A 72,089-nucleotide genomic window follows, 5' to 3' on the forward strand; every position below is an offset into this window, starting at 1 on the left:
GGGAAATACGATATATAGAATGTTCAGTTATTTGGGAGACACTTGGTTTGTATTGTGAAAATCAGAGCTTGAAGTAAATCCTTTAGAATTAAATAGCACTCGAGACCAAAAATTATTATATGCCTATTTAGCAAGGTTAATACAACAGAGGGTAGGTGATGCCTGAGAACAACTATGTATCATAAAATGCATAGGGTGATGGATTCTTTTACATGATTGCTTGAGATGAGTTGAAATGATAAAGAACTTGGGCAACAGAAAATTGAGCTCATAGTAGATTCTGTTGGTGTTCAAACTGTATCTCCCTGGCACACACTGTTCCAGAGCATTTTGAGGGCATTGGATGGAAAATAAATGCCCCTGTATCTTGTCCTACATTGTCTCCCATAGCTCTTGAGTGCACTGAGTCCCAGGTGCTCACAGTGACAGCATATCTGATAAAGCACTCTGCATGGGCTTACTTCCCTTCCCTGTTTCAATTCCATTTTCTTACGAGGGTGTCCCGAGATCACCTTCCAAACAAACAATTTGCATTTGAGCCTTTGATGCAAGGTCTACTTCAGGAAGGATACCAAACTAAAATAATCTCTCTGGATTAAGTCAATGAAGAAATGAACCTAGTAATTAACTTAAATTGATCATTCTATGAATCCACAAATCCTTGAGTTTGATGCATCTTTCCTAGGACTGTTAGAGGCTGTAAGCTCTGCTGTCTTCTACAAAATAAAACTAAGAAATATCTCATTTGATAGACCTCCTTCCTCTCTTCCCAAAGTATCTAGTGCTTGAAAACAAACTCTCATGGCCAGGAGTGTACAATATTGATGTCAAAAATTAGGCATATAATTTTAAAAATGGATAATTTTGCACTAACATTCTCAAAGACTCTACATAATGACAATTTTTATGGCTCGGTGTTGACAAATGAAAGGATACCCTGCAGGCCAACTGTGTACATCCACAAAATAAACTATTGAATAGCTTGGTGGGGGGGTTTAATAAATGAAACAGGCCCACTTGAGCAGAGCTTGTTCAAAAGTCATTAGCAACCTTTGGCATTTCATTTGGACTTCTATATGCTTGCCACTGGGGCTACATTAATATTTGAACATCACACTAGCAAAACGCAGATGAATCAAGGCAGTGAAAAGACAAGATATTAGAACTGTCTTCAACTCTGTCTAAATAAATCAACAGGATAATGCTGAGGAGACTAGATATATCTGTGTCCTTTTAAAATATACAACAGAGAGACAAATGAAATGTGTTGTCATAAAGAGCAATGATCTTTGTATGTCCCAAATTCCACCCTTCATTCCCATGTTTGAATCTAAATGTCCTGCCCTTTTATCATTATTTTGTATCATTTACCACTGGAAAATATGGTGTATTATTCAGATGTCAGTCTAGTATATTTTAATTTACACCTGAAAATCCCAGTCATTCTGTATGTGAATGTTTTTAGCTGTATTCATGATAGCCAAAAAAACTGTACTCAATCCAAATGCCCATCAACAGGCAAGTGGATAAACAAACCATGGCATATACATGCAATGAAATACTACACTACAATAGAAAGGAACGGCATGAATGAATCTCAAAAATACACAATAAGTGAAAGGAGCCAGACACAAAAGGCTGTACCTTGTATTTTCCATTTATATGAAATTCTAGAAAAGTGGAATCTATAATAGAAAGTAGATCAGTGGTTGCCTGGAGTCAGGGGAGGAATGACTGCAAAGGGGCATGAAGGAACTTCCTAAGGTGATGAAAATGTTCTATAGCTTTAGTAAGTATGGCACTCAGAAAAAAGACTGAGCACAGTTGTACTTTGTCTGGGGTTCAGACAGAATTGAGTATCATCTTGAATTGTTGGACCCTAAAGGAGCCTGAGACCAAAAAGAAAACAAAAAATAAACTCCTGATGTCTGGAGAAATTCATCTAGAAGAGTTAGAGGGGTAGAAGGAGGACAAGTAAAGGGAGGGGAAAATGAAGTACAGGAAAATGAAGGCATGTTGACCCACATTAGAATTTTGCCTGCAGACAAACAATGCTATTTCTGTATCATCACCCTACTTGTCCATGGCTAAGGGTACCATTCTGGTGGGAGTGCAGGAGGGAAGGGCAGTGAAGAGGGACAAAGGTGTTAACACAGGGAGTTTCTTGAGATCCAAAATTTAGGGATATATTTGATTTGAAGGTGACCTAGATTAACATTTCTCAAATGTTAGTGAACATCAGAATAATGTGCAGAGCTAGTAAACATGTAGATGCCTGGGACCCACCACAGAGATCGGAATGCAGTAGGTCTGAAGTGGTGCTGAGATGCTGCATTTTTGCAACTTCTGGGTGATGCTGGTACTGCTGGTTAAGGGATCACACTTTGAGAGGGCCTGATCTAAAGCTCTAGAGGGATTCCAGAGTAAGGATAGACTTTCAAACTTAATCATTGCTAAAAATTGTTCTGTTTTAATGTCCAAGACATGTAGGTTCAGAAGTTTTATAGTATAGAGCACTTATTCAAGAGAACTCTGAATTTGTCCCTTGCTCTAAATTTGGTCAGTTTTAAATGAACGTTCCTTGAGATCTGTTGATAAGAGGAAGTGAATGAGCTTTTGAAAATTCTTCCTGGTTGCTTACCATTTCTTTTTTCTTTTTTTAAAACAAAATTGCAGGTGTCATCTGTAGGTATGTGTAGGATCCTCTTATCCTGTAGTCAGAATGTGAGAGTCGATTGCCTGAATCCTTTCAGATAGAAGTTAATGGTTTTGTGGTCCCCAGAATATACAATTAATGAGTTTCACTCTACTGACATTTTTAATGTCAACATTACCAACAACAGATGGGAGTTGTCTGCATTGGGTGTCTATTTCCAATTAGGATGTTTAATTTATGATAAATTAATACATTTCAATCAAGTCTGCCTTGGTTGTATGCTTGGTTGATCAACAATAAAAACTGCTGTGGATGCTTTGGCAAACAATGAGAGACTGATTCAGCCCACAGGAAGGAGGCTCACTATTTTAATGGTTCCTCAAATACTTAAATTAAACCAGGAAAACCCAGAAAAATGTAACAAATGCACTTTGCGTTTCTTCTTTCTATATATGTAAGTGAAAACTTGGATAATAGAAATGGGAAAAACACACTTGTAGATATCACCACCCTAACACAAACCCTGTTAACATTTAGGTATTTTCTTCCAGTCTCTGGATCATACATAGAACCATTCAGATACACATAATTATAGTGATTCATGACCCCTAAGCTCTGTTTTCCTTGTTTTTATATAGTCTGCTCTGATTATCTATTGCTGCATAAAAAAATCATCTTAAAATGTAGTGGCTTAAAATAAGACTAATTTGGATCAAGAATCTGCAATTTGATCAGGACAGCTCCACTTTGGTCTCAGCATTAACTGGGGTATTTGAAAGACTGGCTGCTGAAATCATATGACTAGTCCTCCTTCATGTTTCTCAGCTGATGCTGACTGTTGCCAGGGACCTTTAATTTGGGCTGTCAATAGAAATACCACTGTGACTTCTCCATATTGCTTGAACTTCCTCAAAATGTGGTAGCTGGATTCCAAGGGTGAATTCCTGTGAAACTGAGTTAGGTAGAAGTGGTATTGTCTTTCATGATATAGCTTCAGAAGTCACAAAGCATGACTTCCATCATTTTCTGTTCATTAGAAATGAGTCACTAAGACCAGACCATATTCAAGAGGTGGGAAATTAGACTTCACCTTTTAATGGCAGGAGCATCAAAGAATTTGCTGATGTATTTTATAAAATGATGGCGTAATATTCTATATAGTAAATACAGCAAGTGTAACCATTTCACCTATAGTTACACATTTAGGTTGCTTCCATTCTTAGACTGTGATTAATATATTTATTTATCAGGTCTTCTAGAAATAATTATATATTGCATTATACCACCTAGATTCCAAAAGAGAATTTATATTAAACATGTGAGCACTTAGTAAAGGTACTTTGATTTTGAAATAATGTCATTTTAAGAGCTAGGACTGCTTTAATTGGTGATAACCTTAGAAAGAGACGGGGAAGCAGGCAGATGTTCCTACCATAGAAGTCCAAGAAAGCTGAATGCATCCAAAACTATAAATTCATACTGTGAGTAATAACATTTTCCAATCTAAGACAGACTATCAGAGTGAATGTTCCAAGCTTACTTGGCATTGGCAGCTGCAGGAACTGGAAAGCCAATATGCCTCATGGGATGGGGGTGGTGCTATGGCTGATGAGAAACACCATTATGGTCTCCCGTAGATTGTGTGAGATCCTCAAGAAAATATATTTTGCAGGTATAAACCTCCAATTAAAATAAATAAATTTATATTTAAAAAATAAATAAAAATATAAAATAAAAAGTATGACAAAATTTATAGGCTCATTTGAATTAATTTTTAATATTTAGAGTTATGGGTAGAGAAGAGGCACTTAGATATCTCTTTATTGTTCAATCAAAGAACATGAGGACTCTTAGTGGTATCTAGGTACCATCTTTTCTTGTTCAGATCCTGGACCCATATCTTCATGTTCTTATTTTCAAATATGCAATTCCTAGATAATTTTATATCTCCTGACAGGAGAAAAAGGTACTAACACTGTTATCATTCACAACACCATGACTCTTCAGAACCTCTTTGTATTGAAATAATGTAGATCTTGCCACTGTAACATCCTAATACCTTGCATCATTACTTATGATTCTTCATCTCATGATCTCTATGATGCTGCCTATGAATGTAGACTTCCAGTGACTCTCTTAAAGATAGTTACTATGCTTCTTTGGTGATGAACACACATGCTAATCTTACCCAGAATATGCAGGAAAATGTGAACAATAATTCATTTTCTGAAATATTAAATCATTGTGTTATACACCTGAAACTAATAAACTATAAGCAACTATATGTCAGTAAGAATAAACATCTTTTAAAAATAATAATTAATTTTCTGGTACTAATAAACTTACATTTCAGAACTGTATAGAATAAATATTTCAGTTGCACCTTTTCTTGAATACATTATTCCACAATCACTGCATTTCTGGAATATGATCTTCTCAATCCAGACTATACCTCTTCTTACCACACACCACCACCAATAAGAAGGTTAGGCAAGGGACGCTTGAGAAGAGTGAGAAGAGCAGAAAGAATATTTGTCCTTGGTCTGGTCCAGGAGAGGTCTTCCCAGAAGAGACTGCTGGCCCCAGAGGGCCTCTTGGAAATATTCAAGGAACGTATTCTAAAGCACTAGGCCCATTGTGTAGCCTGGGCCTGGGGCGCCTGGGGGAGACCCTCAGCTTACCTTAAGGGTCATACGGAACACAGACACAGATGACAGACAGAAGTTAATTGTTGCAGATAAATGCCTTAGGGAAGAGTATAGTAACAGGTGATATATTGTAGGATAGAAGAGCAGCCAAGAGAGTAACAAAGATGAAAGGCAATGCAGAGGAAGTGAAAAAAATCCTCCTGATGAGTCACATGGAGGTGGATTCCCTGAAGAGACTCAGAAAAGAGTCATTGAATTTCAGTTCTGTAGTTTTAAAACAGTGTTCCAAGCTCCAGGCTTCATGGAGTTTTGCTGATCAATTCTCAATCCTCATCTTTTCTGACCTAGAAGTAGCATTTGACACTTCATCATTTCTACCTGAAACATTTTGGTTACTTTGCTTCCAGGACATCAAACTCATGTAGTTTTTCTCCTAACTCTGGCTGTTCTTTCTCTGTCTGCCCTTATTTCTCTTCACGTCAGGTATCTCTAATCAGATTTCCCAGAGCTCAGTCCTTAGACTATATCTCTTCTATATTTAGTCACTCTTTTGGTGCTTCATTCAGTTATGTGGCTTTAAATACCATTTACACACTCTTGATTTTCATAGTCATAATAATCATATATTCATCCCAAATGTCTTTTCAGAACTTCAGAATCGTATAGCCTGCTACCTACTTGATGTCTGCATTTGGATGTTTAAGAAACATGCCTAACTAGCATGTGGAAAGCTGAACTCCTGATATGCAATGCCCGCAACTTTACCCACTCATAATATACCGCATCTTATTTGATGACCACACCATCCCCTCTGTTGCTCATAACAAAAACTTGAATTCATTCTTCATTCTTCTTTTTTCTCTTATACCCAGTGGTTCCCTGGAGCCTGTTTTAACTGACATATAGGAGCCAATTGTGGCCTTCCTTTCCATCCCTGAAGCCGCCGAGGCTGCATGTGCTAGGCTGCTCTGCCGCTGCTGAGATGCGTTACCTCAGCTCCTATTTGTTGACCGCCCTCGGGGGCAATTCCTCTCTCAGGGCCAAGGAAATCAAAAAGATCCTGGACGGCATCGGCATCAAGGCAGATGATGACCAGCTCAATAAGGTCATCAGTGAGCTGAACAGAAAGAACATTGAGGACGTCATTGCCCAGGGTATCGGCAAGCTGGCCAGTGTGCCTGCTGGTGGGGCTGTGGCTGTCTCTGCTGCCCCAGGATCTACAGCACTTTTTGCGGGTTCTGCTCTAGCTGCAGCAGAGAAGAAGGAGGAGAAGAAGGAAGAGTCAAAGGAGTCAGATGACGACATGGGGTTTGGCTTGTTTGACAAGAGTCCCACTCCCCTGCAAATAAAATCCTTTTTATGTAAAAAAAAAAAAGAGAGCCAATTGTGCACTTCTTTTCCCAACTCTGTGTTCATATCTTAGGTACTTACAAGAGCTCCTGACACATAGTACGTATACCATTGTTGTTTGGTCACTAAGTTGCGTCTGACTCTTTGTGACCCCATGAACTGTAGCCCACCAGGCTCCTCTGTCCATGGAATTTCCCAGACAAGAATACTGTATTGCTACCTTGAGAAAGAAAAAAAAAAAAAAAAGCTGGAGGAATCAGGCTCCCTGACTTCAGGTTATACTACAAACCTACAGTCATCAAAACAGTATGGTACTGGCACAAAAACAGACTAATAGATCAATGGAACAGGATAGAAAACCAGGAGATAAATCCACACACCTATGATCACTTGATCTATGATAAAGGAGGCCAGAATATACAATGGATCAAAGATAGCCTCTTCAATAAGTGCTGGTGGAAAAACTGAACAGCTGTATGGAAGAGTGAAATTAGAATAGTCTCCAACATCATAGACAAAAATAAACTCAAAATGGATTAAAGACCTAAATGTAAGGCCAGATACTATAAAACTCTTAGAGGAAAATAGGCAGAACACTCGCTGACATAAATTGCAGCAAGATCTTTTGTGACCCACCACCTAGAGTAATAAAAATAAAAAACAAAAATAAACAAACGGGAACTAATTAAACTTAAAAGCTTTTGCACAGTAAGTTCAGTTCAGTTCAGTCACTCAGTTGTGTCTGACTCTTTGTGACCCCATGAATAACAGCACGCCAGGCCTCCCTGTCCATCACCAACTCCCGGAGTTCACTCAAACACATGTCCATCGAGTCGGTGATGCCATCCAGCCATCTCATTCTCTGTCGTCCCCTTTTCCTCCTGCCCCCAATCCCTCCCAGCATCAGGGTCTTTTCCAATGAGTCAACTCTTCACATGAGGTAGCCAAAGTATTGGAGTTTCAGTTTTAGCATGATTCCTTCCAAAGAATACCCAGGACTGATCTCCTTTAGAATGGACTGGTTGGATCTCCTTGCAGTCCAAGGGACTCTCAAGAGTCTTCGCCAACACCACAGTTCAAAAGCATCACTTCTTAGGCACTCAGCTTTCTTCACAGTCCAACTCTCACATCCATTGGACCTTTGTTGGCAAAGTAATGTCTCTGCTTTTGAATATGGCTGGTCATAACTTTCCTTCCAAGGAGTAAGTGTCTTTCAATTTTATGGCTGCAGTCACCATCTGCAGTGATTTTAGACCCCCAAAAATAAAGTCTGACACTGTTTCCACTGTTTCCCCAAAGGAAACCATAAACTAAATGAAAAGACAACCCACAGAATGGGAGAAAATATCTGCAAACAAAGTGACTGACAAGGGATTCATCTCCAAAACATACAAACAGCTCATACAGCTCAGTAATAACAACAACAACAACAAAATAAAAAATAAAAAACTTGATGGAAGATCTAAAGAGACATTTCTCCAAAGAAGATATACAAATGGACAAAAAAAGATGAAAATATACTCAGCATCACTAATTATTAGAGAAATACAAATCAAAACCACAGTGAGTTTTTTGATGATGGCCATGTGACCAGTGTGAGGTAGTCAGAATGGCCATCATCCGAAAACCTAGAAACGGGACTTCCTTGGTGGTCCACTGGTTAAGAATTCACCTGCCAATGCAGGGGACATGGGTTTGATCCTTGGTTTAGGAAGAACCAACATGCAGTGCAGCAACTAAGCCCACATACCACAATTACAGAGCCCATACTCTAGAGCCTGTAAGCCACAACTACTGAGTCTGTATGCCTACAGCTATATTCTTCAACAAGAGAAGCCACCTCAATGAGAAGCCCATGTACTGCAACAAAGAGTAGCCCTCACTTGCTCCAACTAGAGAAAGCCTACATGCAACAAGGAAGACCTGGCATAGCCAAAAAAAAAAAAATTCTACAAACAATAAATGCTTTAGAGGGAGTGGAGAAAAGAGAACCTTTCTAGACTGTTGGTGGGAAAGAAAATTGGTGCAGCCACTATGTAGATCGGTATGAAGTTTCCTTAAAAAACTGAAAATAGAGTTACCATATGATCCAGCAATCTCACTCCTAGGCATATATCTAGAGAAAACCATAATTTGAAAAGATACATGCACCCCAATGTTCACTGCAACACTATTTATAATAGCCAGGACATGGAAGCAACCTAAATGTCCAACAGAGGACTGAATGGATAAAGACAATGTGATATATATATATATATATGATGTAATATTACTCAGCCATAAAAGGAATAAAATAATTGTCACTTACAGTAATACAGATGGACCCAGAGATTATCATACTGAGTGAAGCAAGTCAGGGAGACAAAGACAAATATCGAATGATATTGCTCATACGTGGAATCTAAAAAAATGGTACAAATGAACGTACTTACAAAAGAGAAATAGAGTTCAGTTCAGTTCCTCAGTCGCGTCTGACTCTTTGCAACCCCATGGACTGCAGCACACCAGGCCTCCCTGTCCATCACCAACTCCCGGAATTTACTCAAACTCATGTCCATTAAGTCGGTGATGCCATCCAACCATCTCATCCTCTGTCGTTCCCTTCTCCTCCTGCCCCCAATCTTTCCCAGCATCAGGGTCTTTTCAAATGAGTCAGTTCTTCTCATCAGGTGGCCAAAGTATTGGAGTTAGGCTTCAACATCAGTTCTTCCAATGAATACTCAGGACTGATCTCCTTTAGGATGGACTGGTTGGATCTCCTTGCAACCCAAAGGACTTGCAAGAGTTTTCTCCAACAGCACAATTCAAAAGCATCAATTCTTCTGTGCTCAGCTTTCTTTATAGTCCACCTCTCACATCCATACATGACTAATGGAAAAACCATAGCCTTAACTAGACGGATCTTTGTTGACAAAGTAATGTCTCTGCTTTTTAATACACTGTCTAGGTTGGTCATAACTTTCCTTCCAAGGAGTAAGCGTCTTTTAATTTCATGGCTGTAATCACCATCTGCAGTGATTTTGGAGCCCCCCAAAATAAACTCTGACACTGTTTCTACTGTTTCCCCATCTATTTGCTATGAAGTGATGGGACCAGATGCCATGATCTTCGTTTTCTGAATGTTGAGCTTTAAGCCAACTTTTTCAGTCTCTTCTTTCATTTTCATCAAGAGGCTCTTTAGTTCTTCACTTTCTGCCATAAGGGTTTTGTCATCTGCATATCCAAAGTTATTGATATTTCTCCCAGCAATATAGATTCCATCTTGTGCTTCATCTAGCCCAGCATTTCTCATGATGTACTCTGCATATAAGTTAAATAAGCAGGCTGACAATATACAGTCTTGACGTACTCCTTTTCCTATTTGGAACCAGTCTGTTTTTCCATGTCCACTTCTAACTGTTGCTTCCTGACTTGCATACAGATTTCTCAAGAGGCAGGTCAGGTGGTCTGGCATTCCCATCTCTTTCAGAATTTTCCACAGTTTGTTGTGAAATAGAGTTACATGTACAGAAAACAATCTTATGGTTACCAGGGGCAGAAAGTAGAGAGGGAAAAATTGGGAGATTGGGATTGATATATACACACTGCTGCTGCTGCTACTGCTACTAAGTCGCTTCAGTCATGTCCGACTCTGTGCGACCCCAGAGATGGCAGCCCACCAGGCTCCACCATCCCTGGGATTCTCCAGGCAAGAACACTGGAGTGAGTTGCCATTTCCTTCTCCAGTGCAGGAAAGTGAAAAGTGAAAGAAGTCGCTCAGTCGTCTCCGACTCTTTGCAACCCCATGGACTGCAGCCTACCAGGCTTCTCTGTCCATGGGATTTTCCAGGCAAGAGTACTGGAGTGGGGTGCCATTGCCTTCTCCAATATATACACTACTATATGTAAAATAGGTAACTAATAAGGACCTATTTTAGAGCATAGGGAACTCTACTCAATACTCTATAATGACCTATATGAGAAAAGAGTTTAAAAAGAGTGGTTTTTACACACACACACATGAAAACACACACACACGTATATAACTGATTCACTGTGCTATATCACAGAAAGTAACACAACATTGTAGATTAACTCTACTCCAGTTAAAAAAAAAAAGATATTGCCTGCTTAATTCTTCCAGTTGCACTGTAGTTGATTTTCTTCTGGTTATATTCAATTAAAATTAAAGTTCACAGTTTCTATTTTAAATATCAGCAGTTGATAGCGTTAAATGGTAGACTTGGAGTTCCTTTAAAACACTTTTATCCTGTCCCCAAATTTCTTTCTAATAACACTTATTAACTTTTAATTAAACATTTATGATTTTTATAATTTTAAGTAATATAATTTTAAACAAAAAGCCAATTTGATTAAATAAAATATATACATACATATCAATAAGAAATCAAAATTTCATTTTTTTGTCCCTTCAGATTTTATCTAATAAAGAGGTTCTTCTTTCACCCATGAGCTTTACTTTGTTTAAGGGTAGATAGAAATGGTGGTTTTTGGTAGAAAAGCCTAGAAGTTTCCTTCTTGTTACTGGAGCTATTAAGAGCCACAAACTGCTAAAATGAGCTCATTTACTTTAACATCATCCTCCAGATGTAGGGAGTTGGGGCAGTATGCAACAACAGCAACAGCTGCTGCTGTTTCCAGTAACAACGGAAGGAAGAAGAGCCTTTCTTTTGGCCTCTCCCATCTCTCTTTCCAGTTTTTTAAGGCCTCAGACTCAACCCTACTTGAGGCAAAATGCTCAGGGCCTTGAACTTAGCAAATCAAGGCTAAAGGGCTACACTATTATGAGTCCCAGAGGTATTTGTTTCTTAACATTCCCTTCTTTCTTTGTTTATAGTTTATAGCCTGCTGACTCCAAAAAGAGGACTTAAGATGCAGTATTTCATAGATCAGGAAATCCAGAGGCTCAAAGGAATGCACTTCCAATGTGGAAATTTCTGGCCTTTGCATGAGGGAGGTATTTGGGAGTAAGTCATACCACATAGGTAGCTGTTGGCCTTCCAGGTCATCAAACCTCACCCTGGGAAGATTTTTTAAAAATATAAAAAGTACTTGGAAAGTTACTGCAGGAAAACAGCAAAATCCACAGAGTAATCATGTACAATGCTTGCTCTCCAACATGCCCACCCACAGCTCTACCCAACTCTTGATTTTCTACTTTTTGCTTCCACATTTAGTTCTGACACAAAATGCTTTAGGAATGAATCTTCTCTTTCGCTCTGCTTCTAATCTGGACACTTGTACTTATCTTTAAGGGTCATACAGGTCCATGTTTGATCCCTATGATTATAAAAATTCACTCTGAGGGGTTGGAGACCAACAGGCAGAGGCAACACACAGATGTATAAGCCTGCAGGCCAATAGGAAGCAAAACCTACTCAAGTAGTGCCTTGGAAGACACTTGCCCTGCAAATAGGTTTTATTTACCATTTGAAACATGTAAAACCTAAAAATTAGTTTTATTGTTATTTTGCTGTTTTCTGTCCCACAAATAGCTTAGTGTTGAGAAAAAAAAAAATCTGTTTCTTTCTAAAATTTAACCTGAAATTAGCTTGGCTCTCTTAACTAGGACTGACAAAATGTTGGGTTGTGGAAGCAGAGAAGTCAGTATAAATTAGCAGAGTCAATGGGCCAGGAGAGAGTCTAGGCCTGACCATGGGTGAAGATCCTAGGTAAAGATTTATTAGCTGGTCTAGATGTGAAGAAAGCCTGAATCTGCTCTATACCAACTTTTATAAACACAGAATAGTTGAGATATTAGGTTATAAAAAGTATTCCTCTGGGTTTAACCAAAGAAGTATTTTGAAAAACGAATATATCAAATGGCAATTTGAATACTTCAAGTTTTTAGAAATCTCTCAACATTAATCTTATATTTAATGTTCATAAATGATTTAATGTTCTAATTAGTATAATTTTTCATGAATTGCTAAAAAAGCTTTTCTCTGATCCAGATTTCTGCATACAAGAAATTTATATAAATTGGCAGTTGTTCATTTCACAATAAGAAATACTTTTTTGAAGATGGTCCTGAGAAGCTACAAGATTCTGAATCTAAAATAAACTGTGCTTGTGATGGGTCTGTTAAGATTTTCTATTTCTTCCTGGTTCAGTTTTGGAAAATTGTACTTTTCTAAGAATTTGTCCATTTCTTCCACGTTGTCCATTTTATTGGCATACAACTGCTGATAGTAGTCTCTTATGATCCTTTGTATTTCTGTGTTGTCTGTTGTGATCTCTCCATTTTCATTTCTAATTTTATTGATTTGATTTTTCTCTCTTTGCTTCTTGATGAGTCTGGCTAATGGTTTGTCAATTTTATTTATCCTTTCAAAGAACCAGCTTTTGGCTTTGTTGATTTTTGCTATGGTCTCTTTTGTTTCTTTTGCATTTATTTCTGCCCTAATTTTTAAGATTTCTTTCCTTCTACTAACTCTGGGGTTCTCCAACTCTTCCTTTTCTAGTTGCTTTAGTTGTAGAGTTAGGTTATTTATTTGACTTTTTTCTTGTTTCTTGAGGTATGCCTGTATTGCTATGAACTTTCCTCTTAGCACTGCTTTTATAGACCCATCACAAGCACGGAAATTGATACTGTAATCAGAAATCTTCCAGCAAACAAAAGCCCAGGTCCAGATGGCTTCACAGCTGAATTCTACCAAAAATTTCGAGAAGAGCTAACACCTATCCTCCTCAAACTGTTCCAGAAAATTGCAGAGGAAGGTAAACTTCCAAACTCATTCTATGAGGCCACCATCACCCTAATACCAAAACCTGACAAAGATGTCACAAAAAAAGAAAACTACAGGCCAATATCTCTGATGAACATAGATGCAAAAATCCTCAACAAAATACTAGCAATCAGAATCCAACAACACATTAAAAAGATCATACACCATGACCAAGTGGGCTTTATCCCAGGGATGCAAGGATTCTTCAATATCCGCAAATCAATCAATGTAATTCACCACATTAACAAATTGAAAATAAAAACCATATGATTATCTCAATAGATGCAGAGAAGGCCTTTGACAAAATTCAACATCCATTTATGATAAAAACTCTCCAGAAAGCAGGAATAGAAGGAACATACCTCAACATAATAAAAGCTATCTATGACAAACCCACAGCAAACATTATCCTCAATGGTGAAAAATTGAAAGCATTTCCCTAAAGTCAGGAACAAGACAAGGGTGTCCACTTTCACTGCTACTATTCAACATAGTTCTGGAAGTTTTGGCCACAGCAATCAGAGCAGAAAAAGAAATAAAAGGAATCCACATTGGAAAAGAAGAAGTAAAACTCTCACTGTTTGCAGATGACATGATCCTCTACATGGAAAACCCTAAAGACTCCACCAGAAAATTACTAGAGCTAATCAATGAATATAGTAAAGTTGCAGGATATAAAATCAACACACAGAAATCCCTTGCATTCCTATACACGAATAATGAGAAAGTAGAAAAAGAAATTAAGGAAACAATTCCATTCACCATTGCAACGAAAAGAATAAAATACTTAGGAATATATCTACCTAAAGAAACTAAAGACCTATATATAGAAAACTATAAAACACTGATGAAAGAAATCAAAGAGGACACTAATAGATGGAGAAATATACCATGTTCATGGATTGGAAGAATCAATATAGTGAAAATGAGTATACTACCCAAAGCAATTTACAAATTCAATGCAATCCCTATCAAGCTACCAGCCACATTTTTCACAGAACTAGAACAAATAATTTCAAGATTTGTATGGAAATACAAAAAACCTCGAATAGCCAAAGCAATCTTGAGAAAGAAGAATGGAACTGGAGGAATCAACTTGCCTGACTTCAGGCTCTACTACAAAGCCACAGTCATCAAGACAGTATGGTACTGGCACAAAGACAGACATATAGATCAATGGAACAAAATAGAAAGCCCAGAGATAAATCCACACACATATGGACACCTTATCTTTGACAAAGGAGGCAAGAATATACAATGGAGTAAAGACAATCTCTTTAACAAGTGGTGCTGGGATAACTGGTCAACCACTTGTAAAAGAATGAAACTAGATCATTTCCTAACACCGCACACAAAAATAAACTCAAAATGGATTAAAGATCTAAATGTAAGATCAGAAACTATAAAACTCCTAGAGGAGAACATAGGCAAAACACTCTCAGACATAAATCACAGTAGGATCCTCTATGATCCACCTCCCAGAATTCTGGAAATAAAAGCAAAAATAAACAAATGGGATCTAATTAAAATTAAAAGCTTCTGCACAACAAAGGAAACTATAAGCAAGGTGAAAAGACAGCCTTCTGAATGGGAGAAAATAATAGCAAATGAAGCAACTGACAAACAACTAATCTCAAAAATATACAAGCAACTTATGCAGCTCAATTCCAGAAAAATAAACGACCCAATCAAAAAATGGGCCAAAGAACTAAATAGACATTTCTCCAAAGAAGACATACGGATGGCTAACAAACACATGAAAAGATGCTCAACATCACTCATTATTAGAGAAATGCAAATCAAAACCACAATGAGGTACCACTTCACACCAGTCAGAATGGCTGAGATCCAAAAATCTGCAAGCAATAAATGCTGGAGAGGGTGTGGAGAAAAGGGAACCCTCCTACACTGTTGGTGGGAATGCAAACTAGTACAGCCACTATGGAGAACAGTGTGGAGATTCCTTAAAAAATTGCAAATAGAACTACCTTATGACCCAGCAATCCCACTGCTGGGCATACACACCGAGGAAACCAGAATTGAAAGAGACACATGTATCCCAATGTTCATCGCAGCACTGTTTATAATAGCCAGGACATGGAAACAACCTAGATGTCCATCAGCAGATGAATGGATAAGAAAGCTGTGGTACATATACACAATGGAGTATTACTCAGCCGTTAAAAAGAATTCATTTGAATCAGTTCTGATGAGATGGATGAAGCTGGAGCCGATTATACAGAGTGAAGTAAGCCAGAAAGAAAAACACCAATACAGTATACTAACACATATATATGGAATTTAGGAAGATGGCAATGACGACCCTGTATGCAAGACAGGGAAAGAGACACAGATGTGTATAACGGACTTTTGGACTCAGAGGGAGAGGGAGAGGGTGGGATGATTTGGGAGAATGACATTCTAACATGTATACTATCATGTGAATTGAATCGCCAGTCTATGTCTGACGCAGGATGCAGCATGCTTGGGGCTGGTGCATGGGGATGACCCAGAAAGTTGTTATGGGGAGGGAGGTGGGAGGGGGGTTCATGTTTGGGAATACATGTAAGAATTAAAGATTTTAAAATTTAAAAAATAAAAAACTAAAATAAAAAAAAAAAATAAAATAAAATAAAATAAACTGTGTTCAGTACAATGTTACTGTTATTGTTGTTGGATACTCCTAATTGTTGGAGGGTTCTTCCATAATTTAATTCTAATACATTCACTGCTTGTATATGAGATACACAGTAACCTAAAGAGAACCAAACATCCCCAAATACTGTAATTTTGTCATTTAAAGAATGCTATATAAATGGCATCATATAGTGTTAACATTTTGGGATTGGCTTTTTCTACTTAGCCTAATTTCCAGGAAATTCATCTGGGTAGGTACATATAGCTATAGTTTGTTCTCTTTTTCTATGACTCTATTTCTGTTTTGCTATGTTTGTTCATTTGTTTTTTAGATTCCACATATAAGTAAAATGATTCAATATTTGTCTTTCTTGGTCTGACTTATTTTACTTAGCATAATACCCTCTAAGTCTATTCATGTTGTTACAAATCATAAGATTTCATTCATTCTTATTTATTTTTTTGATTCTTTGGCCCATTTTTTGATTAATATTCCTCTGTGTGTGTGTGTGTGTGTGTGTGTGTGTGTGTGTGTGTGATTTTATCATCCTGTGGTCATGTATGGATGTGAGAGTTGGACTATGAAGAAGGCTGAGCACCGAAGAATTGATGCTTTTGAACTGTGGTGTTGGAGAAAACCCTTGAGAGCCCCTTGGACTGCAGAGAGATCCAACCAGTCCATTCTGAAGGGGATCAGCCCTGGGATTTCTTTGGAAAGAATTATGGTAAAGCTGAAACTCCAGTACTTTGGCCACCCTTGCGAACAGTTGACTCATTGGAAAAGACTCTGATGCTGGGAGGGATTAAGGGCAGGAGGAGAAGGGGACGACAGAGGATGAGATGGCTGGATGGCATCACTGACTCAATGGACATGAGTCTGAATGAACTCCGGGAGTTGGTGATGGACAGGGAGGCCTGGCAGGCTGTGATTCATGGTGTCGCAAAGAGTTGGACACGACTGAGTGACTGAACTGAACTGAACTGAGGTAGGAAGGAAGATTACTGATTTGAGACTTGTCGTCTTTTCTAATATTAATAGAACCATTCAGTGGTATAAATTTCTCTCTCAGCACCACTTTAGCTGTGGTGAACATATTTTTGATTTTTTATGTTTTCATTTGTAACGAGTTCTATGTATTTTTAAAAATTTCTTTGAGACTTCTTTTTAATTCATGGATTACTTAGAAGTATGGACTTACTCTGCCTCATCGTAAATGGTTGAAGTGGAAGTTCATCTGACCCCTTGACCCTGCTGACACTTTCCTGGCAAAAATGGAACACCAACTCTTACTGCCTTGTTGTCTTTGAGTGGAAGTGTAATTGCAGCTTCCCCTAAACCTTACTAACACCAGGGAGAGGGGAAGCCAAGGGATGATTTACAATGATTTGTTGTTGTAGGATGAGAACAATAGCTCACCTCCCAGCTGGACTCCAGTGAAAGTCAGTTGGAGTGGTATGATTTCTCCGTTGGTGTTTAACTGGAGTAGGGAGGTTACTGCTAAAAAGGTTTTCTGTTGCTAGGTTGCCCCTTTTCCCAATCCTTTGGGAAACCGTAATAGGCTTTTCTTGGAGCTTTTTTGTTTGTGCCTGTTGGTGGTTCAGATTAGAGGCTTCTATATCATCTGAGACATATGGGAGACAATAGAAAAGCCAGGGAACTTAACCACTGTCTTTATTTCAGCCCTAAGTCCTTAGGCAATGTGCCTTCTTTTTTCCACTTTTCAGTCTTCCTATGCTTGTTTGTTATGTTACATCCAGGGATTTTTAGGTATAAAAGAGAGGACCTGGAAGGAATGGGACTGTTCCATCTTGACTGGAACCAGAAATCTATGACAAGTTTTTGATGATGTGAAGTGTCAGTCAGTCAGTCATGTTTGATTCTTTGTGACCCCATGGACTGTAGCCTGCCAGGCTCCTCTGTCCTTGGAATTCTCCAGGCAAGAATACTGGAGTGGGCAGCCATTCCCTTCTCCAGGGGATCTTCCCAAGCCAGGGATCGAACCAAGGTTTCCTGCATTGCAGGTGAATTCTTTACTGTTGGAGCAACCATGGAAGCCCTCAAGGGTTCTTGTGCATGAAAAGTTGGGAGACATTACTGTAGTATATTGTCAGATGTTTTCCCTGTGTATAGATTTTTGTGTATTTTTCTTTAAAAATTATTTGATTAGACTACATATATGACTTTTATATGTCCTTTTAATATTATAACAAGTAATTTTCAATTCTTTCATAATCTCCTCATAAGCATAATGTTAATGGCTAATTGAATCATCCTTCTAGTATAGCTACATAGGTTGTTTCTACTTTTTCACCATTACAAATAACATTATAATAAATGTATATGAACAAAGAGCTTTTCTTTAGTTCAGGTTATTTTCTTGGTTTATATGCCTATAAATTAAATTATTATGGTAAGGCATAAACATTAAAGTCAATTGGCATAATATATTTTAATTTTTATTGTATTATGACAAGGGAGCACCCCCTTTTCACCTAAAGCCCAGCTTTACCTAAAGACCAATTGAAATGTCTTTCTGAACTGAGGTAAAATTGTTTTATGTAAACTACATTGGAAAAGTTGATATGAAATGTAGAAAATTGCCCTAATCCAAGGGAATCATTATTCAGTTCAAAAACAACAACAACAACAAAACAGTGTGTGGCTACTTCAAAATCCTCAGGAAATATGCCTGACACATTCTTTGAAGTGATTCAGAGTTTGAAACAGGTAAAATGGTAGCTGTCTATGTTATTCACCATGGGTGATACCAAGGAAACAGAGGCAATATCTTGTGCATCTGTGTTTGTTAGGACAAAGGGGTTGCCTGGTGCCATTTCACAGTCTCTCTCTCTCTCTCTCTCTCTCTCTCAGGTAACATGACTTTCTAGAAAACTTTAAGTTTTAAAACCACACAAACCTAAGTTCAAATCCAATCAATTCCAAATCCTCTCAGGGTATCAATTTTCTCACCTGTATACTCATTTTATAAAGTTACTTTAATGATTTACTTAACTGAAACAGGTATGTGAATGTTGCATCATAGTATCCAGCATGTTTTACAAAGAATATTCTAGAGCAAGCCTCCTACACTGAATGCTAGTGAGAGCAGGTGTAAAACTGCTAAAATCCAAGGATTTGCTCCATCATTTGACCTACTTATTGTTCTAGTATCTTCCATTTGCCTCTCCAAATCCCTTTTACCCCTTTCATACCCAGCTCTATACCCCAAGGGAACACAAACTGAAGCAATGCCCTGGAGAACAGCTGAAGATCTTTTGGGTTTGGGGCCATTCTGCCTTCTCTTGCTGGTGTCTTCTCTCTTCTCATGTAGTAAAACCCACAACTCTATGGAAGACATCAACACCGAGGAAAAATTCTAGATTGAGATTCAAGGGACAGTTCCCCAAAGCCCTATAGGACTGAGCTAACAAGGGAGCTGCTGCAGAACCAGGGAATCACAGCTGTCAGTTCCAGAATCCTATAGCCTATGTCACAACTCATTTCCCAATTCAGGTTTCACATGAGAGTGTTTAATTGGTGGACCACAAATCACACTCAGAATCCTAGCTGCAAGGGGGTTTTACAGTCTTTGCAGTACAAAAAGACATACTAGGAAAAGGTCGGAATGGAACAGTGAGCCACTCCTGAGCATCTGCTACAGTATGCCATCAAGCTCATGCTACAGTATGCCATCAAGCTCAAGCAGTTGGTGATGGCCTTTCCTTGGCATCTGAAAAGTCTGGGAGAAAGTACAACTATAGGTTGAAGCTTATAATTAATGAAAGAGTCCATAAATGGAACGAAAGGAGTTGACTGCAAACCTCAAAAGAAGGCATATGAAAATCATCTTAAAGATATCAAATGTAAAGATCTTCACGAATGCAATCTTTCTAAATAATGTAGTCTCTGCCCCCTTTCCTGATGCTAGAAAGGAGGCTACAGCAAAATACCTTAATACACACACTAACAGGGAGACAATTTCAGGACCTGGATCTGGGCTATGCACTCTGGTAGGTCTGTGCAGCATAGGAGATGGAGCTGGTAATTACTCTGCATGAAGATGTCTCCCCCAGTGATGCTGTAGGTAACCAGCATAGTTCCTCCTCTGCTGCTAATACTTTGGAAAAGAAAATAAGTACAAAATTTTTTTTTAATTTCAGTTTAATAATTTTGTTCCAAGCTTACAAAAATAAGCAAGGAATTGTTGGAGTTATCCCAGAAAAACATTTGACAATTAGTAAAGTAAGATAACTAAAGAACAACTGCAATTCCGGTGAACATGACTTAGGACCACAACATGATTATTAAATAAAATTAAACAATCACATGTATGTACTCTATTTGGAGCAAAAGCTTTTAGGGGGGAACCATTGCTCAGCCTAGAATGACATTTCCTAAAGTGGGTTTCCAAGGATTCTAATAGTGCTTTTTGGTGTTGTCAGTTTTTTATTAATGATAACAAAATCCTCCCATTGCAGTATGCCTGCACCTTTGTGATATGACTCTGTCCTTTCTCCCACCCGGAGATTCTATTTATCCATCCCTTTAGATATGGGCTGGACCTGACTTGCTTTGACCAATAGAATGTGGCAGAAGTGATTTTTTTCATGAGTTCCAAAGCCTCGGCTTTAAGAAGCCATGTAACTTGCACCTTCTCCATCTTGAACACTGCCCTGAGGCTACCTAAGGAAACCAGTTTAACCTAGTAAAGGATGAGAGCCCACATGGAGGGTAACAGGCCAGCACCAACTACCAGGCATATGACCGAGGCCATCTCAGACATTCCTATCCAGCCAACCTTACAACAGAATGCCACTTGAGAAATAAGTCCAACAGAACAGCTCAATTGACCCACAGAATCATGAGAAATAATACATTGATGTTTTAATCCAAAAATTAAAAAAGACTTCCCTTAGTTGTCCTCTTAGAGTTACTTTTATGATAAGATCCAGGTTCATTAATTTCATTTCTAAGGTCCATCATAACATGTTCCTTATAATACAGACCCTGAAAATCTCCACTAAGAGCTTAGATTCTGTTTATGATTCTATGTAATGGGAAATGTTCGCCTGTTTTCCTTAAGAAAGAACTGGAAAACATGGGAAGCTGTTTAGGCTGCTATCATCATTTGTATAATTACAAAACTCAACAAAGCAGCTGCCAGTGTGCAAAACAGCTGCCAATGTGCAGTCTGACAAAGGGAGCCTATCACACACAGAGTGTTTTCTGGAGAATTCACAGAGAGCTGTGCTGGGGTGTGTAGGGCAGTCTGCAGAGTTGTATGCCACAAGCTATTGCCAACAGCTGCCTCTGCTGGAATCTATGCCTGCTCTCTCTCTCTCTCCCTCTTCCTCTCCTTCCCTCTCTCTCTCTCTCTCTCTCTCTCTCTCTCTCTCTCTCTCTCTCTCTCTCTCTCTCTCTCTCTCTCTCACACACACACACACACACACACATACACACACACACAGAAAGAGAGAAACAGAAGCTTGCTTTATGTTTTCACACAGAGAGGCTTTCTTTTGAATTGATTTTTGTTTAAAGATTGTCCTAGAAAATGTCCTCAAACTAATGTCTTGAAAAATAAATAACAAGGTATAAATTCTGCAATTGCCACTCTCCACACCCATAAAACTCTGTTAGCACCCATTTGGATGATATGTTTCCTTGCTGAACCTTGCTTTTCTTACTATATGAAAGTATGCCCCATCTGAAAAGGAAGTGGGGAGGTGTCCCAGAGAACACCCCAAAACATCATGGGTTACTGGGTGATAATGCCTTCTCCTACCATTGGTTTCCTCTTCTCACATAATTAAGCCCATAGCCACTTCTTTCTCTTGGAACTATGGGTGGGGATAATTTACTGAGGGCTTCCCTAGTGGCTCAGAGGTAAAGAATCTGACTGTCAGTGCAGGAGACATGGGTTTGATCCTGGTTTGGAACAATCCCCTGCAGAAGGGAATGGCTACCCACTCTGGTATTCTTGCCTGGGAAATCCCAAGGATAGAGGAGCCTGGCAGGCCACAGTTGCAAAGAGTTGGACGCAACTTAGCAACTAAACAACAACAACAAATTTATTGAATGATGAAGCAGTTGGAAATAACAGCAATCAAGATCCATCACAAAACTTGGGGTTATCAAAGGAAACTCCCATGTGAAAAAGTCTGAGGAATGAATGAAATGTTTTACCTTCCTTGGAGGTATCCTGCCTTATCTCCCTAGCTTTATCTCTAGCCACTCTTTCCCAAATCTCTGAGCTTACCTATTGCACTGTACTCTTGCTTCTTATGTGGCCTCAGAAGAAATAACATGAATTTGATCAGGATAGCTTGTAGTCATAGACAAAACCCTAACCTTGGTTTAAATCCATCTTGCCACCTACAGTGTGCCTAAACATGATTGGAAAAAGGTATGCAGGTGAGCTCATTTTAGATTTAGGACTATAAGCCACGCGCAGATATTCAGTGCTGCCTGGCAGTCCTATTATACTTGCTGCTGCTGCTGCTTAGTCGCTTCAGTCATGTCCAACCCTTTGCGACCCTATGAACTGCAGCCTGCCAAGCTCCTCTGTCCATGGGTTTCTCTAGGCAAGAGTACTAGAGTGGGTTGCCATGCCCTCTTCCAGGGGATCTTCCCAACTGAGGGATTGAACCTGGGTCACCTGCAGATTCTTTACCACTGAGCCACCAGGGAAGCCCCCTATTATACTTATCAAAGGTCAAATCATTCTCCCATTATTTAAGATGCTATGTCATGCTATTGCCTCCTGCCTCACAACTTCAACACCTTTTCCTTACTCTTAACTTTTAGCTCATGACTTTATTTCCTGTTTCACTGAAAAATCAGTCACAAAGAGTTCTCACTTGCACATGCTTCACCATCATGTCTTTCAATTTCATTGTGTAAGCAGGGAGGGTAAGAGGTCCTGAGAGAAAGAGAATCAGGTTTGGCTTTCTTGACAGGAAAGACACCATTTTTAGCCTAAGCCATTTTGGGATCTAAGCCTGGCCACAATGCTTGCACTTAAAATGGTCTCAGTAATTAATCAAAATCACTGCAGACGGTGATTGCAGCCATGAAATTAAAAGACCTTTACTCCTTGGAAGAAAAGTTATGACCAACCTGGACAGCATATTAAAAAGCAGAGACATTACTTTGCCAACAAAGGTCCGTCTAGTCAAGGCTATGGTTGAGTCCCTTGGACTGCAAGGAGATCCAACAAATCCATCCTAGGGGAGATCAGTCCTGGGTGTTCATTGGAAGGACTGATGTTGAGGCTAAAACTCCAATACTTGGGCCACTTGATGTGAAGAGCTGACTCATTGGAAAAGACCCTGATGCTGGGAAAGACTGAGGACAGGAGGAGAAGGGGATGACAGAGGATGAGACGGTTGGATGGCATCACCAACTCAATGGACATGAGTTTGGGTAAAATCCAGGAGTTGGTGATGGACAGGGATGCCTGGCGTGCTGCAATTCATGGGGCTGCAAAGAGTCGAACGTGACTGAGCAACTGAACTGAACTGAATTAATTATCTCAAGGGGACAAAATAATGCAGAAACAAACGACTGTTATTAAGTAAGAGAAGTAACAATAGCAAAGATAATGTATCAGTTGTAAAGACTCCCTCTTGTATTTCAATGGTAAAGACTGAACTACCAGATCAACGGGAACCTAAGGGATGATGGTATTGACCTTTTCTGACCCTCGTGACTTCAGTCAACAAAAGCTTGGACTGTGGACTGCTCAAGCCCCTTCAAGAATATGCATGTACCCTTAGTTTAAAACTTCCCCAGTTTTAACAGCTTTGCTGTTCAGGAGATTTTACTTTGGGGGAAGATCTCCAGTGTTCCCCTTACTTGCTGCAAGCAATAAATCCTTTCTCTTCCCACTCTTTGGCTTGGTTCTTTCATTTGTCTCGACACTCACCAAGAGGTGAACTCAGGTTTTGGATCACGATTGCATCTACAGCCATATACTCTGCCTTCTCTTCAGTTATAAAAGATAAACTGTCTAGCTGCTATGTTGATGTATTGTTACCAATAACCTTCTCACTATTTCAGGGATAATAGCTCTATAACTGTCCCTCTTTTCTCCTGCAGCATCTACTCTTCTATCATTTTCACCAGCTTTAATAAGTCCAATCATAAAAATCTACATTGTTTCATAATTAGGCACCACCTCACCCCAGTCAGAATGGCCATCATTGAAAAGTCTACAAATAAATGCTAGAGAGGATATGGAGAAAAAGGGAACCTTCCTACACTGTTAGTGAGAGTGTAATTGGTACAGCCATTATAGAGAACAGTAGGGAGGGTCTTCAGGAAACTAAAAATAGAGTTGCCATATGATCCAGCAATTAAAACTCTTGGGCATATCCCTAGATGAAACTATAAATCAAAAAGATATATGCAGCACTATGTTCATAGCAGCACTCTTTACAATAGCCAAGACATGGAAACAACCTAAATGTCTGTCAACAGATGAATGGATAAAGAAGATACAGTATACATATACAATAGACTATTGCTCCACCATTAAAAAGAATGAAATAATGCCATTTGCAGCAACATGGATGGACCTAGAGATTATCATACCAAGCAAAATAAGTCTGGAAGAGAAAGATAATTACCATATGATACCACTTACATGTGGAATCTAAAATATGACACAAATGAACATATCTACAAAGCAGACACAGACTCCTAGACAGAGAGAACAGACTGTGGATGCTGAGGGGTAGGGGAGGAAAGGACTGGGAATTTGGGATTAGCAGACAGAAACTATCATATATAGGATGCATAAACAACAAATTCCTACTGTATAGCACAAGGAGCTATATTCAGTACCCTGTGACAAACCGTAATGAGAAAAAATATGAAAAAGAATATCAGCTCAGTTCAGTTCAGTCGCTCAGTCATGTCTGACTCTTTGTGACCCCATGAATCGCAGCACGCCAGCCCTCCCTGTCCATCACCATCTCCCGGAGTTCACTCAGACTCACGTCCATCAAGTCCGTGATGCCATGCAGCCATTTCATCCTCGGTCGTCCCCTTCTCCTCCTGCCCCCAATCCCTCCCAGCATCAGAGTCTTTTCCAATGAGTCAACTCTTCCCATGAGGTGGCCAAAGTACTGGAGCTTCAGCTTTAGCATCATTCCTTCCAAAGAAATCCCAGGGTTGATCTCCTTCAGAATGGACTGGTTGGATCTCCTTGCAGTCAAAGGGACTCTCAAGAGTCTTCTCCAACATCACAGTTCAAAAGCATCAATTCTTTGGCACTCAGCCTTCTTCACAGTCCAACTCTTACATCCATACATGACCACTGGAAAAACCATAGCTTTGACTAGATGGACCTTAGTCGGCAAAGTAATGTCTCTGCCTTTGAACATGCTATCTAGGTTGGTCATAACTTTTCTTCCAAGGAGGAAGCTTCTTTTAATTTCATGGCTGCAATCACCATCTGCAGTGATGTTGGAGCTCAAAAAAATAAAGTCTGACACTGTTTCCACTGTTTCCCTATCTATTTCCCATGAAGTGATGGGACTGGATGCCATGATCTTCATTTTCTGAATGTTGAGCTTTAAGCCAACTTTTTCACTCTCCTCTTTCACTTTCATCAAAAGGCTTTTTAGCTCCTCTTCACTTTCTGCCATAAGGGTGGTGTCATCTGCATATCTGAGGTTATTGATATTTCTCCCGGCAATCTTGATTCCTGCTTTTTTTTTTTTTTTCCAGTCCAGCATTTCTCATGACATACTCTGCATAGAAGTTATATAAGCAGGGTGACAATATACAGCCTTGATGCACTCCTTTTCCTATTTGGAACCAGTCTGTTGTTCCATGTCCAGTTCTAACTGTTGCTTCCTGACCTGCATACAGATTTTTCAAGAGGCAGGTTAGGTGGTCTGGTATTCCCATCTCTTTCAGAATTTTCCACAGTTGATTGTGATCCACACAGTCAAAGGCTTTGGCATAGTCAATAAAGCAGAAGTAGATGTTTTTCTGGAACTCTCTTGCTTTTTCCATGATCCAGCGGATGTTGGCAATTTGATCTCTGGTTCCTCTGCCTTTTTGAAAACCAACTTGAACATCAGGGAGTTCACGGTTCATGGTGAAGCCTGGCTTGGAGAATTTTGAGCATTACTTTACTAGCATGTGAGATGAGTGCAATTGTGCAGTAGTTTGAGCTTTCTTTGGCATTGCCTTTCTTTGGGATTGGAATGAAAGCTGACCTTTTCCAGTCCTGTGGCCACTGCAGAGTTTTCCCAATTTGCTGGCATATTGAGTGCAGCACTTTCACAGCATCATCTTTCAGGATTTGAAACAGCTCAACCGGAATTCCATCACCTCCACTAGCTTTGTTTGTAGTGATGCATTCTAAGGCCCACTTGACTTCACATTTCAAGATGTCTGGCTCTAGATTAGTGATCACATCATCGTGACTATCTGGGTTGTGAAGATCTTTTTGGTACAGTTTTGTGTATTCTTGCCACCTCTTCTTAATATCTTCTGCTTCTGTTAGGTCCATACCATTTCTGTCCTTTATCGAGCCCATCTTTGCATGAAATGTTCCCTTGGTATCTCTAATTTTCTTGAAGAGATCTCCAGTCTTTCCCATTCTGTTGTTTTCCTCTATTTCTTTGCATTGATCGCTGAAGAAGGCTTTCTTATCTCTTCTTGCTCTTCTTTGGAACTCTGCATTCAGATGCTTATATCTTTCCTTTTCTCCTTTGCTTTTCGCCTCTCTTCTTTTCACAGCTATTTGTAAGGCCTCCGCAGACAGCCATTTTGCCTTTTTGCATTTCTTTTCCATGGGGATGGTCTTGATCCCTGTCTCCTGTACAATGTCACGAACCTCATTCCATAGTTCATCAGACACTCTATCTATCAGATCTAGGCCCTTAAATCTATTTCTCACTTCCACTGTATAACCATAAGGGATTTGATTTAGGTCATACCTGAATGGTCTAGTGGTTTTCCCTACTTTCTTCAATTTAATTCTGAATTTGGTAATAAGGGGAATAGAAAAAGAATATATATATATATATATATATATATATATATATATATGTATATGTATATATGTATAACTGAATCTCTGTGAAGAGATTAAGAAGAGGTAGTGAGAAAACTCAGATGACAGATTTTATTTTGTTGGGCTCCACAATCATTGTGAACAGTGACTGCAGCCATGAAATTAAAAGATGCTTGCTCCTTGGAAGGAAAGCTATGACAAACTTAGACAGCATGTTAAAAAGTGGAGACATCTCTTTGCCAGCAAAGGTCTGTATAGTCAAAAGTATGTTTTTTCCAGTAGTCATGTACAGATGTAAGAGTTGGTCCATAAAGAAGGCTGAGCACCAAAGAATTGATGCTTTTGAACTGTGGTGCTGGAGAAGACTCTTTAGACCCCTTGGACTGCAAGGAGATCAAACCAGTCAATCCTAAAGGAAATCAACCTTGAATATTTATTGGAAGGACTGCTGCTGAAGCTGAAGCTCTAATTGTTTGGACACGTGATGTGAAGAGCTGACTCACTGGAAAAGACCCTGATGCTGTGAAAGACTGAAGGCAAAAGGAGGAATGGGCAGAGGATGAGATGGTTAGATACCATCACCAACTCAATGGACATGGATTTGAGCAAACTCAGTCTTCCCTAGTAGCTCAGTTGGTAAAGAATCTGCCTGCAATGCAGGAGACTGGTTCAACCTCTGGGTCAGGAATATCCACTGGAGAAGGGACAGGCTACCCACTCCAGTATTCTTGGGCTTCCCTAGTCGCTCAGCTGGTAAAGGATATGCCTGCAATATGGGAGACCTGGGTTCGATCCCTGGGTTGGGAAGATCCCCTGGAGAAGGGAAAGGCTACCCACTCCAGTATTCTGGCCTGGAGAATTCCATGGCCTGTATAGTCCATGGGATTGCAAAGGGATTGCAAAGAGCTGGACACAACTGAGCGACTTTCACTTCACTTCAGGGAGGTAGTAGAGGACAGAGGAGCCTGGCGTGCTGCAGTCCATGGGATCACAAAGAATCAGACACAACTTAGTGACTGAACAACAATAACAACATACCTGAGTCATTTGGTGTATGGCAGAAACTAAACACAACATTGTAAATCGACTATACATCAATAAAATTGTTTTTTAAATCTCCACTGTTTCAACATTCCCTCACCATTTCATTATTCCACTTGACAGCTAAAGTCTTCGAAAATGTTGCCCATACAGTCTTCAGTTCTTTCCTTCCAAATGCTCCTTGAGCCTAATACAACATGGTTTTTGTTATCAACATTTCAATGAAATTTGCCTCTTCCCAAGTCCCTTCCAAATTGCCAGATCCAATGTCAATCCTCAGTTGTTATGTTCCTTGAGCTCTTCATATCATTTGTCAAAGTTGATCATTCTCTCCTTCATGAAACTTTGTTTACTTGGCTTCCAGGACTGATATTGTTTCCATGATGTCTGCCTCTTCCAAGTCTCCTTTGTTATTTTCTTGTTCCATATTTCTATATATCATAATGCCCCTGAGTCAATCCTCATACATCTTCTATCTACATGCTCTCTCTAAATGATTTCATTACTTTAAATACAAATTATAAACTGATACCTCCCAAATGTTTCCAGATCCAATTATCTCCTGAGTTCCAGTTTCATATCTATTGCCTGCTCTTAGATTTCTAATGGACACCTCAAAATTAGCATGTTGAAAAATTAACCCTAGCTTCCCCTCCCCCAAACCTGCTCCTTCTTCAGTGTTCCCCATCTCAGCAAATGTTTTCCATGACAGTAAATGGCAGTGCTCTAGGCTGAATATTTGTGTCTCCCCCAAAATTCACATATTGAAATTCTAAGCCTTAATACTATGGTATTAGGAGCTGGGGTCTTTGGGAAGTGATTAGGTCACGAGAGTGGACCTTTCATGAATGGGATTAGTATGCTTATCAAAGAGACCTCAGAGAGGTCACTCACCCCTTCTGTCATGTGGGGACACAGCAAGAAGACAGCTGTTTATGAACCAAGAAGTGGGCCCTCACCAGACACTGAATCTGCCAACACTTGCATCTCACACTTTCCAGCCTCCAGAAATGTGAGAAATAAAATTTTGTTGTTTATAAACCATCATTCTATGGTATTCTGTTACAGCAGCCCAAACATTCTACGACAGGCACCATTATTCATCATTTGCTCAAGTCACAAAAGTTGTAGTCATCTTTTACTGTCTTACACACTACATCTAATCCCGTTAGCAAATCCTGTAGCTTCTACCACCACTCATCTCACCACTCCCACCAGTATACTCCAGGTCTCAGCAACCATGACCACTCATCTGGATTACTACAATAGTCCTCTGCCTTGTACTCTTATCTCACTACATTTCATTGTTCTGTAGTTTCCAGGATGACCCTTTAAAAAATATATGTCAGTGTATATCTTTCCCATGTTCAAAACCTTCTAGTGGTTTTCTAAAACACTTAGAAAAAAATCCAAAGTCTTTGTTGTAGCCTACAAAATCTGTCACTTCGTGGCCTCTTAATATTTCTCTGTCCTCATTTTCTGCCACTAGCTCTCTTTTCACTAAGCTCAAACCTGACATGGGCCTCCTGTTCTTCAATCACAACAAACATGTTCCCACCTGAGGGCCTTGACTTTCTCCCCTCTCAGAGACTGTCTTCCTCAGTATCTTCACATGACTCACTCTCTCACTTCGTTCAGGTCTCTGCTCAAATGTTACTGTCTTAAGTGGCATCACCCATAATTCATTCTCATGTACTGATTAATTTCCTTTTCATAAAACTTACCACTAACTAACGTTAAACTACGCAATTTTATTTTGTTCACTAGAATGACTATTTTACCTAATAGGTTTTCACTAAATACTGTTGTATTAATTAATCAATAACTTCCTGAAAAACCTTGTGAAAGAAGACTATGTTTGTCTTACTAGGGTCCGGTCAGTCCCTGGAGGAAGGATGTATGGGAACATCTATTTCCTTTGAGTAGAAGCTTCATCCCAAGTCCTAATGGGAAAGTCTAGGCACCACCAAGGCTTCCCTTACAATGATATTTGTAAATTAATTAAAATACATACACAACATAATCTAGAATACCTGGGCAGTCCCACTTTAAGGAGCAGTTCTGATTCCTACTTGACACAAATCACTATTTGAATGTACTCGGTGAATACATCATTTCAAACTCAGGTCAGAGGATTTAAGTATTTCAAACAGTTTCTGATTTGAATTTTAAAACAGTACTTCTATCTTTAAATGAAGAAATGTCTGACGTAGTACCTAATAATAAAGACTAATAAGCCAGACACCCTTTTAAAAAAGATTTGTCATGCTGATTAAACTGATAGGAGTCTTTGAAGACGTTTTTATTTGGCTGGGTGGAGCTGTCAGGCCTTCCTCTTCAATGTTCTGTTTGCTTTGCGTCCCAGGGACTTTTTTTCCCACAAGGATAATTGACGGTTTTTTCAACTAAACTCTAATACTGGTGCTCTTTCCACAATTCACAGGGACACTGTGAATTGCATCCCTGTGGGAAAAAAATTAGACTAATGGATGGGAATTTTTCGGTCTTAAAATTCTATCCATAAATTTTCCTCATAATGGCTGCTAGCAGAACTAGTAGTAGAAAAATTATAGAAGTGGCAGGAAAGGCAGACTAGTGTAGTAATTTACAAGCTTTTTATTTGCATGTGTGGTTGTGGCCATACACTGCAAATGTATGCCATGTTTACTTTGACTAAAACTTCTCCTAGTTCACATGACTGAGTTATGCATGTCAGGATTTTGTGTTTTTTCTCAAAGAGCACTATGATTCCCCAATCAATGCTTCACTATCTGAACCAAATTGACAATCTCCTCTTATAGAGAAGCAAACTAACATTTACTGAGAGCAGAATTTACCTTCTTATTTAAAACTTAAAAAAAAATTTAAATGGTTTATGACAACCACATTTCATAGATGTGGAAACTGAGAGTTTAGGAGTAGCAATTATCTATTGCAAGTCACAGAGAAGTAAAGTATAGAGAATCCAGTGTGTAAACACACATAGATGTGAATACATACCAAAATACCAGCTGCTTTGTGAGCCTGGCCTGTAGACACCAAAATAATGCCAAAGTTGTGTACTCGGCGCCCTTTTTCTTAACTTAATATTTTGAAAATACAAAAAATAAATAAAAATGAGAAAAGAACATAATGAATACCTGTAAACAATGTCTTTTCTCACATTCCCCCACCCCTAAATTTGGGTTTATTATATTCTCATAAATGTATTTTGATTGGCATTATACTGAATTCTTAGGTTGATGTTGGGACAATAACATATTTATAATTATGGAGTCTTCTCCATAAACATGGCTTGCTGTTGTTGCTGCTCATAAACATGGTGCTTCTTACCATTTCCTCAGGTTTCCCTTGAAGTCTTATAATAACAGCTTATATTTTTTCTTCATAAAGGTCATGTACATCCTTTGTTGGATCTACTGTTCTTCTTTTTAAACTGCTGCTGAAAATGGCACCCTTTAAAAATTACACTTTGGTCTAATTTTATTACTGATGGATAGAAATACAATTAATATTTAAACTCCACATATTGATCTTTTCTTTAGTGAATTTGCTTAACTTTCTTATCAATTCTAATAATTTTTCTAGCTGTTTTCTTGTATCTTCAGTATAGACAATTGCATATTCAACAGTGGTAGTTTTACTCCTTACTTTCCTATTCTAATAAATTTTATTCTCTTTTTAGAAAAAATTCTTGTCTTACTATGCTGGACTAGAATCTCCAGTGAAATGCTGAAATGAAACAAAGATAATGGTATCCTTTCTTGATCCTTATTTTAAAAATAAGGCTGCTAGCATTAACCTATTGAATATGATGTTTATTATGAAAGTTCCTAATAGATACTGTTAATCACGCAAAGAGTTGACTCATTGGAAAAGACTCTGATGCTGGGAAGGATTGGGAGCAGGAGGAGAAGGGGACGACAGAGGATGAGATGGCTGGATGGCATCACTGACTCGGTGGACGTGAGTCTGAGTGAACTCCGGGAGATGGTGATGGACAGGGAGGCCTGGCGTGCTGGGATTCATGGGGTCACAAAGAGTCGGACACGACTGAGTGACTGAACTGAATTGAATTGAATCAGGTTAAGAAAATTCTTCTGTATTATCAGTCTGTAAGAGATTTCTAAGTCATAAATACTGAATTCAGTCAAATGATTCTTCTGGTTCTATTGAGATAACAATATTTTTCCTTTATTCGTTTATTGTGTTGAATTACATTAATGGATTTTCTTAATGGTAAACCAATCTTGTGAAACTGGACTTTAAAAAGAAACTATTTCAGTCTCAGTTTTGGCTGAAGCCTCAACATTAAACAACACATTCCAATGTCCACCATGCAGGTCTTGTAAAAGAGGTAGTTGTAAACTGATTTTGTGACCCTTAGCTGACCACCAATCCCCACATCTAAAAGAAGGTGGAAAGGCCAAGAGAGGGCTTGGAAATTAGGAGAGGAATTGGAAGAAAGCTGTAGGCATTCTATGCATCTAACTTTCTCCCAGTGAAAGGGTGTGGGAGCAGCGTTCACGTTCACCTTGTGCTAGGGAAAGGAACTTCGGTGGAACTACTTGAAGATTTGATATGTGTCACCCAGATCTCAGAAGACACAGAAGTACACCAGTTATCAACTCCACTTGAGAAATATGAAGAATAGGAGGGTCTCAGAAAAGCCCACAGGAATACTCCATAAGAAAAACAAATTGGTTTTAAACACCAGCTAGGCTCAAATAGCTCAAAAGACACTTGCTCCTTGGAAGGAAAGCTATGACAAACCTAGACAGTGTATTAAAAACCAGAAACATTATTTTGCCAACAAAGGTCCATATAGTCAAAGCTCTGGTTTTTCCAGTAGTCATGTATGGATGTGAAAGTTGGACCATACCAAAGGCTGAGCACCGATGAATTGATGCTTTTGAATTGTGGTGCTGGAGAAGACTCTTGTGAGTCCTTTGGACAGCAAGGAAATCAAGCCAGTCAATCCTAAAGGAGATCAACCCTGAATATTCATTGGAAGCATTGATGCTAAAGCTGAAGCTCCAACACTTTGGCCACCTGATGCAAAGAGCCAACTCATTGGAAAAGACCCTGATGCTAGGAAAGACTGAAGGCAAAAGGAGAAGGGGATGGCAGAGGATGAGATGGTTGGAAGGCATCATGACACAGTGGACACGAGTTTGAGCAAACTCCAGGAGATAGTGAAGGACAGGGAAGCCTGGCGTACTGCAGTCCAGGGGGTCACAGAGTCAGACATGACTTAGTGATTGAACAACAACAAAGCTCAAATAATGTTGGTGCTGGTTCATGAAAGAATTAATCAAGAAAGAACTTCCTCTTCTCACCTATTTCCTTCTATGGTGCAATTCTAGAAGGATCAAAAACCCACATAAGCAATATGGCAGTGAAGGATTAGAAGCACTCTATGGAGAAAGTAAGAAGATACTGACCACATCTCCTTTCTCATTTCAACTACACAGCCCACAGTAGGCCAAGGTAAGAGATGGAAGAAGATGCAGCTTTAAAGAAATACTAAAGTTTTAATTATTACTGATAATCTAATTAAGCTGAGACTCTTTCTGTGATAAGACATGACCAAAATACACAAGAGTCAAGAAACTGTCTTACTTTCCATCCAAGAGAAAAGATGTAATCCCATAGAGTGGACTTAAGTTGGCAACAGGGAAATCAAAGTTATTTTCTGACGATAATCTCATGAGTCCTACTTATTCCTAGCTACACTTTTATGCCTGAGTTAAATTCAGGCATAAAAGTTTTGTTGCATATTTTAAGACATTAAAATGCAAACATCTTAAATAAACTATTCTTGATAATATTTTATAATTATTGAAAATAGTATTGATAATGTTTCACTTGTGAATACAAACATTCACAAATGTTTGCATTTGTATTAATTGGTGAGATTGGCCAGCAATTTTCCTTTCTTAAAATGCCCATGTCTGTTTTTTATATGAAGATTATACTAGCCTCAATAAAATAATTGAGTGTTCCCTCATTTTCTATTGCCTGAGAGGCTACAGAAGATTGGAATCCTATGTTTCTTGAATGTCTGGTCAAAGAATTCATCCATAAAATCACTTAGGCCAAGTACTTTCTGCTTGTGTGGGAGGGAATCTTTAGCTACTGACTCAGATTCTTTAATGATTGTGTTTATTCTGTTTTCTGTTTAGTCAGTTTTAATGTTATAGTTTCTGGGGAATTATCTGTTTTATCTAAGTTTTCAAGTACATGAGTAAAAGTTTACCATAAAATTTCTCACCATTTTTAATCTCTGATATATTTGATCTATGATGTTTTGTCCCATTTTTGTTTCTAACATTGTTTAATTTACCCAATCTCTTCTTCAGGTTTAAACATTTTATTCAAATAAAGTTATAAGAAATAATACAGAAAGATTCCATAACTCTTCCTCCAGTTTCCCCCAGTAGTAACATCTTGCATAAATATAGTGCCATATTACAACAGGGATCTTGATTTTCATATAATCTCTCTATTTTATTTAGATTTTACAGTTTTACATGAACCCATTTGTGGGTATATCTATATCTATATATACATATTTGTGCATGATCAGTTGCTGAGTCATGTTCGACTCTTTGCAACCCCACGAACTGTAGCCCACCAGGCTCCTCTGTCCATGAAATTTTCCAGACAAGAATACTGGAGTGGGTTGTCATTTCCTACTCCAGGGAATCTTCCCCACCCAGGGATCGAACCCATATCTCTTGTGTCTCCTGCACTGGCAGGCAGATTCTTTACTGCTGACCTACCTGTGAAGCCCATGTACATATTTACCTCTATGCAATTTTATCACATGTGTAGATTCATGGTTCCATCACCACAGTCAGCATACTACATAACAGTTTGATCACAACAAGGATACACTTTTATAACTGTACCTACTTCTCTCCCATTCTCTGCCCCAGTCTCTTAACTGTTGGCAACGTCTAATCTGTTCTCTATTCCTTTAATTGTCATATCAAGAATGTTACATAATGGAATGGAATGATGCAGTATACATGCAGTTTCTTCAGACTGGCTTTTCTTCACTCAGCAGAACTGTCTAGAAATCCATCCAAGACATATCAGTAGTCTATTCTTTTTTATTGTTGAATAATAGTCCATAGTATGGGTGTACCATAGTTGGTTTAACCATTCACCCACTGAAGAACATCAAGGTTGTTTCCAGTTTGGGGCTATTACAAATAAGGCTATTGTGAACATTTCTGCACAGGTTTTTTGTGTACAAGCAAGTTTCCATTTTGCTGGGATAGATGCCCCAAAATACAATTGCTGGGTTGTATGCTATATGTATGTTTAGTTTTATTATTATTATTATTTTATGAAACTGCTGAACTGTTTTCCAGATTGGCTGAACCATTTTATATTTCCACCAGCAATTTATGACTGATCCAGTTTCTATTCTTACTTGCCACCATTTTGTGTTACCCTTTTTTCTTTTTAGCCATTCTATATAGTAATATTTCAATGTAGTTTTAATTTAAATTTCTCTAGTCTCCAATAAACTTGAACATCTTTCATATGTTTATATGCTATCTGTATATCTTCACCGGTGAAATGTCTATTCATGTAGTTTGTTCATTTTCTAATTGGATGGTTTTTTACTATTGTGTTTTGATAGTTCATTATATATTCTGGATACAAGTCCTTTTTCAAATGTGTGGCTTTAAACTTTTTTCTCCCACTCCTTAGCATATCTTTTCATCCTCTTCACATAGTTTTTCACAGAGAAAAGCTTTTTATTTTGATTCGGTTCAATTTATCAATTTTTCCTTTTATGGATCATATTTTTTATGTCAAGTCTAAGAAGTCTTTGCCTATCCTTAGTTCCCAAAGATTTTTTCTGTTTATTTCTAAAATAAATCTAGCTTTACATTTTAACATTTAAGAAGCCTGTGATCCATTTGGAGTTAAAATCTGTGTAAGATTTTAACATTTAAGAAGTCTGTGATCCATTTGGAGTTAATTTCTGTGTAAAGTGTGAAGTTTGGGTCAAGGTTCTTTTTTTCCCTCCTATGGATGTCTAAATGTTACAGCACTGTTTGTTGAAAAGGCCATTCTTCCTACTTTGAGTTGCTTTTGAACCTTTGTCATAAATCAGTGGGGGTCTATTTCTGGGATCTGTATTCTATTCTACTGACCTATGTGTCTATCCCTTCGCTAAGACCACACTTCTTTATTACTCTAGCTATATAACAAACCTTGAATTAGATACAGTGATTCTTCCCACTCAATTCTTCTTTTTCAAGAATGTTTTAGCTATTCTAGAAGTTATGTTTTTTATATAAATTTTAAAATATGCTTATTTCTACAAAGATCCTCACTGGGATTTTCCTAAGAATTGCATTAAAACTATATACCAGTTTGAGGAGAGCTGACAGTTACTATATTGAATATTTTGATACATGAACACAGTATGCCTCTCCATTTATTTAGGTCTTTGATTTCTGTCATAAAATTGTGTAATTTTCAGAATAAAGATCCTTTACATCTGTTGCTCAGTTTATACCTAAGTATTTCATTTTCATTGAGGAATTATAAATGGCATTTTGTTTTTAACTTGATTTTCACTAGTTTATTCTTAATCTGAAGAAATGTGGTTGATTCTTGCATCTTACAACAATATTGGATTAACTTATTAGTTCTCGGAGTGTTTTTGTAGATTACTTGGGATATCCTACACAGACAATCATCTGCAAATGATTGTCTGTGGGCTTCCCTTGTGGCTTAGATGGTAAAGAACCTGCCTGCAATGTGGGAGACCTGGGTTTGATCCCTGGGTTGGGAAGATCCCCTGGAGAAGGGAAAGGCTACCCACTCCAGTATTCTGGCCTGGAGAATTCCACGGGCTGTATAGTTCATGGTGTCACAGAGTCGGACACGACTGAGTGACTTTCACTTTCGCTTCTCTTTCACATAGACAATCATCTGCAAATAGATAGCTGTATTTCTTTCTGCCTAATCGGTATGCTTTTTTTTTTTTTTTGCCTCATTGCAGTGGCCAGAACATCCAGTATTACGTTAAACAAGAATGGTGAGAGTAGACATATTTACCACATTTCTGATCTTAGGGGGAAAAGCAGTCATTCACTCACCATAAGGTATGAAGTTAGCTGTAGACTTTTTAAGGATTCTCATTATCAATTTAAGGTAGCTCCCCTGTATTCCTAATTTTCTGAAAGATTGCTTTTTCCATGTATGGGTATTAGATTTCTTTCAAATGATTTTTCTACATCAATTGATATGATGATATTTTTGTTCATTAGCCCTTTGATGTGGTGGATTGCATTGATTGACTTTCAGACACTGAACCAGCCTTTCATACCTGGACTATTTTGATACCTCTTATAAGTAGAATTGTGTAGTGTTTGCCCTTCTGTGATTGGACACTTACGCTTAACACAATGTCCTCAAGGTCCATCCATCTTGTCACATATGACAAGATTTCCTTCTTTTTAAAGCCTGAATAATATTTCATTGTATGTATACATCACATCACCCATTACTCTGATGAGGGACATCTAGGTTGTTTGTATATTATGGCTATTATGAATAATGGTGCAATGAACATAAGAGTCCAAATAGCTTTTTGAAATTCTGTTTTCATTTGGATAAATACCCAGAAATGAGGTAACTGGATCATATGGTATTTCCATTTTTAATTTTTCAAGGGACCTCCAAACAATTTTCTACAGTGGCTGCACCATTTTTACATTCCTACCAACAGTGTAGGAGGGGTCCCACATCCTCAATAACATTCTTACTTTTGGTGGTTGTTTTATTTTGGTTTGTTTCAGATAATGTTTATCCTGAAAGGTATGAAGTGATACCTCATTGTGATTTTGATTTGTATTTCCCTGTTGATTAGTGATGTTGAACATCTTTACATATACCTGTTAGCCATTAGTATGTTTTCTTTGCAGAAATGTCTAATGAAGTCCTTTGCTCATTTTTAATTAGGTTATTTGGTATTTTTTGCTACTGAGTTGTAGAAGTTCCTTACATTTTTGGATATTAATCCTCTATCATATATATTTTGGCTTACATTATTTTCTTCCATTCCACAGGTTGTCTTTTCACTTTGTTGATTATTTCCTTTGCTGCAAAGAAGCTTTTTAGTTTGATGTAGTCCCACTGGCCTGTTTTTGCTTTTGTTGCCTGTGCTTTTGGTATTATATTCAAGAAATCATTGCCAATACCAATTTTATGAAGCTAATCACCTATGTTTTCTTCTATGGGTTTTTTAGTTTCAGTATCAGGTCTTAGATTTAAGTCTGATCCAGTTTGAGTTGATTTTCATGTATGGTATAAGATATGGGTCCAAAGGGAACCCTCCTACACTGTTGGTGGGAATGCAAACTAGTACAGCCACTATGGAGAACAGTGTGGAGATTCCTTAAAAATTGCACATAGAACTACCTTATGACCCAGCAATCCCACTGCTGGGCATACACACCAAGGAAACCAGAACTGAAAGAGACACATGTACCCCAATGTTCATCGCAGCACTGTTTATAATAGCCAGGACATGGAAACAACCTAGATGTCCATCAGCAGATGAATGGATAAGAAAGCTGTGGTACATATACACAATGGAGTATTACTCAGCCGTTAAAAAGAATTTATGTGAATCAATTCTGATGAGATGGATGAAACTGGAGCCGATTATACAGAGTGAAGTAAGCCAGAAAGAAAAACACCAATACAGTATACTAACACATATATATGGAATTTAGAAAGATGGCAATGACGACCCTGTATGCAAGACAGGAAAAAAGACACAGATGTGTATAACGGACTTTTGGACTCAGAGGGAGAGGGAGAGGGTGGGATGATTTGGGAGAATGGCATTCTAACATGTATACTATCATGTAAGAATTGAATCGCCAGTCTATGTCTGACGCAGGATACAGCATGCTTGGGACTGGTGCATGGGGATGACCCACAGAGATGTTATGGGGAGGGAGGTGGGGGGGGGGTTCATGTTTGGGAACACATGTAAGAATTAAAGATTTTGAAATTAAAAAATTTAAAAAAAAAAGATATGGGTCCAATTTCATTCATGTGGACAGCTAGTTCCCCCAACACCATTTGTTGAACAAACTATCGCTTCTTTCTTTCTTCAATAATATATGTATTTTTATTTTTGGTTGTGCTGGTTATTCATCGCTGAGTGAGGGCTTTCTCTAGTTGTGGGGGCTACTCTTCATTGTGCTGCGTGGGCTTCTCATTGCAGTGGCACCTCTTGTTGTGGAGTACAGGCTCTAAGCACATGGGCTCAGTAGCTGTGAAGTTGCCTTAGTTGCTCTGTGACATGTGGAATTTTCCCAGACCAGGGATCAAACCCACAGCCCCTGCAGCAGGCAGATTCTTATCCACTGTACCACCAGGGAAGTCCCCTAAACAAACTCTCTTTTCCTCCATTGTGTAGTCTTGGTCCGGGAGGGAGTAGTAGCCTTCTTTAACATTTTGCTACTCTTCAACTTACATCATAGAAGTGGATAGGTGTTTACACCCGAGGAGAATCCTTTATACTGGGCATCTTGGAGATCCAAGATTTTGGGTGGCATAAAACATTTATTTTATTTCTTCTTTTCCCATCTAAAAGATTTACTCTCTCTATCCCTCTACTTCTGAAAGTAATTCTTTTCATGTACACATTTTTCTCATTCTTTTCGTGTACAGGCTTTCCCTTTCATCTAATTGTAAATTCCTAAGTGAGATCTCATTTCCTCCTTTCTGCAAGATTTGCAGTTTACATGACATAGTACCCAATTCAACATCGTAAAATTACAAATATCACAAAAATTACATTTAAAATGGAGGAAAGTGCATTTTTTAAAGTAAAAAAAAATTCAAGGATATCAACCATTCAGGGAGATTATGTTGAAATTAATACTCTCTCTTCCATTATAGTTGACAGCTAAGAAAGAAAAGGAGAAAATAATTTGTTTCTTAGAAGGATAAGAAAAAGCAATAGAGCCTAAGGCTTGTGATAAATCCTAAAGGAGAAGAAAAATAGATAGCATATCACTTCTAAAAAGGGTCTAAGACAGAGCGAGTAGACAAATGTAACTAGGCAAACTCAAACTCATCTAGTTTTAAGCAGAGACATATTAAAGTATCTGTTTCTTCTCTTTTCCTCTGTGTCCCTAGAAAGTCAGAGAATTGGCAAAGACAAACTAATTCCTCCTCTTTCTAAGAAGTGGAAGGAGACATGGTTCTAGAAATTTTGCAATGTGCATTCATCTCATCACACTTTCAGAAAGTGCCATCAAATGGATTATATTTGGACACCAAGGAACTTAGCTCCTGAAATCAATCTATCATTCTCTAAATGTTCTAACCATTCAAAGTATTTTGTAAGAATGTCCTGAATAGAAAAACCAGAGCACCAGTCGCTCACGGCTGCAGACCAGGACATTGCACATGCCTCCAAAGGTTGTTTACTTTAATGTTAGAATTCAGAAGAATTAAGTTTACTTGTCAATTCTTCCACCCACAAGGAAACATCAAAACACTAAGTTAACCTGTTAAGCTGTTACTTCTCTGGGTTGTTTTAGGGGGGGAAATGGAAAAATGGTTCCCCAGGCTTCAAACTTCAAAGTCATCTTTGATACCCTCCTTTCATCAGACTCTCCCCAACAAGTCCTTTAACTAGTTATTTCTTCATGTTATCTCTTATGGCTTGCCTTTCTTTTCCATGTTCACTATCAAGTTGCTACTACTGCTGCTAAGTCACTTCAGTCATGTCCGACTCTGTGCGACCCCATAGATGGCAGCCCACCAGGCTCCCCCATCCCTGGGATTCTCCAGGCAAGAACACTGGAGTGGGTTGTCATTTCCTTCTCCAGTGCATGAAAGTGAAAAGTGAAAGTGAAGTCACTCAGTCGTGTCCAACTTCACGACCCCATGGACTGCAGCCTACTAGGCTCCTCCATCCATGGGATTTTCCAGGCAAGAGTACTGGAGTGGGTTGCCGTTGCCTTCTTCACACTATCAAGTTGGGAACATTGTAATACTTCACCAGTGGTAGCAACTAAACAACAACAAAGTGGGATTCCTATATTTATTCTCTTGTCTCGCTTCCAGTTCATTACTCCCACAGAACAGAGATTTACATTTCTAGAACCTATCATGGCAGACCCATATTTATAAAACTTCAGTGATTGCCCCTTGGATATAAGATGAAGTTTAAAATATTGCAAATAGCTTCTTGGGCATATTTGTTGTTCTATCGCTAAGTCATGTCCGACTTTTTGCGACCCCATGGACTGCAGCATGCATATCTTGGACATATAATTTACAGTGATTTACAGATAGTATCATATTTTAATTCTCATTAACCATGCCAGCTCTTCTTTTTGATACCACATACTTAAAAGAGGGAAAGAGGACGATATATTGAATGTGTAAAACAGATAGAAAAGGAGAAATGGCACCAAATCCCAAAGCCTTGGTTCCAGGGTTGAAAATTCACTTAATTAACAAAAGAATTGTTCTCTTGGGAATGGATGTGGCTTTTAACTATCAAGGTGATAATAATACAAATGTCCCCATCTTTCTCATGTTAAGGAAAGCCAGAGGTCAGAGTTTTAAGACTCAATGCATGAGCCTAAGCGAAAGGCTACAAAACTCATTACTGCACTCCAGCTTATAATAAGGACTCAAATTTCTTAAAGTGCACAGAACTGCCCAAAGCCTATTCTTTAGCGCCAAGCTAACTTTTCCCTGGTGCCTTTTCCACAAAGCTATTGAAAACTAAGAAGATTCAACTCTCTTGGCTCAGTTTATCCTAAGATCCAGTAAGAGAAATGTGGGAAGAAGGGATCTAAACCACCTACTCTATCTTACTTGGAGGCTACATTTAAGAAATCAAAACATAATTTTCAAACTAAGCACTGATCAAAATTATCTATGATGCATAACACATTTTTGAGCCAAAGAATATGTAACATCTAAAACCTAAACATTACTATGGCCTTTGTTGTAAACATTGATATTACCCTTTAGCTATAAGCTAAAGTTCAAACATATTGCAAAATGGTTTCTGGGCTAACCTCAGTCATTTACTGGCAGCCTATTATTTTAATTCTCCCTAGCCATACCAGCTACCTTTCAAAAGGAAAATAACTCTGATAACATTCTGCAAAAGAAAATTCTAATTCACATACAGGTAATGGCATTATCTGATTTTCCAATTTTAAGAAACTCAGAGAACTATTGCTAAAAAATCTGTCTTCAAATATCCCTTTATTAATCTAGCCCTAACACATTTTTTTCAGCCAGCATTCTCTCAGTGTAGTTTAAATGAGCTAACATATGCACAGAACTTAGAACTGTGCCTAACACATAGCAAGCCCTATTGAATTATTTACTATTATTACTGCATAAATACTAATGGAAAATGTGCAATCTTTGGATGAAGAGAGACCTGAATCTTGGATTCTGTGTCTGGACTAACTAGCTTGGTGATCATGGGTAATCAATCTTCTGAACCTCAGTTTCTTCTTTCTCAAAATAAGAGAGAATAATAACTATAATGAAAGTTGGAGAATAAAAGATAATGAAGACAAAATGATTAGTTCAAGACCTGGTACATAGCAGGCATTCAATGAAGGAAAGATTTTACTATTATTCACTGCTGTACTTTACTCCCTCTGCCCCCTAGATTGAAATACCTCTCACCCTTACTTCTGTCTCCTCATCTGAACCCCATTTGTCTTTTACTGAGAAACCAGACACAGGGGAATTCTTCTTTCCTGTTCCCACCTTTGCATTTACCTGTACAGCTCATTTGGCTCATATATGATAAGTATATTGTATAGTTAAGGACTCGATTTCAAATTTGCCTGATATGTTTTAAACAGTTTTAATGACATATAATTCACATGCCACATAATTCATTCATTTAAAACATGCAAGTCAACAGATTTTAGCATATCCATAGAGTTGTCTGTATATGTCAAGGCTGTATATTTTCATCCTGCTTATTTAACTTCTATGCAGAGTACATCATGAGAAATGCTGGGCTGGAGGAAGCACAAGCTGGAATCAAGATTGCCAGGAGAAATATCAATCACCTCAGATATGCAGATGACACCACCCTTATGGCAGAAGGTGAAGAGGAACTAAAGAGCCTCTTGATGAAACTGAAAGAGGAGAGTGAAAAAAATGGTTTAAAGCTCAACATTCAGAAAACGAAGATCATGGCAGCCAGTCCCATCACTTCATGGCAAATAGATGGGGAAACAGTGGAAACAGTGACAGACTTTATTTTGGGGGGCTCCAAAATCACTACAGATGGTGATTGCAGCCACGAAATTAAAAGACACTTACTCCTTGGAAGGAAGGTTATGACCAACCTAGACAGCATATTAAAAAGCAGACGTTACTTTGCAGACAAAGGTCTGTCTATTCAAGGCTATGGTTTTTCCAGTAGTCATGTATGGATGAGAGTTGGACTATGAAGAAAGCTGAGCACAGAAGAATTGATGCTTTTGAACTACGGTGTTGGAGAAGACTCTTGAGAGTCCCTTGGACTGCAAGGAGGTCCAACCAGTCCATCCTAAAGGAGATCAGTCCTGGGTGTTCATTGGAAGGTCTGATGTTGAAACTGAAACTCCAATACTTTGGCCACCTGATGCAACGAGCTAACTCATTTGAAAAGACCCTGATGCTGGGAAAGATTGAGGGCAGGAGGAAAATGGGACGACAGAGGATGAGATGGTTGGATGGCATCACCGACTAAATGGACATGAGTTTGGGTGGGCTCTGGGAGTTGGTGTTGGACAGGGAGGCCTGGCGTGCTGCAGTTCATGGGGTCACGACTGAGCGACTGAACTGAACTGATAGAGTTGTCCATCCATTGCCACAGTCTTTAGAATATTTTCATTACCCCTCCCACAAAGAAATCTCACTCCCCATAGTCACCAACCCCTAGATCACCCTATCCCCCCTAAAGACCTAGGCAACAACCAAAGCCCTAGGCAACAAACAATTAACTCTCTATATGTACAGATTTCCTTATTCTGGATATTTCATATAAATAAAATCATATGTAATCTGCTGTGACTCTTTCACTTAGCATAAGGTGTATCTAAGTTGTAGCAGTATTTGTACTTCATTTCATTTTACTGTTGAATAATATTCCAATGTATGAACATAACATTAAAGTCTTTTAAACTGCTTTTCGATTCTGTATGCTGCCTCTCAGAATACAATCTCCAAACTCTAAATTTCAATGTAAATGTCTACAGCAGGTGGATGTTAAGTACATGCCACATATATGAATTTATTCAAATATCGCCACTGAGAAAAACACATCTTCAGCCAAAATTTATCCACAGCCAATTAGTTTGCTGCCTACTCCAATAGGCATGAAAGGTAGTATAAGAATATAATCATTAATTAATTTGAATGTTTATTGAACACCTCCTATCTTAGTTTGGGTTCCCCTAGGGATAGCCCTTCCGGAGAAGGCAATGGCAACCCACTCCAGTACTCTTGCCTGGAAAATCCCATGGGCAGATGAGCTTGGTAGACTGCAGTCCATGGGGTCACGAAGAGTTGGACATGACTGAGTGATTTCACTTTCACTTTTCACTTTCATGCACTGGAGAAGGAAATGGCAACCCACTCCAGTGTTCTTGCCTGGAGAATCCCAGGGATGGGGGACCCTGGTGGGCTGCCATCTATGGGGTCGCACAGAGTCAGACACGACTGAAGTGACTTAGCAGCAGCAGCAGCAGCAGCAGCAGGAATAGCCCTTGAGACAAGAATTTCAGTGCAAATGGTATATTTGGGAAGTGCTGTCAGGAAACACTAATAGGGAAGTAAGGGATAGAAGGTGAGCTATGGAAGGGAAGGTAGCTTATATAAGATGTGTGCTTCAAGCAAGTGGCATTGTGGGCAACTAGAGCTTAACTGCACTGAGAAACTCTAGGAGTTAGCGTAGAACATGCATCTTAGAGTTATACCAGCTGAGTGCAGAGCATGCTGAGGTTGTGATTTAACAACTCTGTCAATCAGCCAGTAGTTGAGGGCTCCTCTTAGACACTACTAATTCTCTGCCTATCTGGCCTATCATTTGCTTCAGAGCAGAACAGGTTTTTATGACCAAAGAAATCCCTTTGGTAAAGAGATGATGCAAGCGCTGGTATGTGGAGGGCAGTCTGATGTGCTACGAAGGGGTGAGGGCCAAGGGGATGGGAGATGTGGGCAGTGTCTGCTGTGCATCCTACCTGGATTTCCATACAAAAGGAAAGAAATACAACAAATATTAATTGAATTTTCCCTATGTGCAAGACAGTGTTATAGGCACTGAGAATACAATTGTGAGTAAAACAGGAAAATACCTCCCCTCAGGTCATTTATATTCAGGTGAGAGAGAAACAGTAAGCAACATAAATAAATTGTAGAGTCTATTGGAAGAGAGTGAGAACTAGAGTGGAGAGTGAGACAAGGAGTCTGGGGAGTGTCCTGCTAAATAAAATGGTCACTGGAATAGTAACATGTGAGCAGAGCTCAAGGGTCTTGTTTTATCCTCCAGTCTCCCTTTAAAGATACTTTAAGATAATGACAAAGTTTGAAGGTTTGTGAAATCAATTCCAGATCCAACATTCTAGAAGCGGTTTTTGTTAACACTCAAGGACTCTCAGCAAATTTTCCCACTAATTAAGCTATGAAAGGAAGAGAGCTAGGCAACTAGAAAAGGGAAAAGGGAAGCCGAGTGTGGCTGGAGTCAGGAGACTAGGGAGCAACCCGCCTCCACAATCCCTACCACCATCTTATGTAGCTACAAGTGCATCTTCACTGCAGCCTCCCTCGGGTATGGCACTCATTCCAGAGCTTCTCCTGGCACCAGCAGCAGGTGCCCACTGAGAAAATAATGAGCAAGCACCTCCTAGGAAAGCCTTAGTGGAGCAATCCTTTACCACGTGTAGGACCTATAGCAAAGCAGCTTCTCTTCCTCTCCAAAGAACTTTGCCAGCTAAGGTCATGTCAGGGTTCAAATAGCGTGTTTATTTCTGGCCCTGGGGCACACAGTCTCATGGTTCATAAACCTACCGTGCTGCAATGTATAAATGTGTACAATAAAACCAACTCCAGGGCCCCCCTCCTACCTCCAGCACTTAATGCAAAGCCCTTAGCATTCTCCTCTGCCTACTTTTTCAGTCTCATCTCTTGCTGCCCCCCAAGCAGCTGTTGCACTGGAGAGGGGGCTGGGGAAATGCTATTAACACCGGACCACTCTCAGCTTTTGGAATGTACCGCCTCTGTAAAACCTTCCATTATCATCCTCTCCTCCTCCTGCATCTTCTCACATAATTCTCCAGCAGAATTAGCCTCTTTCATTCTTTGAAAGCATCTTTGTGATAGCATTCAGCTCATTGCCTTGAAACTGATTTTATACCTCTCTTAGAGCAGCCAGGCTATGAACATTCCCATCCATATATTGGCAACCAAAGCCTTCTGCAGTCTACCCCTTCATCTTATCCCAGCTCATCACTTACTTTTTTCTGCCATAAGCCCTCTGACTAGCCAGTCTTTTCAGTGTCTCCTTCACTTCTACTCACCTTGAATGTGCTATGTTTATTGCTGCCTGATACTATGGTCCACAACTGATAATTATTCATACTCTATCTTTCTGAATTTTGAACCAATTGATGAATGGATATAGGACTGTAATGGGGTAAAAATCCCAGCTTCATTTCTACTAAAGCTGCCTTGGAGAATGTAGTTCAGGTCTGAAGCCAGAATGAACTTCCTATTTCCTTACCCCAAGTCCAGACATTGAAACCCACACAAGGGAAACTAGATCTGCAGAAGAGATTAACTAGACACTCCAGGGAACTTGGCCTTCCTCACACCTTAGCAAGCACAGATGGACCAGGAGAAAAATATCAGTAATCTCTAGTCCACCAGTGTAATGGTGTAGATTAGAATGGTCTTAAAGGTGCCACAGTCTAATCATTCCACCACTCAGATAAATAATTTCTGTTCCCACAGAGAACGCTGCGTGACAGGAGTAAGGAAAAATCAAACCTTTCTCTTTAATACTCACAACAGAGTAGATGTTTTCATTCTACAGACTGAGGCAAGCAAGTGAAGAGAGAGGCAAAATGTTCCTCCTTCAACTTCACATTTCCTTACCAGTAACCCTCACCCACATTACCCTCACCCAAGGAAACTTCTTGCCCCCTGTTTTTAAAAAACCTCTTCATTCCTCAAGTCTGAGTTCAAGGCCATCTTTTCCCTGAAGACATGTCTGATCACCTAAACCTCCATTTCCCTTCTCTTAAATACTGAATGTGTGTTCACAATAGGCCACTTAGTTGCATGTGGTTTTATATTATTTTTGTTTCATATGTATGAGCTGATCTCTCCAATGGGATTCTATGTTGTTACAAAACCTAATTCACTTTCCATTTCCGAGCACCCAACAATTCTTTGTTGGATATTCATTGGTTGTGGAAAGTAGCAGAATGAAATGGGACTGGATGGAATCAAAAGGAATAGAATATGATAGGATGGGATGGGATGGCATGAAATGACATGAAGACCGGGGATGGGAAGTGGGATTAAAACACAAAGAGCCTGGAAGTCAATCAAGCATATATTGAATGTTTTACTACAGGCAATGTCATCACATAGTCATTGAAAACTGTGAGTTCACAGAGGCCTTTAGGAGCCCAAACATCATGTCTTCACCAGCATTCATCCAGAGGTTGCACAAGCAGAATGGCCACTTGAGGTTCATCAAGCCCAGTTCCTGACACTGGGGATACCTGTACCCTGTCCTTCCAAGACAAAAATCTCTCCATCCTGATGTCAAAGGTGTTTGGGTATTGAGAATATTCTTCCTGCTCTTATGTGCTTTCTTGCCAGAGAACTCAAGTCACCTCATAAATAATTCATTACTCTCCAAATAAGTTTAAAGGCCAGTTTTTATGTCCTTTCCTCACAACCCTTGAAATTGACTCTAAGCAAAATTGAGAAACTGAAAAATCTTATCTTTGGAGTATCTCCATTCCTCCAAAAAAAAAAAAAGTTTCTTCTTTTCTCATCCCAAATACTATTTTTCCTTCAAAACCACATTGATCAGATATTTGGGGTAAATGAGGCTTTTCTTGATATCTTTCATATCACCCCACAAAGGCCTGAGTGAGAGCTTACAAGAATAATACAGGTGAGCTGACTTATTTGAGGTAACAAGAGCTACAGAGACAATCCCAGAATAAGATTCAAAGCACTTTGTAAATGCCACCAGCCTCGACCTGAAAAAACACACAATTTTGCTCTAACATTATTATACCCACATAGTCTCTCAGAGTTTTTAAAAATATATATTGTTTTCAGGTCAGTAACTATTTTTCAATTTCCTTCTGTTCTTACAAAATAAGTGCAATGCAATTCCAAATAGCATCTATATAGCTCTAGATTAAAAAAACTTCAGAACTAATTTAAGGCTCAAACCTGTCAACCCTAAAGTATCACCAAAGGCTAGAATAAGGTATAAAATAACAGTAGTGGATAATCTCCTACAGACAGAGGGGCAAACAGCTATATTTATGACCCAGACAAACTTTGCTCTCCGGCTTTTCTGTAAGGGACATTGATTTCTTAGGCACAATATATAGTAGATAGGTAGTGCCCAATGCTGAATCTCTTTCCCAATTAGGAATCTGATTTTAAAGCTCTTTTCAAATTCCATGTAAACAAAATATATTATAAAATGTTACCAAGTTACATGTCTAATAAAGAAACAACCTAGTGTTGCAACACTCACTTGCACCTAGTACATGATATTTTGCTGCTGCTGCTAAGTCGCTTCAGTTGTGTCCAACTCTGTGTGACCCCAGAGATGGCAGCCCACCAGGCTCCCCCGTCCCTGGGATGCTCCAGGCAAGAACACTGGAGTGGGTTGCCATTTCTTTCTCCAATGCATGAAAGTGAAAAGGGAAAGTGAAGTTGCTCAGTTGTGTCTGACCCTCAGCAACCCCATGGACTAGAATCCAAATTTTTGTCTACAAAAACAATGCTGGCCTTTATTGCATAAGTACTACAAATTAATAGTGTGTGTCTGTCCAGGATCTTTCTCCACCAAGAGTGGCTGTAAATAGAGAACTATCTCACCACCTAATATGGACATCTGGATATATAGGTAATAGCTTCTTTTCATAGCCAGCTGTTGTGTGGCTCTGTTATGTGGTGCTGCTTATTACATATATCTATTTCACTTCTTACTGCCTCTACCTGCAGATTCAGCAGTCTGACAGAGCTGACTCCCTAAAAAAGGCAAGAGCTGCACAGTTAGTCAGTTCAGTCCCTCAGTCATGTCCAGCTCTTTGCGACCCCATGGACTGCAGCATGCCAGGCTTCCCTGTCCATCACCAACTCCCAGAGCCTGCTCAAACTCAGGTCCATCGAGTTGATGATGCCATCCAACCATCTCATCCTCTGTTGTCCCATTCTCCTCTTGCCTTCAATGTTTCCCTGCATCTGAGTCTTTTCCAATAAGTCAGTTCTTCACATCAGATGGTAAAAGTATTGGGGCTTCAGCTTCAGCATCGGTCCTTCCAATGAATACTCAGGACTGATTTCCTTTAGGCTGGATTTGTTGGATCTCCTTGCAGTCCAAGGGACTCTCAAGAGTTTTCTCCAACACTGTAGTTTAAAAACATCAAAAACATCAATTCTTTGGTGCTCAGCTTTCTTTATGGTCCAACTCTCATCCATACATGACTACTGGAAAAACCATAGCTTTGACTAGATGGACCTTTGTTGGCAAAGTAATGTCTCTGCTTTTAAATATGCTGTCTAGGTTGGTCATTAATTTTCTTTGAAGGAGCAAATGTCTTTTAATTTCATGGCTGCAGTCACCATCTGTAGTGATTTTGGAGCTCCCAAAAATAAAGTCTGTCACTGTTTCCATTGTTTCTCCATCTATTTGCCATGAAGTCATGGGACCAGATGCCATGATCTTCATGTTTTTGAATGTTGAGCTTTAAGCCAGCTTTTTCACTCTCCTCTTTCACTTTCATCAGTAGGCTCTTCAGTTCCTCTTCACTTTCTGCCATAAGGGTGGTGTCATCTGCATATCTGTGGTTATTGATATTTCTCCCAGCAATCTTGATTCCAGCTTGTGCTTCATCCAGCCCAGCATTTCACATGATGTACTCTGCATATAAGTTAAATAAGCAGAGTGACAATATACAGCCTTGACGTACTCCCTTCCCATTTAGGAACCAGTCAGTTGTTCCATGTCCAGTTCTAACTGTTGCTTCTTGACCTGCATACAGATTTCTCAGGAGGCAGGTCAGGTGGTCTGGTATTCCCATCTCTTGAAGAATTTTCCACAGTTTGTTGTGATCCACACAGTCAAAGGCTTTGGCATAGTCAATAAAGCAGAAGTAGATGTTTTTTTGGAACCTTCTTGCTTTTTCGATGATTCAACAGATGTTGGCAATTTGAGCTCTGCTTCCCCTGCCTTTTCTAAATCCAGCTTGAACATCTAGAAATTCATGGTTCATGTACTGTTGAAGCCTGGCTTGGAAAATTTTGAGCATTACTTTGCTGGCATACAAGATGAGTACAATTGTGCAGTAGTTTGAACATTCTTTGGCATTGCCTTTCTTTGGGATTGGGATGAAAACCGACCTTTTCCCGTTCTGTGGCCACTGATGGGTTTTCCAAATTTGCTGGCATATTGAGTGCAGCACTTTCATAGCATCATCTTTTAGGACTTGAAATAGCTCAGCTGGAATTCCATCACCTCCACTAGCTTTGTTCATAGCAATGCATTCTAAGGCCCACTTGACTTCACATTCCAGGATGTCTGGCTCTAGATGAGTGATCACACCATCGTGATTATCCGGGTCGTGAAGATCTTTTTTGTACAGTTCTTCTGTGTATTCTTGTCACCTCTTCTTAATATCTTCTGCTTCTTTTATGTCCAACGACTTCCCTGGCGGCTCAGACGGTAAAGCATCTGCCTACAATGTGGGAGACCTGGGTTCGATCCCTGGGTCGGGAAGATCCTCTGGAGACAGAAATGGCAACCCACTCCAGTACTCTCACCTGGAAAATCCCATGGACAGAGGAGCCTGGTAGGCTCGGACATGGCTGAGCGACTAAACTTTCTAAACTTTCTTTGTTAGCTCCATACCATTTCTGTCCTTTATTGTGCATGTCTTTGCATGAAATATTCCCTTGGTATCTCTAATTTTCTTGAAGAGATCTCTAGTCTTTCCCATTCTCTTGTTTTCCTCTATTTCTTTGCACTGATCACTGAGGTAGGCTTTCTTATCTCTCCTTGCTGTTCTTTGAAACTCTGCATTCAGATGGGCTTATCTTTCCTTTTCTCATTTGCCTTTAGCTCTCTTCGTTTCTCAGCTCTTTGTAAGGCCTCATCAGGCAACCATTTTTCCTTTTTGCATTTCTTCTTCTTGGAGATGGTCTTGATCATTGCCTGCTGTACAATGTCACAAACCTCTGTCCATAGTTCCTCAGGCAGTCTGCCTATTAAATCTAATCCCTTGAATCTATTTGTCAGTTCCACTACATAATCTTAAGGGATTTGATTTATGTCATACCTGAATGGTCTACTGGTTTTTCCTACTTTCTTGAATTTAAGTCTGAATTTTGCAATAAGGAGCTCATTATTTGAGCCACAGTCAGCTCCTGGTCTTGTTTTTGCTGACTGTATAGAGCTTCTCCATCTCCTGCTGCAAAGAATATAATCAATCTGATTTTGGTATTGACCATCTGGTGATGTCCATGTGTAGAGCCATCTCTTGTGTGTTTGCTATGTAGAGAGTGTTTGCAATACCAGTGCGTTCTCTTGGCAAAACTCTGTCAGCCTTTGCCCTGCATCATTTTGTACTCCAAGGCCAAACTGCCTGTCACTCCAGGTATCTCTTGACTTCCTACTTTGCATTCCAGTCACCTATGATGCAAAGGGGCCTTTTCATCGTTTTTTGGTGTTCTAGAAGTTCTTGTAAGTCATCATAGAACTGTTCAACTTCAGCTTCTTCAGGAATAGTGGTTGGGGCATAGATTTGGATTACACATACTAGCGCATACCTAATCCACTATAGAGCACTGTTTTCATCCTGTTTCCCCAGGAGCCTACTGTTCAATGATAGTCTGTACTACAAATGTAAATCAAGGAAAACCAAATGGATAAGTACTTCAATAGGATAAAAAGAACTAGGAAAGGGCTTTGGAATCATTCTTAACTAACTGTAGTGAAATAAGAGGCTGTGAATTGCTGTTGTACCTGAAGAAATTATTTCTGGTTAAGGTTTTTGCCAGCTTTCTCGAGTTATCCTTGTGGACATTGCTGCCTCCTCTTGGCCAACAGTTGTCCAGTCACTGGTCTATAGAAACACAGGCCTGGAGGTATTCACCCCTCCGATCTCCTGTCCCTCTACACACACAGTCTCCCCGGTAAGTGCTATGGTCTTCTACTCACTCAAAAACATAGAGGCCAGTTGGGGACAGCCATCTACGCAGGGTTTTAGTGGGCATTAAAATATCTTTTCCTTTGCGATGGCTATGATGAGAATTTCTCTTTTCTCTTCATTCTCTTTTATTTTAGACTAGGAATAGGCAAACTTTTTTTCTGAAAAGGGCTGGATAGTACATATGCTAGGCTTTGCATCCCTATAAGGTCTTTGTCATATATTCTGATTTTTTTAACTACCTTTTTAAAATATAAAAATATCTTAGCTCATGAGCCACCCAAAAATAGGCCATGGGACAGAACTGGCCTACTGGCCACAGTTTGCCAACCTCTGCTCTACACTATCAGCTACCTAGTATACAAGTCAGTTATTGACACATAATGCTATATAACAAACCACTCCCAAATTCAGTGGTATACAACAAGAAGCATTTCTTCTCCTACTTCCAGGTCTGTAGGTCAACCCAAGTAGCTCTCCTCACTTCTTAGCCTGACACGTATGTCTAATATTATTATACCCATAATTTCTGTTTTTCAAGGGATTTTGACATAGGACAATATTGCTGTTTTGGAAAAATATATCCTTATTTACAAAGGAAAGTCACTAAACTTAAGAGTGCTCTGTATTGGAAAGGAAACATTATGCTAGCTGAATTTCTTCCATACTTACCATCTGATCTTCTTTAAATAATAAAGTAGCTAGCATTTATTAGCATGTGCCAGGCATTACAGTAAGCCCTATAAACACATTGATTTATTTAATCCTCATAACTATCATTCCCAAAGGAAAGCCATTGCCCAAGGTCATACTTCAAGGAAATGGAAGAGTCTATGAATCACCAGACTGTACTGCCTCCCAAGATTTCATTATGGCCTTTGATAATCTTCACTGCACTTCTAACTGTGTAGAATAATAGAACAAACAAAAACAAGAGTCTGTATTCAGATTTTAAGCATTAAATTACATTTCTTAAAATAAAACTAACCCTCCTGGGATGCAAGATAAGTGTCCTTATGAATTAGACTTACTGTGTTCATAATGCCCACATTGTGAGATCAATTCATAAAGCCTCTGAGCTACCTGAACAAAAGAATGACTGTATAATCACAAGCCAGTTTTGTTATGAAAACCGATCGGGTATGCTGAAAGGTGATTATTTTAGACACACACATGTGTTGAACATTGAAACATCTGGCCTTAGCCATTTGAATGTAAATGGCTTAAGGAAAATTGCTTCTATCTTTTTATAACAGTGTATGTTGGAGTTAATTTTCTTTGCGATATAATATATACAGTGTAAACTGTGTAAATGTGCAAACCTTAAGGATGCAGCTTGGTGAATTTTACTACATAAGCACACCCTCCCCTTAACCTTCCTTCTCTCTTTCCTGTAACCATCATTCACATCAAGATATAGAATGTTTCCAGTACCTTCCAAAAGCTCCCTCCTTCCTCTTTCCACTCTACACTCCAGTCCACACCTACCCTCAGGTAACCAGTATTTAGTCTCTTATCCTCCTCACTTAGTTTTTCTCTTTTAAGATTTGATATAAATGGAATCGTACATACAGATGCCTTTGTGTCTGGCTTTTATCACTCAACACAATACATGAGGGGTATATCCATGTTGTTAAGTACACCAGTAGCTTGTTCTTTTTATTGCTGGGTAGTTTTCCATTGTATGAATATACTACCAATTATCTATCTATTTTCCTATTGAAACAAACATTTGGCTTGTTTCCAGCTTTGGCTATTATGAATAAAGCTCTTAGGAATATTCTTACATATGTCTTCTTGTGGACATATGCACTCGTTTTTCCATGGTATGCTAAAGAGTGGAATTACAAGGTCATAGGCGAGGTGTGTCTTTAGCTTTAGTAGAGCTTTCCAAAATGATTTTGTGGAGTTCCTTGTTAAAACACCTAACGAAGATCTCTAACACTGCTTAATGATAGTGCTCTGTTTAATGGTTCATTTGTAAATAAGGTTTTTACATTATGTACACACACAATCATATTAAAATGCAATTATTTTCTAAATATATCTAGATTTGTTGGTTTCCTTTTTCTACTTTAAGAAATCTAGGAGTCATAATACTATTTTTTATCACAGACAAGTGAAAATATTTCTAAAGTATATCATCTCAAAACTGTTACGATAAAAAAAAATAAAACCAATTTTATGCTTCAACTGTGAGAGTTAAATCTCTCTGGGCCACCAGGGAAGTTCCCAAAATCTCCATCTTAATGAAGTAAGTAATAAGTGATCAGGATAGATATTGGGGAAAAGAGTACCTTCAACAAAACTACAGGAACATGAGGATTTGGAAAGATAAAATGCTATTTTTGATACAATAAAATTTTGAGTTTTGGTGTGATTACTAAGTTTGGTGAACATACTTGGTTATTTCACAGAACATGTCTTCATCTTCTAATTACATGCTTCATTTGAAATGAATCAAAAGGTTGTGTTTATTTATTGATTCTGGCTATAACTGCATAGCAAGCAGTTTTCTGAGCCCAAGAACTGAATTCCACTGGAACTTTTCTATTGGTCTAACAGTCAGAGAAGGCAAAACTCTGTGCTTTACAGCCACTGTAGAAATATAAGCGAGAAGACACCAGGAAGAGGGTGTTCCATTTTGATGGAGAACAAAATTCCCTGCTCTTTCTGAGTTAGACCTGGAGATCTCAAACTGAGGCAAGTTGTAGGATCTTGTATTCCTCCTGTTGAACAGGCTGTTTGGCTTATGGCATGCTATCTTAGGAGATATAAGAGGTAGGCAAAAGTCAGGACACGGGAGAAGATTGATATTAGAGATAGAGGTGAAGGCTGCGTGTGGCAGAGCAGCCAGGAAGATCTGACATAGTATAAAAAATTGTGCCCAGCTCCATGGTAGGGGCTACGGTCATTTAGACTGTCAGTCTCTACTGGGGGCCACGTTTACACATAAGTCATTTGGTTCAGCTTTGGTCCTAGTCTTCTCTCAGCATCTTTCTGTGACTGAAGTCCCAGCCTGCTTTGGGAGCCACACATTAGTTCTTTCAGAGAGAACCACATTTTAGGCTTACCTGAGGGCCAGGATCCTTGCCAAACAATGTGGAAGCCCAGTTCTCTTTTCTCTTTCAGCTCTGGCTTCTAGACAGCTTTAATCCAAGCCTTGTCGCTACTATGGCTACTACTTCTTCACTTGATGCTGTGATTGACACTAGTATAACTAAAATGTGCTCAAAAATAGAATGTAGTGATTATGAAAGTTGAGGGACATCAGTTCATTCACTCTGAGAAACTTGGGAAAGCTGAAGGTGAAGAATAGAACAAAGGGTAACTCCGAGGGTTATAGAAAGGCTACATTCATGGTCTACACACTAGGAAAACATGCAGATCAGGTGAGGAAATATTTCAGCAGAAATATTAGGAGAAAATACCTCAGCTCAGGCCAGGCTGAAGCTCAGTAAATCAGTGGCCATATCCAGTTAAATTTGTAGTAGTGAAAGTGAGGCTGGGAATTTCCACAAACAATTATGCCCCCCAAATATATAATAGCAAAGGGTACTAAAGTGGCAATGCCAACAGAAGGCAAGGCATTGCAGAAGTATCAATGAAGCTGATCAATGAAGCATCAATGAAATGCATGCCGAAGCCAAAGATGACGATAAATACTCACAGGAGGGAAGAACAATGACCAATTTCTCCTGAATGTGTTTGTTTATACTTCCCCATGAATGATCTAAAAGCAAATGGGGGGGGGGGGGAAGCTCCCTAATGAGAAGGATTCATGCAAGAGAATAATACTTTCTAAATACAAACATTAAGTTTTTTACCAAGAAGAAATGTTATTTAAAGTAGGTAACAGAATGTAAAAGTATACAGTTTGTATATTTGCCCTTTGTTCTTTTCTGTAATTCAAAAGTGAGATATCTTTATCTGTTATATCTATATACCCTAGATCTCAATCCTAGTTGCAAATTAGAACTCAGGGTGGATGAGCTTTAAAAAAATGATGCTGAGGCCCCAGTGCAGACCAAGTGAATCAAACTGGGAATGAAGCCCCATCAGAATTCAATTCAACCATATGTCAATATGGTTTGCTTTTTTTCCATAAAGGAGTTTGAAGTGCTTCACAGTTCTTAGGATGAAATTTAGTCTAGCATGAATTCACCTCATCTGGTGTAGTTACTACCACTATTTAGGAGCCTGGCGGGTTACAGTCCATGGGATCACAAAGAATCAGACACAACTGATCGTGCATGCAAACCCTTTATGGGTTGGTTGGGGTCACGCGAGTGAGGGTATGCATACATTATCAATCATGTCCGACTCTTTGTGACCCTGTGGACTGTAGCCCACCAAGCTCCTCTGCCCATGGGATTTCCCAGGCAAAAATACTGGAGGTGGTTGCCATTTCCTTTGCCAAGGGATCTTCCCAACCAAGGGATCGAACCTGCATCTCCTGCATTGGCAGGTGGATTGTTTACCACTAAGCCACCTGGGAAGCCTGGGTGAGAATCTACCCACCTCTTGTTAAACCCTAAGAGGGTCCTGGCGATATCTTGGCTCTAATGTCAGAATGTGGTATATTTAACACCTACTATCCTCAGTTTGGAGACTTTAATAGAAATTGAAACAACAGAAATATTTTTCAGTCTCTTAGTCCAGAGATTCTGTCACACAGAAATAGTAGGAGGACAAACTGGATGGTGTTCCAAAAGAAGAAAGAGCCAAAATATATGTGCAATGAATCAGCACTGTTTATAATTCTGAAAAAATGAAAACAACCTAAATACCCACCAATGAGGAAAAAGTTAAATAATTATGGTGCCTCTACATATGGTAATGTATCAAGTATGAAACACTTTGAGAAAATAAGGCCAATGTAGCTGTACTAATTTGGAAAGGCTGCTAAGCAAAACATCAAACATCAAATTACAGAATATAGAATAATCTTAATAATATATACATACATATATATACATACACAGTCATGAACATGTATACATACATATATATGTAAATATATAGTCCATTTGTACATCCCTATAGCAATCCTTTCCCCTTCTTCTAAAGAGCATTTTTATTTTTTTCTGTATCTCAGATCCTGAGTCTTTGTAGTGCTATTTAGAGATAATAGATGGCAATACTAACTTAGAGAAGATTAGAGACTCTAATTTGATTCACAATAAGCAGAGTATAAGAGCTCCCTGGGGGGTGGGGGAGAAATAGGTGGGCTGTAGTTTGTTGGAGAGAGGGAAAAAAAATAGACAGCGAGACAGACAGACACGGTGATCTTGAGTGAGAAAACTGTTTAAAGAGAAATTTTTGGAAATTTTGCTTTTTGTGTGTGTGTTTACTGGGATATTATTTCCTGCTCCTCATTCTCAGTTCAAGAGTTTTTAGGAAAAGCATACATTAGAGTTCAATGTTTTAGAAAGTTAAATTAGGACTCTTTTGAATGTGACATTTTGATGAGATCAGTTTAAGGTAATCATAGGAAAGCCTTGTTTTATTGGTAGGATACATATATATTTTACATATTATATATATTTCATATAATGTATATTTCACATGTACAAAATGGATATTATGTGTGAAATATAGATTATATACTATATTATATATTACATTATGTACTATATGGAATTAGGGTTACTATAGTACATTTTATTCATCATATTTATTTTATATGCATGGAAAATAGCTTTAAAAAACATCCAATAAACTGTTGTAGCCAGAAATAATAATTTCTGGGTAACTAGGTTGGGTGAGGATGTTGGAAAGGAATGGAAATTTATACATTCATATTATATATTTATTCTATACAATATGAATTTTCACAAGACTTCTTGTTAATATTGATAATTAAAAAATAGCAACAAAGAAAATGGAAAAAATTATAATCTATTCTAGGATCAATTGGTAGAGCAGTTGGGTAGCTGGATGCTAAGTTCTTGAGAAATGTTTAGAGGTGAGATTAAAATATTAAACTGAAAACAGATTACATACCTTTATGTGCCTCACCAAGAGCTTTGAACTTAACCTGGTTGGCAACAGAGGACCTACAGGAATTTTTGCCCTGAAATGACCTGACTGGTTGTAATTTAGATAGAGGACACAATTTCCTAATATCGTTTAACTTACTACACTTTCCATCCTTACTTCTTGCATTTTTTTTTCTAAGTAATTATCTCAGGTACATTAACTTGTTGGGCACCTGAATAAATTAAGATGTATAGTGAATTCTTTGGAACTATAAATAACTATATACATATAGGTTTATCATCATCATCATTAATATTATCACTATATCATCCAGCCTTAATTCATAGCTTTTGTATTTGAATAATTGTTTTTTGGTTTATTACCAGGTTGCCAATCATGCAATGTATTCTTTTATTAGTATTTTTTAGTTTAGTCTTTTATTCCAGTTTTAAATAACATTTTCATAACCATTTATTTATTCTTCCAGAGTCTATGCATGCCTTCCCTTTCTGCTTTATGTACTATTATTTTAAAACCTTGCTATTTTATCATTGCCTGTTATTGAACAAGTACTCATTTTGTCAGAGGGAGAAGAAATAGACTTATTACCAGAAAGTGGTGCCCTCTAATATGTACTATCAGACACCTGTGCCAGGAGAAAGAAAATTCAGGATAAGAGCAGATTTGAATTAGAACTGATGTAATTGAAAGGCCTATGTAATGTCAATATGTATTTTCCAATCAAATAAACCTAATCAAGCCTTCCAGGACCTTCCAAAACTCAGAGAAAAGAGAATACTTAGCATTAATCAAGCAAATATCTAGCAGGTAGCAAAAGGAAGCCATATACCTGAGGCAAAAGGGAGGAGGCAAAAGGAGGGTAGTCCAACCTTCGTTTCGTTTTCTGAAACATGAATAGACTCCTGGTTTTTTTCTTAGAACAAAGGGAGACCATTTTCATCATGACATTAATCAAACTCCCACTAACTGCTTTAGGAAAAGAAAGATCTACAGAATCCAAGAACTTGAGCTTCTTAAGAAGCTGTTTTCTCCCCCCTTGAAGAGCTTAATGGGAATCCATTTTGCCTTCAATTAAATCCAACCTCAGAGCTCACTGCAGGCCTGAGACTTATCCTAGATAATAATTCAGGGAAGCAAACAAATTTGCTGGATTCTCCCGGCAAGAAATTTTATTCCATATTAGTCTCCTGGAGAACTCGCTGGTGGAATTCTCCCTGAGAGAGGTAAATGATGGCACTTTGGTTCTCATTTACCTTTCTAGGTATGGTGAAGCCAGAGATTCCTTGTTGCCTCATTCTGTTGGTTGTACAATCAGGTTCTGAACCTTGAAAGCTAGCAAAGGTTTTTCTATTCAGATTTGCCTGTTAAACAAAATCTGTTTATGCTCATATCAACCTCTTAAAAAATTTTTTTTAGAATTGTCATTGTGATGTTTTACATGTTACTCACGAATATCCATTTCATCTTCAAATGATATCATCTGGTTTGAGGTTTTAGGGGCACAAAATTTGAACAAGGAGTAATTAATATTTAAAACAAAACTGAATAGAACAAAAGCACTACTTTGTGACTCATGGTGCTGTGTGTGTTAGGGGCATGGCGGGTGTTATGGGTGTGGCATTTTCTGGAAGCCTCGAGATTATAAAACAGGGAGCTTAAAAACACATGTAAGAAAAAATTTGGCTGACTTTGATTTCAGGCTGTATGTCAGATTATACAGCATGAATTATTACTCTCTCAACTGAAACACTAAAATGCTGGATAAAATAGAAAAGGCATCATCACTGTTGAGCTCAAATAAAAGTAGAGAATTTATGGAGTCAGAAGTTTTTAAAAGTTAAACCAAGAATCTGGAGCAGTGGGGTGTGGGGTCAGGTAGGAAGGGAAGACAAAGGCAGCTTTTAATCTTGGGGTTTTAATCTTTGGGGTCAAACCTTGGAGATTTTGAGCTTCTTCCTTTCACAACTGACAACTGTGCAAGGTGCAGAGGATAGGACTAGGCCATTCCAAGTGGAGTTAGCAGTAAATCATCCTCAGCATATATACGGGGCTCCAAAGGACCACACCCACCACACCCGTGAGATAACAGTGAATGGAAAATCAAATTCCGCAAGATACAGGAGGAAAACTTGCCTATCTTGACTTGCTACTAGACGAAAACAGCATGAAATATTCCCTGAGAATTCAAAATCCTAAGAAAGCCCTCTCTAGAGTTTACAGTTCAAACTCACAGTATTTATATGATCCAAAGATTTCAAATGGAAACTTAAATTTAATATAGTTTAGGTTTGGTTTTACTGTTTCCCAGAAACAGAAATTTGTTCTGGAAGAACTCAATTTTAATCTAGACTTTGAAAAGTTACCTAAAATTAAATTGTAAGGAAAATGAACATCTCAGAGTTAAAAATCACAAAATACATCAGAAACAAACCATCAAGAGTAAAAACCAGAAAGATGAATAGGCAATAGAAACAGACACAAAAAAACTTGAGATATTAGAATTGTCAGGTGCAGAATAGGAAATAATTATGTTTCTAGAAATAAAAGAACAAGGTGAAAGCAGATATGAAAATAGCCAACTAGAATTTCTAGAAAGGAAAAATATAATACAGTAATTTTAAATAACAATAGAGTCACAGGAAGTTGTAAAGGTAGTACTGAGAGTTCCCATGTAATCTTCATTCAAGTTTACCCATTGGTTCTATCTTACATAACTATAATGCAATGTCAAAATCAGGAAATTGACATTGGTATAAAGTATGTATATTGTTCTATGTCACTCTATCAAACCGAATCTGTAACCACCATGGCAATCAAGATATCATCCCAAAGACCTGCCTTTATGGTCATATCCATCCTCTAAACTTCCACCATCTCTAAACCATGGAAACCACTTATCTATTTTTCTTCTCTATAATGCAGTGTCGTCATTTTGAAAGAGTCATGAAAATGGAATCATACAATATGTACCTTTCGAGTTTGGCTTTTTTTCACTCAGCATAACGCCCTTGAGATCCATCCAAGTTGTTGTGTACATCAATCACATATTCCTTCTTATTGTTCTGTAGTATTCAACAGATGTACCACCCAATGACTGTAGGACAATTTGGTAGTTTCTAGTCTTTTATAATCGCAAATAAACTGCCAAGAACAATCATGTAAAGGTTGTGTGTGTGTGTATACAGATTTCTAGGATAAATACCCAGGAGTGTGATTGCTGGGTCATATGGTAAATGTATGTTTACTTTTTTAAGAAACCACTAAATTATTTTCCAGAATGTCTAAATCATTTTACATACCCATATTTTCTCCATCTTCTCACCAGCACTTGGTATTTTCACTATTTTTTCTCTTAGCTGTTCTAATAAGTATGTAGGAATATCTCACTGTGGTCTTATTTTCTAATGACTAGTGATGTTGAACATATTTTCACATGCTTATTTGCCATCTGTATAGCCTTCTCAGTGAAATGTCCCTTATGTCTTTACTCATTCTAATTGAATCATTTGATTTATTTGTTACTGAGTTTTGAGAGTTCTTCATGTGTTCCATTGATATTTCTCCCGCAATCTTGATTCCAGCTTGTGCTTCTTCCAGCCCAGCGTTTCTCATGATGTACTCTGCATATAAGTTAAATAAGCAGGGTGACAATATACAGCCTTGACGTACTCCTTTTCCTATTTGGAACCAGTTTGTTGTTCCATGTCCAGTTCTAACAGTTCCTTCCTGACCTGCATACAGGTTTCTCAAGAGGCAGGTCAGGTGGTCTAGTATTCCCATCTCTTTTACAATTTTCCACAGTTTATTGTGATCCACACAGTCAAAAGCCTTATAGTCAATAAAGCAGGAGTAGATGTTTTTCTGGAACTCTCTTGCTTTTTCGATGGTCCAGCGGATGTTGGCAATCTCTGGTTCCTCTGCCTTTTCTAAAACCAGCTTGAACATCTGGAAGTTCACGGTTCATGTATTGCTGAAGCCTGGCTTGGAGAATTTTAAGCATTACTTTACCAGCATGTGAGATGAGTGCAATTGTGCAGTAGTTTGAGCATTCTTTGGCATTGCCTTTCTTTGGGATTGGAATGAAAACTGACTTATTCCAGTCCTGTGGCCACTGCTGAGTTTTCCAAATTTGTTGGCATATTGAGTGCAGCACTTTCACAGCATCATTTTACAGGATTTCAAATAGCTCCACTAGCTTTGTTTGTAGTGATGGTTCCTAAGGTCCACTTGACTTCACATTCCAGGATGTCTGGCTCTAGGTGAGTGGTCACACCATCATGATTATCTGGGTCGTGAAGATCTTTTTTGTACAGTTCTTCCGTGTATTCTTGCCACCTCTTCTTAATATCTTCTGCTTCTGTTAGGTCCCTACCATTTCTGTCCTTTATTAAGCCCATCTTTGCATGAAATGTTCCCTTGGTATCTCTAATTTTCTTGAAGAGATCTCTAGTCTTTCCAATTCTATTGTTTTCCTGTGTTCTTTGCATTGATCACTGAGGAAGGCTTTCTTATCGTTCCTTGCTATTCTTTGGAACTCTGCATTCAAATGGGTACATCTTTCCTTTTCTCCTTTGCTTTTCGCTTCCCATGTTTTCACAGCTTTTGTAAGTCCTCCTCAGACAGCCATTTTGCTTTTTTGCATTTCTTTTTCTTGGGGATGGTCTTGATTCCTGTTTCCTGTACAATATCAAGAACCTCCATCCATAGTTCATCAGGCACTCTGTCTATCAGATCCAGTCCCTTAAATCTATTTCTCACTTCCACTGTATAGTCATAGGGGATTTGATTTAGGTCATACCTGAATGGTCTAGTGGTTTCCTCCACTTTCAATTTCAGTCTAAATTTGTCAATAAGGAGTTCATGATCTGAGCCACAGTCAGCTCCTGGTCTTGTTTTTGTTGACTGTATAGAGCTTCTCCATCTTTGGCTGCAAAGAATATAATCAATCTGATTTCGGTGTCAACCATCTGGTGCTGTCCATGTGTAGAGTCTTCTCTTGTGTTTTTGGAAGAGAGTGTGCTATGACCAGTGCATTCTCTTGGCATAACTCTATTTGCCTTTGCCCTGCTTCATTCTGTACTCCAAGGCCAAATTTGCTTGTTACTCCAGGTATTTCTTTACTTCCTACTTTTGCATTCCAGTCCCCTATAATGAAAAGAACATCTTTTTTGGGTGTTAGTTCTAGAAGGTCTTGTAGGTCTTCATAGAACTGTTCAACTTCAGCTTCTTCAGCCAGGAGAAATATCAATAACCTCAGATATACAGATGACACCACCCTTATGGCAGAAAGTGAAGAAGAACTAAAGAACCTCTTGATGAAAGTGAAAGAAGAGAGTGAAAAAGTTGGCTTAAAGCTCAACATTCAGAAAACTAAGATCATGGCATCTGGTCTCATCACTTCATGGGAAATAGATGGGGAAACAGTGGAAACAGTGGCTGACTTTATTTTTCTGGGCTCCAAAATCACTGCAGATGGTTTTGGCAGCCATGAAATTAAAAGACGCTTGCTCCTTGGAAGGAAAGTTATGACCAACCTAGACAGCATATTAAAAAGCAGAGACATTACTTTGTCAACAAAGGTCCATCTAGTCAAGTCTATGTTTTTTCCAGTAGTCATGTATGGATGAGAGTTGGACTATAAAGAAAGCTGAACACAGAAGAGATCCAACCAGTCCATCCTAAAGGAGATCAGTCCTGGGTGTTCATTGGTAGGTCTGATGTTGAAGCTGAAACTCCAATACTTTGGCCACCTGATTTGAAGAGCTGACTCACTGGAAAAGACCCTGATACTGGGAAAGATTGAGAGTAGGAGGAGAAGGGGACGACAGAGGACAAAATGGTTGGATGGCATCACCGACTCAATGGACATGGGTTTGGGTAGACTCCGGGAGTTGGTGATGGACAGGGAGGCTGGGCATGCTGCAGTTCATGGGGTTGCAAAAAGTCAGACACGACTGATCAACTGAACTGAACTGAACTATATGTTCTAGATATGAGTACTTCATTGGATACGTGGTTTGCAAATATTTTCTCCCAGCCTGTAACTCATCTTTTCATCATCTAAACAGGGTTTTTACAAAGCAAATTTTAATTCTGATGGTCCATAAGATAAAAAGATAAGGTTATTATAGGCATTATGTTGACACATAAGGATAAAAGAGTCAATCTTTCAAGAATATACAATTAAAAATTTGTACATGTTTAATAAATTACCCTCAAAATATAGTAGTGGACCACCTATAATTCATGATAAACAGTTCAAATACCCACCAAATTAATGCCATACTCCCCTCAGGGTTCCTGAGTTTCCTTTTGATGGCCATGTCTGGGATTAACTAGGATCTAAATGAGGAGCCACACAACTAAAACCACCGAGGCCTGAACCACTTCTTTTGTAGAGACCACGTTTAGGGATATGCAATCCTTATAGGAGTGTGTTTTGAAGTGGTGGAGGGTAGATTGGAGGGAGGAACTTGCTTAACAAAGCTAAGACCAGAGTTGTTGTTCAGTCGCTTATTCATGTCCAACTCTTTGCAACCCCACGGACTGCAGCATGCCAGGCTTCCGTGTCCATCAGAAACTCCTGAAGCCTGCTCAAACTCATGTCCATTGAATTGGTTATTCATCCTCTGTCATCCTCTTCTCCTCCTGCCTTCAATCTTTCTCAGTATCAGGGTCTTTTCTAATGAATCGGCTCTTCACATTAGGTGGCCAAAATTTTGGAGCTTCATCGTCAGTCCTTCCAATGAATATTCAGGACTGATTCCCTTTAGGATTGACTGGTATGATCTCCTTGCAGTTAACAGGTGCCAATAATCAATCAAACACACTTCAGCTTTGTGAATGGAATTGTGATCGGTGAGAAAATAAATAATATCTACTTCTGATGTTCAAACAATGTATAATCTAATTAGGAAAATGTTAAGTAAATATTTGGGAGAAAAACTAAATAGTTTCCCATTACATACATAAAACTCTATATAAAAACTATGACAAAATATGTATCACTTACATATTGAATCTAAAAAACATGATACAAGTGAATTTATTTACAATACAGAAACAGATTCACAGACATAAAAAAGAAACTTATGGTTACCAAAGGGGATAGCAGGTGGAGGATTGGACATAAATGAGGAGTTTAGGAGTCACATATACACACTACTATATACAAAATAGATAAACAACAAGGCCCTACTGTATAATACAGGGAACTATACTCAATATCTTATAATAACCTATAGTGGAAAATAATCTACAAAGGTCTATATATAGGTAAAAGGTCACTTTGCTGTACACTTGAAACTAACACATCATTGTAAATTAACTATACTTCAATAAATGAACTTAAAAAGAATTTTAAATATAAGAAAACCCCCAATATGGTATATAATCATTAACCTGTTGAATATCATTCAGTAATACCAAAGGAACTTCAAGTATGGGGTGATTCTTGTGTGTAGTACTGAACAGGGTTTTAGACTGGGGGACATCATGGACTCCTACAGGTACATAAAAATTATCCAAAGGGAATGTGAGCATGGATAGTTTTAAAGCAATCATCAATTTCTAAATCTTTTACTCTCCTGTGTATTCTTCCTAAAATTGGCCTGACCAAGACCAATCTTGCCATCATTTTGCTTCTCCTTCCCCACTTTCGCTATTAGAGTAATACATCTCCCACTTTACGAAAAGAAAAACCTATTTCTCAATCATCCTGAACCTTACTCTTGAGCATCACCCTCAAGTGTGGAAACTTCCCCAGTGCTAAACACGGGGACAAATCGAAATACTGATTTCAGTGTTGTGAAAGTGAATGATTCTAATGAGAAGATAACAAACTTTGCCAAGTCACAGTTTGAAATCCTGTGCTTTCAGCAAAATTGAAATTAGTACTTAATCAAATTACTGGTTGACAGAACATTAAAAGTAGTTTTTGATAAAGCGTATGTGATTTTTTGCATAAAACTCAGAAGATATTCAAAGACCCGAGTGACACTGCTATAACTAAGCTCCTTTCCTCTCGTCCACTTCTGTATGTGTACAAGCTTGCTCAGTGCTTACATAACATGTAAAACTGGGAGAGAATTGATGCTGACCCCTGTCTCTTCTAGCAATAAGTTATTGTCATCCTTAAACACATAAGTAAATGGGAAAAAAGCCCCATTCTCACGATCAAGAGATTCATTTTCAATGAAATTTTGCAGTTTATTTTGATGATTATAAAAACTTTTAACATATTTATATTGTTTGGGTTATATACTAATATTGGCAAGACAGGAGTTTTGGCAATTCTCAAACTCCGTAAGAACAATAAATATCTCTCCCACCCCTGCCACAAACACACTATTAAGCTTCCTACCATGACTTCATTTGTATCTGTTCTTTAAATTTTTTAATAACCATGGATGTAAGTTATTGTTAAGATATTCCAATGTGTCGCAATTAAAGTTACCACCAAAGCAATGGTTATAAAGGCTCATCATGCTCTGTGGAGCAAGTATGTGGCTTAGCACATTGCACTAGGAAGACTTAGATCTCCAGAGCTATTAACAGCCAAGCTTTGTAGCCATCCAAAGTATTTCCTTTTATTTGTAGTTTAGTTCTTATTAGCCAATATTTTACCTTCAGTTTATTGGAGATTTTTTTCATTTAAGTCATAGTTTATTCTCAAACCTGTATCAGTTATAATTTTGATTAAAAATATGCCAAATTGTATTGTATTTTGGCTCAAACTAAGCTACCTTGAGTTCTACAAAATACCCTGGAAGATGGATGAAATCAAGGGCAGGTGCAGACATGGGACTGACAAGCTAGTTACATGTACACACCCCCTGTAACAGTCTAATCTGGACCAGGTAGTGACTGCAATTTGGTTAGACAAGCCAAGGTGGAAAGTGGCATGAGTTTTCAAATCAAGAGAGGGAATTTGGATGGGAGTGATCAGAGCTCCTATGCTGGCACAAGTCAGAGGTGGTCAGGTCATAAATAGGCAAGAAGACATGATTAAGGAAGAGGAGATTCATTCCTTAGAAACAAAGCAGGCCTCAAATTCTGTGGGGACAAGGAGAGGTCTAAGTTAATAACTATACTGCTATTATAAGGCAAAATATGTTGACTGTCTTAAAAGTTCAGGCAAGTTTCCATAAGGATTTGTATTTATTTAGTAAAGTCAGGGAAAGCTTTCTCTGAGATGTGATCTTGAGATGGGCAGGATGATAGATCTTGACATTTCTCTCTTTTTTTTTTGACATTTCTTTTTGTTTAACAAAAGTTCTGCAATGCATTTCTTTCATGCCCATGATCCTTTATCATTAATACTGTACTTAGAAGCCTGGTGGGAGGCTGAAGTTTGAAAAGAAATGTTCAGAGAGAAATTCTTTATGACAAAAATGGCAGAAAGACATTAAGACAGGATTTTCAGTAGTCCAGTGGTTGGGGAGGTTGTGTAATAATGTAACCATCCACTATTCCCAAGCCTTAAAATGTGGTACAAGCGAAAGCCTTTTTTCATAATTGCTTTGTGGAATCAGGGAAAAGGTCAATGTTCCATGTTAGGATTAGCAAAAAGGGAAGAGACCTGTCACTGGAAATGAGATATGAGGATACAGAGACATGCTAACCAATACAGTAACTACTAGCCACATGTGGATATTGAACATTTAAATCATAGCTGATGCCACATGTTGAAATGATAACAATTAGGCATGTTGGGTTTTAAAAGACATAATGTTATGGGGAGGGAGGTGGGAGGGGGGTTCATGTTTGGGAATGCATGTAAGAATTAAAGATGTTAAAATTTAAAAAATAAAAAACTTAAAAAAAAAAGACATAATGCTAAAATTAACGTCATTTGTCTCATTTTGCTTTTCCTAATGCAGCTACAAAAAAATTAAAATTCTACATATGGCTTTTATTATATTTCTTATTTGGGGGGGGCCATGCTGAGTGGCTTGTGGGATCTTAGTTCTCCAACAAGGGACTGAACTCAGGCTTATGGCAGTGAAAGTGCTGAGGCTTAACCACTGGACCACGAGGGAAGTCCTATAATGGACAGTGTTGAATAAAGAATGCAGGAGAACATAAGTATTATTAATAGAATAAGAGATGACTAGGAGAAATGTATGCTTCCTCAAGAATTCTTAGAGATGTTAGGAAATGCTAAGTCTCCCACAATGTGAGATGTGGACTCAAGCTACTTTAAGTATTAAATTGAGAGTACTCTCCCAGGGCTGAGGAATTTGGGAATATGAGGTTATAGGAATTACAAATCAAAATTTTAATCCAACAACTTTTTTATTTTAATAAATGGTACCACTTAAAATTTACTAATTTCACCATTTTTAAAGTTTATTTTTAATTGTAGGATAATTGCTTTATAATATTGTATTGGTTTCTGCCATAAAACAAACAACATGAGTCAGTCATAGGCATACATGTGTCCCCTCCCTTTTAAACTTCCCTCCCACCTCCCACCCCATCCCACCCTACCAGGTTTGAGTTCCCTGTATCATACAACAAATTCCCACTGGCTATCTATCTTACATATGGTAATGTATAGGTTTCAATGCTTTTAAAAAAAGATGTATTCTTATAAAAAATAAATAGCATGTTGTTCACAAGAAACCCTGTACTGTGTTCTAAGTATTATATAAAGATGTTTTCAGTTCTCTCTTAACTGTCATATAAACAGTGAAATTATCCACTCAAAGTTATCCACAACATAACATCTCTGGTAAGAGAGAAATGACAAGAGGCAGTCAATAAAACAGTTCAGTAGGTAGAATTATTCCTGCCCTTTACTCTCTCCACCTGAAGCAGGAGGTACTAGAAGAGAGAGAATGCTAGAATTAGCCCTTAGTTCTATAGAAACTAATATATTTTGTGATAACTGCTTGTGCTTCTTCTTCCCCTCACCTAGATATAATGGTGAGTGATGTCTGTTGAAAACAATGCCATTCCACCTGGGAAAATTCTGAGACAAAGGTTGTGAAATAATGTTCCAATGTATCCTTCCCTTCAAAATGGCACTGGGTATTTTGTATGTAGAGATGAGGAAAAGGAGTATGAGGCTAACACTGGAAATCACTTACAATGTAACTCCCCTCAGGAAAGTGAAAAGAAATGAGGGTGGAATGGTGGGATTTTAAGTATGGTGTAAAAGGCCAGTCCTTTACAGTCAGTCTATGTGGAAATCTATGCCTTCAGATTCAACTGGACTACCTTCCATACTTTTGATAGAGCCCCATCTAGGCTGGAAAATAATTTTCTTAGAAAAAACATCCAATGGGGATGGACACACTCACTGCTTTGAAATTATTTTTTTATATCTCACATTAAAGGGAGATGATATTGTGAGGAGTGGTGTAGTTCATATTCTTTGAGATGTTGGAACAACAACAACAAAAATGTGTCTTTAACATATAACCCAGGAGAACAGGGGCCTTGTATATAAGAATGTATGTATGACTAGTATGGTACTTGGCACAGAGTAGGTGCTTGCTGTAGATTCGAGATGATATGCTCAACATCACTAACTGTTAAATAAATGTAAATCAAAACTAAATAAGCTATCATCTCACACTGTTCAGAATGGCCATCAATAAAATGTCTATAAAGAGGACATGTTAGAGAGGGCGTGGAGAAAAGGGCACTCTTCTACACTGTTGGTGGGATTGTAAGTTGCTACAGCCACTATGGAAAAGTGTGGAGGTGCCTCAGAAAAATAAAAATAGAACTACCATATCTAGCAATCCAATTCCTGGGCATATATCCAGACAAAACTCTAATTTGAAAAGATACATGCACCCCCATGTGCATAGCAGCATTATTCACAATAGCCAAGGCATGGAAACAACCTAAATGTCCATCGACAGATGAATGGATTTTTAAAAAAGTGGTACATACAGACAGTGGCATACTACTCAGACATAAAAAGAATGAAATAATGCCATTTGCAGCAGCATGGAGGAACTCAGACCTTATCACACTAAGTGAAATAAGTCAGAAAGAGAAAGACACATACCATATGATATCACTTATATAATACCGCACAAATGAACCTATCTACAAAACAGAAACGGATTCACAAAGAGAACAGATTTGTAGTTGCCAAGGGGAGGAGGAGAGGGGAAGGAAGTATCCTGTGATATCCTGTGATACTGTGATCAATATCCTGTGATAAACCATAACGGAAAATAATTTTAAAAATGTCTATAGTATATAACTGAATCACTTTGCTGCATAGCAGAAATCGGCACAATATTATACATCAGCTATGTGTGGGTTAGTCACTCAGTGGTGTCCAACTCTTTGAGACCGCATGGACTGTAGCCTACCAGGCTCCTCCATCCATGGGATTTTCCAGGAGAGAATACTGGATTCATGTCAATGTATGGCAAAAACCACCACAATATTGTAAAGTAATTAGCCTCTGATTAAAATAAATTAATTAAAAAAAAAAAACAATACTGGAGTGGATTGCCATTTCCTTCTTCAGGGGATCTTCCTGACCCAGGGATAGAACCCGGGTCTCCTGCATTGCAGGCACTCTTTACCATCTGAGCCACCAGGCAAGCCCTAAATCAACTATACTTCAATAAAAAATTTATAAAAATGTGTCTTAAAAGAATAAGTTATTTGGTTGGCACTGGAAAGTGTGCTCAACACTTCATTTTGAGTTCATAATATATCACCTTTGTTCTACTATGGGGTTATGACAAAAATCCTATATAAATCACACATCTCTTTACCTGTGTTTCTTGTTGCATTTCCCCTGGTAGTCTTTTACATCAATTTCTCTCTCCTACACCTTCCAGGACCAAATACTTTCTCACGCCCCACCATCATCTTGGAATATTCTCTTCTCTGGCAATGAGCAACCATGTCACTCATGTTCAGAACTGTCTTAAATGACAATAACCTGTGTATGAACTTGCTGAAATCAGCTTGGGTTGTCTCCCCAGAGACTTGTCCACTTCTTCGTTTCAGACAGTACAGGACTATATGGTCCTCCATGGTGCACTTCAGGAAATCTGGCTCCATCCCTAGCCTCAGTGGGTGACTTAATTTGATCAAGCCAATCATTGAGATTCCATCACCAACTCATCCTGACCAGTGACTGGCCAGTGAGATGTGAAAGGAAATCTTGTCCTATAGTCAGTTGTAAAGGGTATATCTGGGAAACATTTCTTAATAGGAAACATGCGAGTACTTTTTTTTTTTTTCCTGCCTCTGAATTTAAGCATACAAAAATGTGATGATAGAGCTATTGCAGCCATTTTACAACCATGAAGGAAGCTATCATACAGAAAATTAATCTTAATAGTCCTAGCCTTCTTCCATTTTACAAAATAGCCTTAGGAAAATCTCTAAGTTTGGGCTTAAAAGGGATAATCCAACGAATAAATAAAACATAAAGGCTTTTAAGGTAGAGGGCTCTCTCTATCATCATGAGTTTTATTATTCATTTTCTCTACCTAAATGTC

General features: G+C 38.5%; 1 protein-coding gene across 1 annotated transcript; it reads left to right on the forward strand.

Annotated features, from left to right (window-relative positions):
* The first annotated feature begins 6,286 nt into the window (after positions 1-6,286).
* LOC106991959 (large ribosomal subunit protein P2-like) lies at positions 6,287-32,750 on the forward strand. Its single transcript, XM_042241968.1, has 3 exons — positions 6,287-6,665; positions 11,492-11,611; positions 32,599-32,750. Exons 1-3 carry the CDS (start codon positions 6,287-6,289, stop codon positions 32,748-32,750), a joined length of 651 nt encoding a protein of 216 aa, XP_042097902.1.
* Positions 32,751-72,089: the final 39,339 nt, after the last annotated feature.

The sequence above is a fragment of the Ovis aries genome, chromosome X, assembly GCF_016772045.2.
Source record: "Ovis aries strain OAR_USU_Benz2616 breed Rambouillet chromosome X, ARS-UI_Ramb_v3.0, whole genome shotgun sequence".
Lineage (NCBI taxonomy): Eukaryota > Metazoa > Chordata > Mammalia > Artiodactyla > Bovidae > Ovis > Ovis aries.

What these genes read in the sequence shown, in the direction of transcription:
- LOC106991959 (XM_042241968.1), top strand. Translation starts at nt 6,287, where the DNA reads ATGCGTTACCTCAGCTCCTATTTGTTGACCGCCCTCGGGGGCAATTCC. An exon ending in GCAAATAAAATCCTTTTTAT is followed by an intron (nt 6,666 to 11,491) that starts GTAAAAAAAAAA and finishes CTTTGTTTATAG; the next exon opens with TTTATAGCCTGCTGACTCCA. An exon ending in CTGGCCTTTGCATGAGGGAG is followed by an intron (nt 11,612 to 32,598) that starts GTATTTGGGAGT and finishes ACTTTCTCCCAG; the next exon opens with TGAAAGGGTGTGGGAGCAGC.